Here is a 72,089-nt window from a genome sequence, read left to right as displayed (position 1 = left end):
TGAGGGGCCGGTCCTCAGAATTGCCGACGTGACCAAGCCATTTGAAGTAGAGACTGATGCTTCTGACTTCGCGTTGGGCGGTGTCTCCTCCAAGACGGACACCCCATCGCGTATGAGAGTAGGAAACTAAATGATGCCGAACGGAGGTATGCCGCCTCCGAGAAAGAGATGTTAGCAGTAGTTCACTACTTGAAGGCCTGGAGACAGTATCTCTTGGGGGCCAAGTTCGTGGTTAAGACCGACAACAATTCCATTTGTCACTTCTTCAACCAACCGAAGTTGTCATCGAAACAGGCACGGTGGCAGGAGTTTCTAGCAGAGTTCGACTTCCAATTCGAACATAGACCGGGGAAAAGTAACCAAGCGACCGATGCTCTTAGCCAAAAGAGCGAACATGAGGCCCTGTGCATGTTCGCCTGCCTATAAGCAAGTACGTTGAGTGCAACAGTACGAGAAACTGTCAAAACTCACTTGACAAACGACACAGCGACGCAAGCCATCCTACAGTTGGCCAAAGTGGGGAAGACACGCCAGTTCTGGGTGGAAGACGATCTACTATACACCAAGGGCAATCGCCTCTACATCCCCAGATCCGGGGAGTTACGAAGGTCGTTGATGAAGGAGTGTCACGACACACCGTGGGCAGGACATAATGGTTGGCAGAGGACTTATGCCCTTCTGAAACAAGGCTACTATTGGCCAAGCCTTCAAGACGATGTCATGCAATTTACCAAGACTTGCCTTGTCTGCCAACAAGATAAGGTCGAAAGGGCGAAATTAGTGGGTCTGCTGGAACCCCTACTTGTGCCCTCTAGACCATGGGAGAGCGTGTCTCTCGACTTCATCACCCATTTGCCCAAGGTGGGAGAGTTCGAATCGATCCTTGTTATCATCGACCGGTTCTCAAAATATGCCACTTTTGTCCCAACGCCGAAAATGTGCACAACCGTTATGACTGCCCAACTGTTCTTCAAACACATCGTGAAATTATGGGGCGTCCCCGCGAGCATTGTTAGCGATCGGGACGGAAGATTCACTGGGACATTCTGGATAGAATTGTTCAAAATATTGGGGTCAACACTGAATATCTCCTCTAGCTATCATCCCCAAACTGACGGCTAGACGGAACGCTTCAACAGTGTGCTCGAGGAATATCTATGTCACTTTATCGACGCTAGGCAGAAGAATTGGGTCCAGTTGTTAGATGTGGCTCAGTTCAGCTTCAATAGCCAGCAGAGTTCCGCGATCGGAAAAACGCCCTTCGAAGTGGTGTGCGGCAGACAACCATTATGCCACACTTGGTGGACCACCCTTATGCAGGCAAAAGTCCTCAGGCACATAACTTCACTAAAGAGTGGAGCAAAACCTCTGAGATAGCTCGCGCCTACCTAGAAAGAGCATAAAAAAGGATGAACAAGGTCCTGATCAAGCTACGATCGGAACAGTTTCGTTTCCGAGGCCAGAGAGACCAACGGCTAGTAAGGAAATATGAAGGTCAAGTGGAGGTAATTGAGAAGGTCGGGAGAACCTCATATAAGGTTCAGTTACCCTCATGGATGAAGATTCATCCTGTCATCCATGTGAGTATCTTGAAGCCCTATCATCGTGATCCCGAGGATGAACAACGAAACATGCTAAGGCGCCCACCGGTCATGATGAAGAGTTCTGCTGAGAAAGAAGTTGCACAAATCCTGGATAAACGTACGCGCCGTATTGGAAGACCCAGACGAGAACTGACAGAGTTCTTAGTGAAATGGAAGGATCTCCCCGACGAAGAGATCAGTTGGGAGCGGGCCGAAGATTTGAAGAATGCAGCTCCAGCCATCGCAGATTTTGAACAAGGTCAGTTGACGAGGACGTCAATCAATTAAGTGGGGGAGAATGTCACGGTCATGCTTGTCCAGGGCTTGTTGCCCATGGCCGCATGGCCGATCCAACCCCCTTCTAGCATACTTTCATATCTTGTATTGTATTAGCTTAGTTAGCATGCTTTCTTTACATTTTCATTGTAAGTGACCACTCGCCCTTTTGCATATGCAAGGGCGCCAGTTGGCTTTTTGTTCAGAATGCACTATATGGGGATAAGACTAACCATCACTTCCTCATATCCGTAGTAGTACTCTATAAAGCTGTTGTTGTTGCTTATTGCTTTCTAGTCTACTACAATCTTTCTTTCTTTATTCACACTCACAAAAACTTCTTACGAAAACCTTTTCTCCAAACCCGTTTTCTAAAACTATTTTCCCTAAAATAGGGGTGGAGGTTGCGAGAGGCACTCGGTGTGCCATCGGCAGTCCATATTCGAGTTGGCTGACTTGTTCGTGAGTGGGAACAAGTGCCGCACAATTGCTAAGAGAAGCTTCCGAAAGAGCGATTGTGACACCCTGCCTCCGATCTCCGCATTTTGTTTTCTTTTTCTCCATTGATCATTACCCTAGGTCAAAATTTTGACCTTCTTAGTGTATTTTGGACATTAATCTTCCAAAATTGTTTGTTTTTATCCAATTGCTCAAATTCCTACAATTAAACAATAAAAGCATCAAAGATATCAAATTAAGCATAAAACTGACTAAATTCTAAGCACAGAAAATGCACTTTTAGAATGCGTTTCAGCGAGACTAGGTCATTTCCACAGGGAATCTGAGAATTTTAGCTAACGATTGAATTCGAACGGTTATAGGGGGGTTTGGAGTTGTTTTGATGGAAAGGAATTTAAATACCATGAAATTAAATGTGTATGTTCAATTCACTCATCTACTTGATTGCCTATAGAACAAGAAGAGGTCGTTGCATGTTCAATTTCATTCTCGACCTGTTTACTTGGAAGACAATAGCTAAACGCCTATGTACTAATTAATTTCTTAATTATTCTATATGCTTAACTAATTGGGTTTAAGTGTCCATATTAATTCAACATATGCATTTAGCTTAGGTATCTGGCCAAAACAATTGTGAATTGGAAAGCCATTTTACCAATTTATTTAGTTCTTGAATTAGGTGAGTCATGCAATTAACAAATATGAGTTGCTCTAAACAACTTGAAAATTAACAACAACATGAAACACCCTATGCCCTAATGAGATTAAAAAACAAAGATGCATTCCTCTCTAGCAGCCAAAGAAAATCACAACAGAGGATCAAACCACAAATGTTTTCTAAGCATAGAAGTTAAACTTATTCAATAACAGATAGAATTACAACAACTGAAAGTTAAATCAAATCTCCCAACCAAGAATCGACGAGTTTAAATCCTATCCTAATCTAGAAATCGCTTACCTTAGCCACTCATGCGAAAATGAAGTCCAAAAATAAAACCAATGAAAAACTAAAAGAGTTTTAGGTTTGGGAAGGGGAAAAATACAAAGAGAAATCGTGTAAAGGCGGCCCAAAAATTAGAATTTGGATCCCCTTTTCCCTAAAAGTAATTTCATATTTATAGAATGAAGCCTAGCGCAATAGCGCTAGGCAAAGTGCAATGAAGCTCCTATCATAGTGCTAGCCCAGAGCACCACTGCCCTTATCGATGCATTCCCATGCGCAAATGCATGCACATGGTGCCCTCTTGTCCATTAATGCTTGGAGCGCATCGGCGCTCCAAGGTAACACTGGAGTGCTCCCCACTTCGTATGCTATTGCCTTTGAGTGCAGAGCACAGTGCATAGCATGCGCAACTACGCTCGACCAGGGGCAGATTGAGTCATTTTCCTTCTTTTTTTTTTTTTTTTTTTTTTTTTTTTTTTTTTTTTAGTTGATGCTCCAGAGCTTTGTTCTGACTCATTTTCATCCCATTTTGACCTCGATGGTTCGTATTGTCTACTAGTTGTCCAATTACCTACAACATAATCACATAAAATCCCATAATGACTTCAAATTAAGCTAAGAAAATTAGCACTTTTAGAGTGCTAACACCACCCCCAATTTAATTCTTGATCGTCCCGGAAAGGTAGAGACATACAATTAGGCACAAAATAATATGTTTACTTAGTTACGAGGCTCGTTACTCATGTTTTAACAGTCTATCAAGATCAGGCAAGAAATCACCAAGGTACTCCAAAGACAAGCAATCAATTAACACAATTTAAGAAAGCTCTCTTCAAACCTATTCATGCATAAGTGAGTTCAAAACCACACTACCTAAGCCTAATCATCACCCGGACTAGTTTTATAAAATGCTTAGTTCTTTTTTCCTTTACTCTGGCCTGAAAGATAAAAAATTAAAATTCCTAGACACAAATAAAGTGACAATGACATGCAATAAAAGAAAACCAATTTCAATTCTCTCTTTTATTCTTTCTTTTCTTTCTAAGAAAATGCAAAGGAAATCTAATTTAGAAAGATTGCTTTCGTTTTGGCTTGCCCATCGGAATTACGAGAATGACTTCCAACAACGGGCTGAATTCCTTCAAAGGTGCCTAGGTAGTCATTTCTTGGGAACACTTTAGCTCAGAGGAAAACTACAGATGTCATAGTCGTCCCAGGTAAATCATGCTCCTAAGCAAACAGAGTAATCCTCTCTATGAACTCTTTTTTTATTATTCTTTTCCTTTTTCTCTTGCTTCTTCTTCTCTCTATTTTTAGATAAGTGGGAATATTGGTTGGTTAGTTCCTTGTGCATGCTACTAAATTGATGTTTAGAAGAGTTTAATCCTATCACTAAGGCCTTTCAGGGTGAAAACAAACATCTAGGCCCTATAATGCTACTCTAATGTAAAAGATCTAGGATATGTAGGCAAAGAACTCAAGTGTGCATGAAAGATAGAAGATTTTTTTTTTTTTTTTTAAAAAAAACAAGGCTTAAAAATCATGCTTATTTTCTTCCTACATTATCTCAAATATGCAATATCCTAAATGATCATGGACTTCTAGGTATGCTCAACACACAAGCAAGCAAAACCCAAACCATCCCCAACTTTTAGAACACATATTGTCCCTAATGTATAAAAGTAAAAATCTAGAGTAAGGATTAAATTGAAGGGGAACAAAGAAATTCCACTGCATTTAGGCATGCTGAAGGGAGGACTGAGCTTACTTCAAGATTCAGCTTCAAGTGATACTTTAAAAAAAAAAAAAAAAAAAAAAAAAAAAAAAAAATCCTAGATAAGCTAAAAAGAGAAAAACAAAGACGTTACATGAAAAACTTAAAATAAAAGAAAAGAGATGATTGGCTACCTCCAGGAAGCATAGATGTTTAAGATCGACTGCTCGACCATATTTTGCTTGATCATCCAAGATCGAAATTGGTTAGCACTTTTCCATCATATGCCTTTGAAGCACTGGATTAACCACTATCCTGCAAGGGTAAAATCTCATTGTATGAAGAAGGATTAGTAAAGGCATCATCATCAATCATGGAGAACTTCTTGGATTTCTCATAGCACTTAATGGAAATTAATCATTCCATATCATTTATATGGTCTTCGACAGTCTTAAGGAAGGGTCTTCCTAAGAGAAAATTTTCCAAGAAGAAGAATTTGCATAAATATTTAAAACATAAAAGTCACCAGGGAAGAGAAAGCCGTTAACATTCACAATTACATCTCTAACAACTTCCAAAGGCCTAGTCAAAGAACAGTTTGCCAACTGAATCACAATTCTAGGATTTTGGAAGTTCCTAAGTTTAAGCTCATAAAAGACAGAGGCAGGCATCACATTCACAGAAGCTCCTAGATCTATCATGAAATTCTCAAGCTTCTTCTTACCTATTTTGCAAGGTAAAGAAAATATACCTGGATTGCCGCACTTATATAGAAGATTACTTGACAAAACTGTCATTGTTTTCTCAAGTTTAGGCTATTCTTCCATTTTGACGCATTGCACATCTCTCATTTTAGGAGAGTAGGTAGCATAGATCTCATGATTTCATCATTCATGTCTTTCTTGTCCTCACTTCTCTCAGGACTGAGAAGTCTACTTGGAAAGGGGGCTATGAGGGTGCTACTATGCCTTCTAGATCGTTCATATTGATTGAACAATCTTGCTTGTTCAAGGCTCCTGAGAAGCATGGGCTTTGTTTTTTCTTCCTTAGACTCATTAGACCAAACACTTCATCGAATTCTTTTTTAGTCATCATATAAAGAGATTCAAAGGGACTTAGAATAGTTACCATACTTACATTTCTTACTTAGTATTCATGTTGAGTAGGAGCTTACCGGTCTGATTGTCAAGCCTATTCACTGTAGCGACTATCTGGGAAGTCTGATTCTCCAGTTTTTGCATTCTCGCTCTTGTCTCTTACTGGAATATTAAGTTCTCTTTATGGAAAGTCATAGTCTCCTACTGCAATCTCCAATAGGACTCTACCAATGATTTGACAATGTCCTCTAGTGGTGTACTAGAGTTTGAGCTGCTCGGTTGTTCAGCTGGCCCTCCTCCCCAACAGGAGTTTTGGTGGTCTCTCCATTATTGATTATACGAGCTGCCATGAGGTTCATACCTTTTCCCCCCTGGTTGCTGATGATGGGTAGAAACATATGTCATCATAGGCTTTTTATTTAGAATTATGAGGGCTGTTAAGCATAATATGCGGCAATTATATCAGGAATTCATGAGAAAATGAGTTTGCGTCGTTCAACATCAAGAATCTCGGCTAACCCATTATTATGCGTTATTATGCATTCAATTGTCTATTTTTGTAGCTAACTTAGGAAATGGATGCAAACACGGAAGCCAGGCTACCGCATAGATGACTGCATGCGGAGAAACTCTCCATCGTAAATGCGAACGCATACGATCAACGCATGGGTGTTTTGGTAATCAGCCGCATGCGTCCATCGCATAGGAGTTGTGATTGTCAAGCGATTGCGGTCATCGTGTAGAAGTTGCGGTATCAAGCGAATGCGATCACTGGACGATTGTGGCTACACGATAACGTATAATAGTTGGATCACCTCAAGGTTGGTGGAATGAACGCATCAACGCATTTCTTGAAAAAATCAAAAGATGATGTTGACATTTCACCTACCACACCGTTAGCAGCAGGGATTCAGAAAAGGACTAACGCGTCACGAATGTCAGAATCAGAGCAGTCCATTAATGCTGTCAGTGATCAAGCTCTATAAATAGAAGCCGCTGAGCAGAATTTCAATTTATCCAGTGTTTTCCCCTGCGATCCAGAATAATGCGTGGGAAGAAAGCTTGAGAGTTCTTCATTTCCTTCTTCCATTTCGAATGACGACTGGAGCCTTCGACCGAAGTTAGATCTCAAGAGAGTAAGCTCCATCGTCTTTCCATGGAACCGCTGATAGCCTTGACGCACATCCGCTGGAAGCAAGACATTGCTTCCAGCTGGTCATTTCATTTTCTCTTCTTTTCTTATGTTCTATTGTATCACATTTTGTGATTAAGGAATTAATACATTATGTGTTTAATGCATTTCTGTGTTTCCTTCGATTTCATCTCCATCTTTCTTTACTTAGCATCCATAACTTATTTACATCACTTAGTGAGATTGCTAGAGTATCGCATACTTTGTCATGTGGATTAGGGATATGAAGCATGTAGCAAACCACGAGAGGTGTGCATTGCATAAGTGTGTGAGTAAACCTTATTTGCTTAGTGTGAAGCTGTAGCAACGCCTGTCTATAGGCGGATGCAACACTTGTCTATGAGTAGAGTCAGCAACAACTAACTGCCCGGAAAGGTAAATGGTTGATCGCATTAAGCAATGTAAGCAAGTATTCATTAGAGATAGGAATAATCTTATCTAAACAAGTATCATATTGTAACAAATCATCACAGTGTATGCATAACAAAGATATAAATTTTTATGTCAAACAAGTTTATGGTGCCGTTGCCAGGGACATGAGCTTGTATGATTTTTATTATTATACATTTTACTGTTACAAGTTTATGGCGCCATTTTCGGGGACATGAGCTAGTATGATTTTTATTATTATACATTTTACCGTTACAGTTAGCTTAGTTGTTAAATGGAAATACGGATGATATGCATTGATGGAATTACGTTGTGCACTCAAGTTTCCCCAGTGGAATTTAAGTGTAAATTCCTCTGAGTTTCCTGGTAAGTCCAGGGTCAAACACAGGTACTTGTGAAAATAGATTGCATTGATAATTTTTGGTGAAAACTTTGCAGTAACGGGAAAAATAAATAAGTGTTTGGTTTGTTGATTGCGTTGATTGAAAGTAAATAACAAATGAGGCGGAGTTTGAAAATAGTTGGTAAATGGGAAATGCGATGAATATGCGGTGAACGAGTTGAGAAAGGTTTTGACTAACACTTCCTAGAATGCGTTCATGCTTGCGATCATGCAACTGCATACAACAGTAAACCACCTCTCGGTGCAAATACCACGGCTTCTAAGGTTAGAACGCATGCGATATTTATGTGATTAGTCTACTGGGTTTACACATAAACCTCTATTCCTATTTATGCGATGACAAGATGACATCCACACAAATATGCGACTACATAATAATATCATTCCTATTCCTAGGATGCATGCGATGCAAGTTGACAAACAGAGCTTATCTCTAAGTCCCTATCTCTTGTTTATGCAAGTCTAATCTTGCTCTTTTGAGTCCAAATTCTAACCTAGATCTCTCGAGACATTAGGTTCTTTCTTTAGCCTCTCTCTCGAGTAGCTCTAAAGGGTATTTTTGCATAGCATAAAATAAGACAATTGCAAGCAATGAACTTCCTAGGTCATGTTAGCTTAGTTCTTCTCAACTCATTCAACTAGTTTAGCTACTCATGCATATTAAGAGAGTGAGAAGATGTAGAAATAGAACTTCCATTGAATAAATATGAAGATGAAGTACAAATAACAATGCAAGTATAGTAAAGAGCCTGGTAGCAATTTCTTACTTCCAGGCGTTTACACTGTTTCTACTCGTGCTCTACAGATATTCTCGCTCTCACGAGAGTCAGCCTGCTGTCTTCCCTTATGCCCTAAGGTTCTCTCTTGAGTTTCCCTGGGCGATCTTTGGCGACACCTCTCTTTTCTTGCTCCGCCTTAAAATGGAAAAGAAAACTATGAACAGAAACAACTGGTTAACTTCTTAACTTGTCGACTTGTCAACCCCTTTTCTGAAGAATGCACTTGGTATTTATAGGGCATCAATGTTGAAAGGCGGCTTCTTTCTCCCGGTTGTATAGATGGGACAACTTTAATTCCTAACTGATGCACCGGATGATTATCACCGATAAAGCTGAATGTACTTTGTGACCATTATCGGCTGTCAACTTAATTTGGATCCGACTGTTATCAGCTTTCTGTCCCATCGCTCTTAATTGGCCTTTCACCCAGATGCACCCGTCGTGTTGCGCTGACCAAGTTGCGGCGATCCTTCTCGGGCAAATGTTTGCGGGCACGATCAACGCAAAGTCTTGCGGTGAAGTTGCGCTCGACCGATGATTTCTTATGATCGCAATCTTGCATTGCGTTAACACATATTCTGCACAAAAATACAAAAATCAATAGTTCTAATGCGCCGAACACATGTGATCGCGCTATTATAGAATTTATGCTTAATGGGCGAAATTTATCATATTTTATCAACGAAATCCAACATTGTTTAATAACTTAGTACTATGATAACGTGCATTTCTGCCCATTATCACAACCCCTCCATCATTCTTTTATTCAACCGCCGCATGCACATTATCGTATACATCTAGCTACAAGTCCCTGAGTTCGACCTTGGATCACCCGAGAAACTTGTGTTCGCGTTATACTTGACGTGAGCTTAAGAAAACTTGTGACAGGAACGCATGGTTATTGCATACATTTGTTAATGCAAAGTCATTCCAACACATGACCACGACGCATGATAATCAATGCATACATTAAGGACATGCATCCCATATTGCCTCCACAGAATTGTAGTTGTTGAGTAATTGACATCTAATTTCCTGTCATCAAGTTTTTGGCGCAGTTGTCGGGGACTTGGCAACTAATTTTTTGTTGAGTTTTGTGTCTCTGCAGGAAACCTTTTTATCTTGGGAGTATTGTAGCTTGTGCGAGCAAGTTGCAAACAATATTGAAGTGTAGGCGATGTGCTGAAAGCCAGTATTGACCCCAAGGTAGAAGGGCAATCAGTTGCATGAGCTGAAGGTAATTCTAAGCACATGGTGGCCAACATGCGCCCAACAATTGCCAGGAATTTTGACCTAAGAAGTTGAGGGAAATCTCTTGCATGGGAGACTCCTTGGGTGATAACACTCCAATTTTTCCAGGGACGTCTTCTACTCTATCTTTACCTTGTTTTCTCAGTTAGTTTATTTTATTGTTATTTTTGATATATGGCTGATTCCTTGGTTGTGGTGCATTTGTTCCTTGTAGGTGTGATAATAAGTCTCCTCGGTGCGTAGTACAACGGAAGAATTCCCTCCATCCATCAACGCATGGCTTCAATCGCGTGGATTCCAACGCATGATCGCATGCGTTATTTTGCCTAAGGTCCTTTTCTTGTTATCCTTTATGCATTATCTGCTAACTAAGCATCGCAAGGTTCTCTTGACTTTTAATAGCTTTTTCAAAATTTGAAAGTCTTAAGCTTTATTATGTGTAAACCTTTGCTTAACCGTTTGTTACCGCATTCCTGTAAGTTTGTTTTTAGCTTTGCGGTGAGAACACTGCCAACCTCTAAGTTTGGGGGTGGCAGCGGTCTAGAAGAACTGCGTTCATTACATTGCGGTCATGAAAAAAAATTTTTTTTTGAGAATAATAACTCCACTATCAACGCAATGGGGAAACCTATATTGATAAGAGTTAAGTTGTGAAAGGCACTTACCCGTAGTTGGATGTTCGCATGACACATGTGGGAGCAAGCCAAAACGAAGGCAAGTCACCAGAATCAACGCATAAGCGCAACTCCTCTATCCGGCACAAGCCAAATCAAGCATGACAAGTGTTGAGTTGAATATGGAACGCAATCGAAGTTGGATGCCTGCATGACACACGTGGGTATAAGCCAAAACAAAGAGCGTATCCAGGTTCAACGCCGCATTCGAATAAGTCATCGCAAAAATTTTGAAGTGTTTTGTACAAATTCTCAAAAGCTAAACACAAAGTTGTGGTGAATGAATAAAACGTTTTTGAGCAAAGGCTAGCCGAATTTAAACTTAGAAAATAACTTTTTGAAAAAGCAGCCAAAGTGGAGGAGAGCATTGCGACGATGGTTAGAGGTATAAGTAAATTATATTTTGAAACGCTGATCATCGCAAAGGAAAGCAAGAAGGTGAGTTTAGAATTTCTTGAGTATAACGCATGCTTGAGGACAAGCATGATTCCAAGTTTGGGGGTGTGATGACGTGCAGAAATGTATGTCATCATAGGCATTTTATTTAGAATTATGAGGACTGTTAAGCATAATATGCGGAAATTATATAAGGAATTCATGAGAAAATGAGTTTGCATCGTTTAACATCAAGAATCTCATCTAACCCATTATTAAGCGTTGAATTGTCTATTTTTGTAGCTAACGTAGGAAGTGGACGCAAACACGAAAGTCGGGCTACTGTATAGACGACAACATGCGAAGAAACTCTCCATCGCAAACGCGAACTCATATGATCAATGCATGGGTGTGCGGTAATCATCCGCATGCATCCATCGCATAGGAGTTGTGATCATCAAGTGATTGCAGTCATCATGTAGAAGTTGCAATATCAACGAATGTGGTCACTGCACGATTGCAGCTACACGATAATGCATAATAGTTGGATCACCGCAAGGTTGGTGGAATGAACCCATTAACACATCTCTCGAAAAAATCAAAAGATGATGTTGACATTTCACCTACCACGCCGTTAGCAGCAGGGATTCAGAAAAGAACTAACGCGCCGCAAATGTCAGAATCAAAGCAGTCCATTAATGCTGTCGGCGATCAAGCTCTATAAATAGAAGCCGCTGAGCAGAATTTCAATTTATTCAGGGTTTTCCCCTGCAATCCAAACTAATGCGTGAGAAGAAAGCTTGAGAGTTCTTCATTTCCTTCTTCCATTTCGAGTGACGACTGGTGCCTTCAACCGAAGTTAGATCTCAAGAGAGCCAGCTCCACCGCCGTTCCATGGCACCACCGACAACCTTGACGCACATCCGCTAGAAGCAAGACATTGCTTCCAGCTGGTCATTTCATTTTCTCTTCTTTTCTTATGTTCTATTGTATCACATTTTGTGAATAAGGAATTAATACATTATGTGTTCAATGTATTTCTGCGTTTCCTTCGATTCCATCTCCATCTTTCTTTACTTAGCATCCATAACTTCTTTGCATCACTTAGTGAGATTGCTAGAGTATCACATACTTAGTCATGTGGATTAGGGATATGAAGCATGTAGCAAACCACCGAGAGGTGTGCGTTGCGTGAGTGTTTGAGTAAACCTTATTTGCTTAGTGTGAAGCTGTAGCAACACCTGTCTATAGACGGATGCAACGCTTGTCTATGAGTAGAGTCAGCAACAACTAACTGCCCGGGAGGGTAAGTGGTTGGTCGCATTAAGCAATGTAAGCAAGTATTCACTAGAGATAGGAATAATCTTATGTCAGCATTGTGGTGCTCCCTGCTTCGCATGTTACTGCCTTTGAGCACTGAACATAGTGCATAGCATGCAAAACTACGCTCGACTAGATCAAAAAGGGTAATTTTCCTTCTTCTTTTCGTAGTTGATGCTTTGGAGCTTCGTTTTGACTTATTTTTGTCTAATTTCAGCTCCGATGGTTTGTATTGTCTCCTAGTTACCCAATTACCTACAAAATAGCATAATAAACACATAAAATTCCATAATGACCTCGAATTAAGCTAAGGAAATTAGCACTTTTAGAGTGTAACAACCTTTGTGTCCATCAGATTATGTGTGCCTTCAGGTCCACCAGTTATGTGTTCTTTCGACTTTACTAGTTAATATGAGTACATCTTACCTACGGTAGGGTATGTTAGATTGTTCACTCAGATTACAGTCCATGTTTAGCCTTTAGTACTTCAGACTAGAACCCATTAGTTTAGAATATTTAGTTTCATGTTGTATGTGTTTATATAGCCTGACCTCGATAGTGAGGTTACTTAAGGAGTATTTTAATACTCAATCTTTTCTTAAAATATTTTTTTAGGTAAAGGTAAGAACGTACAAAGCGCTTGACGGGGAGGTCTGTTGAAGATGGTATACGGGACTAGAGAGTCGCTTCTGCTAAGTTTTATGTTTTCAAGATATTTTAATGTTTTAGTTTAAGACTTGATGTTAGATAGAAAATTTTATGTTTCAAAAATTATTTTTTGTAAATATTTTTGAGCAACCCCGAACAAAAAATTTATTTGTTTGTCAATTTATTCATTTTATAAATTGTTTTAAAATTGTTATATTTGTTTTAATAAATTTTATTTCCATGGTCACAATGAAAGAGTCTTTATTGAAAATAATCAGATCATCAACATATATCAGAACATGAAGCTGAGCATATCCCTAATGCATTGTAAAGAGTGATTAATCTATATAAGATCGAGTGAATTCACATTTCCTCAACGAAGTAGCCAACTTAGAAAACCAACACCTTAGAGCTTAAAGTAAGCCATATAGAGATTTTTTTAGGTGACACACTATATATGACATATTGCTAGTAAAACTTGGTGGTAATTTCATGTATCTAATGCAGTTTCCAATTCTTCATAGGTTCTTCCATAGAACCTCTAATTTCTTCTTGCGAACCTTTAATGAACTTTTTGATCTTTCACTCTAGGGTATTAATCAGGTCTGGAGGAAAGGGAAAGTTCGGTGAACTTTCTCTCATTCTAAATCACTAGCATGCTACCCCAAGTCAAATACATAAATTTTATCTCCTTATCATCCTTCACGGTGTCTGAGATAATAATCATATAACAAGTCCTTAAATCTTGCCTATTTGATAAGCTCATCAACTTGGTTCTTTGCAACATCAATAAACTTCCACCACATCCGAGCCTCAACTTTGAGCATAAAAACTACTTATCTAACCTTTAGATGGTTCTCACAGTTAAGGTTGCCTTCAAACATCAATTCTAATTATTCCTTCTGATGGGGAGAGACTTACTGTCACCTGCAAACCTCTACTAATCAAATAAAATTTATAATACCAAATCCTACAACTGCTACTATGATGACGTAGCAATTATGGTAAGTCTGAGCCGATCCACATGGAAGCACTAGTATGAGTTTTCATAATGATAATTGACTAATTAGAGTGGTAAATGGGAGAGGAAGGTTTGGTGTGGATAGTGTGATAGTGTAGGAAACTAAAAAGCAATGGGTAAATGTAACCTAGGATTGGATTAATCTAGTTTCGAGAGCAAGAGGGATTCCCATGTAATTTTAGTCATCGATTTTCGTTAATTAAACATGTATTTACTCTATGTGTGTACAACACCTACTTAGCCTAGCTTAATCAACAACACTACAGGAAGCCAAATTATTATATTAAACCAAGCAAATACCTTAATTATTAATTAAAGTTGTAATTAAATTTAATGCATTAATCCTATTGGGATTGGAGTGGCCATATAGAATTAACAAAATTTGCAGTAAGTCCCAGGATTCCATCGTGTGATTAACTAATGGAAAAACCCAACTTGATTAATCAATTTATCTTTGAATATATGTTCAACATGCATTCAAGGCCTATGGAAAACCTATATTCCTAGCATACATGTTTAAACCATTGCTACTTTCGTGATTTTAAGCATAGACGAAGAACTAGGGAAACATGCAAGGAAAAATCGATTAGCTAAGATATACATTTATGATAGGGGCGTCAATCCACACATAAACATATATCTAAGTGAAACAAGATTCAAAGAAACATAACACAATATGCAAAGTTCATTCAATAAAAAATCTAAAGAAAACAACATAGGTCTTACTCCCAGATACTACATAGAACTACATGAAGGGATCAAATCCTACAGTTCACTTTGCTTCATTTTTGTTTTAAAATTAAAAAAGAAAATAAAAGAAATATACATCATTATGCATTAAGTTATGCATGAAATTGGAGGGAAGAAGAAACACATACCTTTAAAGACACACTTCAAATCTTCTCATGGTCTTCAAAAAAACTCCGCAATACATCTCCATCAAACAAACACTAGACACTACCATCGATTTTCCTTATTATTCTCTTGACAAGAATCAGTTTATGGGAACCATTTTAAAAGAGAGAAGGAATGTTGTTGTGGATGAGAGTTTTTCTAAAGAGGACTCTTTTTCTATAAAAAAAACTAGAGAGAGATGAGGATAAATTGATAGATATAAGAGGAGGTGACAGATGGATATAGGGTGTGATACCCTCACCTTTTTAGGATTTCTTAAGGAGTAAAAAGTAGCTTCAGTACAAGCTTGAAGGGAAAAGTTTTGCTAAACTATGCTTTAGAAGAAGAAAACTTTCTAAGTGTAGTAGGTTAAGAGCTAAAACATTTGGCTAAGTATAGGATTATGTGTTGACCTTATCAAATGCGTTGATATGGGAGCCATAGGCGTTGGTATTATCTTTAGAGGTTAGACAAATCCATTTACTGGCTATGTGTTGGCCGTGAAAATGGTGGCCGAGCGTGGAAACAGCTTAGGCAATGTCATGTGTAGGCTTAGATAATAAGGTTGGACGCATACACCAAGCATTGTGGTGCATGGCCAAGCTAGGACACCAAGCATTAGGGCATGGCGCTTGGCAAGGCAAGGAACGAGCATCGAGTAAACACATGCGTGAATGAGGAGACGCTGGCAAAGGCATTAGTGAATGAGATGTTGTATGATGGCATGAGGTTAGGCGATGGGGATAGCCTAAGGCAAGGTGATGAGCTTGGGGCAGGTGGTGGTCAAAGGGCATGCGACCAGGCATGGCACTAGCGAACATGCACGAGAAGATCAGTGGACGCCAAGCGATGCACGCGGTGAACACTTGGTTGCGCACAAGGATGGGCATAGAGTGCTGAGCGTAGGGGCTCTGGGCATGTCTTGAGGAGTGCGGTTGGTGGGCTATGCCATGTCAAGACCATGCGATGAGGCTGGGAGCTATGCAATGGGGCTAAGTTGATGCACGTGGTAAGAGGCCTTAGGCAAGAGGCTTGTGAAAGTGTTGACACATGAGCTAGGTAAGATGAACGTTGGGCGAAAGGGCATGCGTTGAGTCTATGCAATGCCAAGAAGCAAAAGCCACGGTAAGGGAAAATAAAGGTTGGATTTAGACTGATGGCGAGTTAAACGTATAGGGGAAGGATGCATAAGGTGGCTATGAAGCAACCATGCGCTCAACATATGCATTTATGTGAGGAGTGTGCAGGTCAAGTCAGGGGCAAAACAATGGATACGTGGTTTGATCAAGGGAAACATCAGACATCCATAGAAGGAGGTGGCTGCACAATAAGACATGCAAAAGGAGACATATGCATTGGGCATGTTGGGAAGGATAACTCAAACCTATGCAAGTAGGTGGTGTCAAGGACTCTTATGCTAGACAATGCATGAGGCTGACACTTAGATTTTTCATGCAATATAGATGCATGCTTTAAGGGTTGGGCATTGATGACAAGTAGCTTCCCTAAAGTCTATAAATACCCAAGAGACCTTTATTTCAGAATGTAAATCAGAAACTCTCTAAAAAATAACTTAGGAGAGAAGAAGGAGATCATGTTAGGCATTAAAAGAAGTTCAACAGGCGTTGAAGGAAGGTTCCCTAAGCGTTCAAACTGTTGTCTAGGCGTTGAGATTACACCCATGCATTGAGAAAGCTTCTCACAGCACGCATATAGATTTCTACACCAAATTCAAACGAAGAGTTCTCTCAAAATACTCGTAAAAATCAGGTGCTTTTTGAGTAAAATCTCATAAATTGAATGTAGTTTATGTGTAAAGGTTGTTGTGAGGAAATTCTAAGAGAAAGGTTGTCAAAAATGAAGGAAAGAAAGAGAAGCTCATTGAATATGTGACAGCCGAGCAAACTGGAGTAATCTTGAGATCCTGAGCTCTTGAGTTGGAATTTGAAGCCCAAATTTCAAGGTAAGTCATTATGACATTTCTTAACCAATTTGTAGAAGGAAGTGTCTCAAAATAAGTTCTGGAATAATGAGTAATCTGAGCTTCAAAATGAATCTGGAAATTAGGGTTAAAAAAGGGAGCTAGGGGAAACCAAGGAACTTGGAAAAAGAGAAGGGTTCCTACAAAACACGGTGAATGGTATTTATTTTTTGTTTTTTTAGCATATATTTTTAGATTATATGCTATTGTTGTGAATGAGTATTCAGAACAAGAATAAGAATATGTGGCAAGGATGGTTAGGAGGTCAACGGACCTAGTTCCTGAGCCTGGGCAGAATCTCACAGGATGGTCAAGGGGCTATTAGGCCTAAGTTCCTGAGCCTGTGGAAGGAACTTCACATGGGATGGTCAGAGGGCCGATGGTCTTAGCTTCTGAGCCCATAAGAGGGGAATCTATGTGCACATAAGAGATAGAGCAATTATGATGAGTATTAATTTTAACTATCTACCGTGTGTGTAGGTAGGTTTGAGAATAGACTTGTTCAAGATTGAGGTTTAAATGTTGACCTCGTAATGTGTTATGTTTTTCTTGTTATAAGTGAAAGATACTTGTTAAGCTTTTACCACTCATTGGGCTTAAAGCTCACGTTTTTCTCTCAAGTTTTCCTTGTAGGTAGCAGAATTGTTCAGGTTGCTAGGAGAAGTCGTCCCCATGCCTCCTTTCGAGTTCTAGAGGTGTACTCGGGAGGGGATGTAACATGGGGGGAGGAGATTTTTCTCTATAATAACGAACTCTGTATGAGACAAAAGTTTTCCCGTTCGATAAAACCACACACTTCCTATTTATTTAATTAAAATAAAATAAAACTCATTTAACTAAAATAAATAAATCATCAATCAAATTAATTGATTGATTTTAAATTAAATATCTCATATTTAAGTAAATGTACATTTGAATCATATTAAAAAAATAAAACTCCTTTTAAAAAGTTTAATTTTGAATCTCATTCAAAATTAACTTTATATTATAATGTATCTATATACATTATATTAATGTATCATATACAATTAACATTATTCTCTTTTTTAATTTTAACAACTCAAATTCTTTTAAAACTTTTAGTCCTTGTTTACCCAGTGTGAGCTAGCAACGGGACCTAATGAACCAATAGATTAGAAGCTCCAATGATTCGACATTAACTAATTAAACTCTTTAACTATGTCAATGCACATTCATTAACTGTAGGTCACTCCACTAAATACCCATACCTGCACTCTTTGCACTGAAGAATATTTCGACATTAACTAATTAAACTCTTTAACTATGTCAATGAACATTCATTAACTGTAGGTCACTCCACTAAATACCCATACCTGCACTCTTTGCACTGAAGAATATTTCTGCGTCCATGGGTTTAACCATCAGTAAGTCAATCCTTCACGAGTAGTTCGTAACTACAACTAGGTCAACTTACCGTTTTACCTCTGTAATTACCTTTTACTCCTTAAGTACCACTGATCTCTCTAATGAACAATCTATTTATAGTCCTACCAAATGAAGTCCCTTTCGGGCTAGTGAGAGGGTGAGTATCCTTTGTTTAAGATCCGAAATTAGCATTTAAAGGAACTACTCATCTTGTTACGCTAAAGGCGGGAAGGAGCGAATTTCATCTTGTGTAGTTATGTTCCTAGCTCTCTACTCGAACATGTCTCCAAAATGGTAGGCTTATTGAGTTGGCGGTTCAGGTCACTCTCACTTATACAAATCAAAGACTACCCTCATAGACAAGAGTCTATAACTCACTCAGGATTGAGATCGAGTTACATGGTTTAGGCAATGACGATATAAAGAGATATTAAGTTTTTCACGGTCTGGTCTTATAAAATCTCATTGTATAGGATACTTCCACTTGCATGTTTGCACATGAACAATTTGGATTACATCGTTTGTAATACTTACAAATTGGGCTGTATCTATTATGTTACCAAGATAAGGCATCCAACCTTATCTATATACTATAGACCCTTTAGATTATTGCTTGTGAAAGAACTCGTTTACAAGGAGATCCATGAGCGGAAGTGGATCGTCCAAATTCTATTTAGATTGAAAACAACATTTATAGCAAACATACAAATTATGCATCTTAATAAAAATTACAGCATGCTTTTAAACTAGAAAAAGACTTCAGAGATTATACCTTTGAAGAATACTTCTTAACGTATATCCCTCGAACTGTCACGAACTCCTCAAACAGTCACGAAAACGAACCAAAAGGGGAAGACACAGCCACTTGGTATCCTTGATATTCTCAGAGTGAGAACCCAAGAATGGTGGGCTCTGATTATTTTGGTTAGGAGGGAATTTGTGAGATTGGAGGAGGAAGATGATTGAAGAAGAAGACTATCGTATAATAAAGTTCTTCAATCGTGTAGATCTCAAAGTCTATCATATAGGCTCTATTGAAATCGTGTAGATCTTTTGCTGCGTTCAAGGAAAAAATAGAACTATTTCCAAAAAACTACTTAACCTCAAGGAGGTTAGAGAGAAAAAAGGATTAATTATTCAAAATATAAATAAATATGATATAAAGCTTATCATATTATATTTATAACCTATAGTTTTAATATTGCATCATATACAATATAAACTATAGTTCTTTTTCTCTATTTCATGGCATTTAATATAAATCATATTTATATTAAATTTAACAATTATGAATCTCATTTATAGAAAATATATCTGAATCACATTCAAATATTTATTCCTCCAATTAAACTATAATGTATCAAATACATTATGTAAATTATATCATATATAATTGAATCAATTTAATAATATCATATATAATTAAATTTCCTCTTATTAATTTGAACAATTCAAATTAACCCAAAAATTGATTCTCAACTAAATTCTTTTGAGCTACCAAGGGGTCCTTATGGACTTGTAACTTGATGTTCCAACGATAAGTGAATAATTAATTAAACTCTTTAATTACATTATCCACCACTCTTTAACTATCGGACACTTCACTGAAGGCCAACAACTGCACTCTTCGCACTACATATATATTTCTGTGTCCATTAGATATAACCAGTCAATAGTACGATGACCCTTCATAAATTGCTCGTAAGTACAGCTGGACCAAATTACCGTTTTTTCCCTGTAGTTACCTCTAACTCCTTAAGTACCACTGATTCCTCTAATGAACAATAAATCATTGTCGTACTATGACTAAACCCCTATTGGGCCAAGAGAGGGTGTGGCACTACATTGTTCGAGACCTGAAATCAGCCCCTAAGGGAGCAATTTATCTACTTAACCTTGCTTTAGGGAAGGAGTGAATTCCATCTTGTGTAGTTGAGTTCCCAGCTCCCCAATCAGACGAATCCCCAAAATGGTAGGCTTGTTGAGTCGGTGATCTGGCCACTTTCACTTATACAAATCAAAGGACCACCCTCATAGACAAGAGTTCATAACTCACTCAAGATTAAGGTCATGTTACCTATGGTCATCCTATTTAAATGAAAGTCTCTATTGTGAACGGCGTTATATAATGAGACTAAGCATTTCGTGGTTCGGTCTTATACAAACTCCTTTGTATAGAATATCCCTGCTTGCATGTCTAATACATGAATTATCAAGATCAGATCATATGCAGCACTTTACAACATTTGTAATACCTACAAAGCAGGTCATACTCGTAGTGTCACCAGGATAAGGTACCTGGCCTTATCCCTATACTACAGACCATTTAGATTATCACTTAAACATGATCCACTTGTATGTCTCCACATACATATTTAAGTGACAATGATAACCTTGGATGTTAGTTTATTGGTTTGTGGTTAATGCAACTAAAATATCACATATTTCATTGACAAAATGAATAAATATTAAATATTATTAATCACATACAAGTTTTTTCATATAAGGTTTACAAACTATAAGACCTTACATATAAGGTTTAGGGCATCAACCCCAACAGCTTGAACATTATCTACCTGTATGTCCACTATATACGGTTCAAGTCTCATGAAATAACCTTGCATTTTTCTTATAATGAATAACTCATTATTGCATATTTGAAACAATCAACTATTAGATCAAATAAGTAATTAACTAAGAGATTTTTTGGATATAAATCCCAACAATCTTTCACTTGCACTAAAGTCGAAGATACATAAGCTAGTGAGACATAAGCTAGTGAGACATATATTGCAGGGCATACTCTATACCCAATATGTTCTCCCACTTGCCCTAGTGCATAATAGACATGTCTTGAAGTCCTAGATATTCTAAGTGACCCTCACACACTTTAACCTAGAGAGTCATTTTTTATAAATAAAAATTATGTCATAAAAACCTTACTGGTCACTACCATGATGTTTTCTCTCAAAATTCCTTGACCTTTGATTCTGGTATTTATTAATATTCTCAGTATCAGTTTTTATGCCATTATATCTCATAAAGTTTTATAGACTAAACTACATCTAGAACATTTTTTAGGTGTATAAGGATGTTTATGGCTAAACAAATGATTACTTCACAAACAAAAAAAATTGTCTTGTAGTTCGTTCAACACCATCTAGGATAAAATTTAACATGGATTTCTCTAACTCCATGTAAAAGCTAGTGTATCTTGTAGAAAAATCAAATCTTAAACTCAATACACTTAAATTTCTCATTATCCATAGATATTTGAGATTCAAAATTAATTGATTTAATCGATATTACTAGCCAATTGTATATAAATGTTAATTAAGTGAAGTACATATTAATTAACTTCTACTTAAAGAAGATGATCAATCATATGTCTTCAACACTTGAGGTGTCCTTGGAGACTTTTTCTTTGACTTTATTAACTTCACATTAAAACAATACACTATTATTCTATATGAAGTTATTACAACGAACATTTGACAATAGTTTTGTTAATATAAGATGCTTGAGACAAGTTTGACATCATGTCCTTAAAATCTAAATTTGGACATTGTTGCGTTTGATGTAGTTAACATAAACTGTCTGGAATTGCTATGTGCTGAACTAACTATGCATCGAGTTGTAGCTAAACATGCACTTATCACAGTTTCTTAATGTGAGCCGAGGTCGAACTCGGGGATTTGTAACTAAGAATGTTTGAAAAGTAATGCGTATGCAACAAGAACTAAAGTAATTTTCGTGAATTCAAAAAGCATGCGATTAATAACTATGTGGTGAGATTAGCAAACCAAGTAATGAGCACTTTAAGCATAATTCTGCGAATACGTAGAGAACCAGCAGCTTTAACTTGTGTTAAAAATGCATGGAGAAACAAGGTTAGGGGAAATCGATGCCTAGTTCTTAACTTTAGCTTCAAGGGTAATTTAAGCTCGCAAATCCATTCATCACAACCTCTCGGCGGCCAACCACATTTGTCATATCTCTCTGACTCATGAATGATGTTTCATTGAGCACAAGGTTGATTCTATCTCTAGAAATATTTCTTATTTTGCTTGGTGAGATCTACAAGTACTTACCCTCTCGGGAAGTTGGTTATAGCTACTTGACTCAATGAGTGATCAAAGGCAAGCATTTATTTAGCCATACACTAAGCAAACATGATTAACCCTTAGAGATTTTGACTTAGCTTATAGCATTCAACTTCTCGCTTACCCCATGGAGATTAGTTACTCATGGTAAATGAAAAGTGATTGCAAAGATAATGGATATAATGAAAGTGGGCCTCGTGATATATAAATGGAAATAGAAGTGTTGTTTACAAAATGATTAGTCTTTTAAGTCATAATGCAATACAATAGTAAAGATAAAAAAAAAATGATGGAAGGTCAGTTCTCAGCAATCTCTTTTGTCAAACAGATGTAATATCAAGGCTATTAATGACAAAATGGTAGTATAAAGTTGTCAAGGCCTTCTCAAGCTCTTGCTCTGACGAAATTCTTCTGGTAAGTTGGAGATGATTTTTGGAAGTGAAGAACTCTCAGAGAAATTCTCGATTATGCTCTCACTTGTGATCACTAAATTCTGACTAAGACAAAAATCTTGATCCCTTAATTATGCATCAAGGATCTAAGAGCCACCACTGACAACTTCGGGGATCCTGCAATGGTTAGTCACTATCCTGAACTAGGTAGGTGAGAATGTCATTGCTACTATCATGGTCATCATTCTGAGTTGTGGCAAAATATCCACTGGGATTATGTCAGAGATCCCAAGGCATGTGATCAACCATTTCTTCATCGGGTGCAAGTTTGGCGCAGCAGATAGTTCCTACGATCATCTACAAAATAGAACACTTCGGTGCAGATTAACTCATGATATTCGTGCAACAGGGATTTTAAACGTACTTCAGTGCAAGTATATTTTTAAGCATGAATTTCTAGTATTATCAGCGCATATTTTAACCTCATTATTCAAAGTAAAAGGCTACAATAACTTGTCTTTCTGTATTTCTATAAGTTATCACATCCCTAAATTTAGAATAATGCTTGTACTCAAGCATATCTTATACTAAGAAAATTCAAACTTATTCTACACGTCTAAGCTGCTTATTAGCTTCTTAGAATGCTTCTCACTTGCACTTCTTTCTCAAGCCACACTATTCTCTTGAGCCTGGTCACCTTTTTAAAGAAATATTTTCTTAATTTAAATCCAGAAAACATTCGTTCAAAAGCCTCTTTCTCATTTCGAACACTTTTGTATCTTTTTTTTTTCCTTTTGTAATGTGTTTGTTTGAAAAGAAAAGCAGTTTTGACAATTTGCGGTAGGTATTTAACTTGGTCACAACCTTCATTTTGGCTTGCCTCCATGGATGTCATGCGAGCATCCAACTATGGTTGCGTGCCATGTTTAACCCAACTCTTATCTTAGCTAGTTTAACTTTTGCCAGAATTTGGAGTTGTGTTTATTAATTATTGATTACATTGTGTTGATCCTTGTTACCTACCTTCGTTTTGGCTTACCTACACAGGTGTCATGCGAAGTATCCAATTATGAGCAAGTTCCTTTCACAACTTAACTCTTATCAGGTTTGGTTTTTTTCCTCATGCTGACAGTGGAGTTCATTATTGGTGAATTTTTTCAATGAAAATAAAATGATGTATGTAATCGCAATGTGTAAGTTAAATACATCTTCTCAGACCTCTCCCACCCCTCAAACTTTATAGAGTAGCAAGGTCCTCATTTCATAAAAATGAAAAACAAAATTATTCGAAAATTTTAAAAAAGAGGTTTGAGTAGAGGCTTGCATGCATAAAAATTGAGACTGTTAAACGATGAAGAAGCTGCTAAGACCAAGAGAGTTATGCGACTCTTAGTGAGTGAACTTAGTGAATCGATAGATATCATCACTATTGCTAATATGTTAACGTACACAAATACATAAAATGAAGAAGAAGTTCAAAAGGATCAAATATGAAAAATAACAAGGCAAAGTTAGATAAAGGTAGAACAATGAGAAAACAATCACATAATTCATTTCATTAAAAAAAATGCATTGCGTTGAATTACGAAAAACATAAATCTAAGCAAGAGAAACAAAAGATAGAAAAAATCCATTTCCAAAACATCCCTCCCAAATTTACTGCTGCATTGGAAGGTCATCATTCCCAAATTCTTGCATTCTTGCACTGGGTCATCGTATTTTTGAGGTTGGTACACTAAATCTCGTAGGTAGTTTATAATTGTAATGTACAAACATTTTATTTATCTAATAAAATATTTGATGATTTATTTCAAAATTAGTTGCATTAACCACAAACCAATAAACTTAAGGGTTATCTTGTAGCTTAAACATATATGTAGAGACATACGGGTGGATCATATTTAAGTGATAACCTAAATAGTCTGTATTAGATGGATAAGGCTGGATATCATATCCTGGTAACACTACGAGTATGGCCCACTTTGTAGGTGTTACAATTGTTGTAAAGTACTACAAATGATCTGATCCTGATCACTCATGTGGAGATATGTGAGTGGGGATATTCTATACAAAGGAGTTTGTATAAGACCGGACCACGAAACGTTTAGTCTCATTATATAAATCGTTCAGTTCTTTGATTTGTATTGCTAATACGGGTTGATCATGACCATAGGTAACATGACCGGAATCCTGAGTGAGTTGTGAACTCCTGCCTATGAGGGCAGTTCTTTGATTTGTATGGGTGAGAGTGGCTAGTTCCCCGACTCAACAAGCCTACTATTTTGGGGATTCGTTTGATTGGGGAGCTGGGAACACAGCTACACAAGAAGTAATTCATTCCTTCACCAATGTCGAGGCAAGTAGATAAATTGCTTCCTTAAGGGCTAATTCTAGGGCTTGAACAATGTGGCGCCACACCCTCTCCTGGCCTGAGAGGGGTTTAATCATAGTTGGACTATGATCTATTGTTCATTAGAGAGATCAGTGGTACTTCAGGAGTTACATGTAACTACAGGGACAAAACAGTAATTTTGGCCCAGATGTACTTACGAGCTATTTGTGAAGGGTTATCGTACTGTTGATTGGTTATATCCAATGGACACAAAAATATATCTGTAGTGCAAAGAGTGTAGCTGTTAGTCTTTAATGGAGTGTCCGATAGTTAATGGATGGTGAATAATTTAATTAAAGAGTTTAATTAACTATTCACAAACCATTGAAGCTTCAAGCTACAGGTCCATGAGGTCTCCTCGGTAGCTCAATGTTGGATTGTATGTCCTAAAACTCGTGGTTTGTAAACAATAAACTTATTCTAGAAATCAATAAAGTTATTATTGATTATACAAATTGCTTATTTTGTTTTTAGAAATAAATCCAATAACCTAACAGATTCATGACTATTACATGAGTACTATAACTTTATGTAGAGACATAAGAGTGGATCAGATTCGAGTAAATAGTCAAAATGATCTATAGTATACGAATAAGGTTGGATGCCTTATTCTGATAACACTATTGGATACGACCCACTCTATAGTTGTTACAATTTGTTGTAAACTGCTATAAACGAAGTGATCCTAATTTGTTCATGCATTGACATGAGGAGCGGGGGTGTCCTATGCAATGTGTTTGGGGTGTCCTATGCAATGTGTTTGTATAAGATCGGATTAAGAACTAAGTCACTTTTACTTTATAACTTAGTTTACTGTTTAAGACTGACTATTACAAAGTGATGACCTAGGTAACTTGACCTTAATCCTGAGCTAACTATGAACTCCAGTTTATTCAGGATTATCCCTAGATTTGCATCAGTGAGGGTTGGCTCAAGAGCGTCAACTTAATAAGTCTCCCATTTCAGGGGTAAGACTAGGTAGATAGCTTGGGACATAGAGTGCAAGACAAAATTCACTCCTACCCACTTTTAGGGATAGTAGAGAGGTTGTTCCCTTAAGTGCTGACTCTGGGTCTTGAGCAAGAAGCCCCACCCTCTCATTAGCTTGAGAGGGGCTCGATTTAGTGACTGGATCACATTCAAATTGTTCATTAGAGGATCAGTGGGACTTAAGGGTTAAACATTTTTTGACCTAACCGTTATTGCTAACAACCCGTGAAGGGTTAACTTACTAGTCATGGTTATATCGAGTGGACATAATATATCTACAGTGAGGGGAGTGCAACTACTGGGCTTTAGTGGAGTGGCCTGGTAGTTAACGAATGGTGGTTAATTAGGTTAAAGAGTTTAGTCGTTTAATTGTGGATCGTTGGAGGCCATGATTTGTAGGTCCATGAGGTCCCCTTACTAGCTCATATCGAACTAAAACTTAGAATAGTATGACGAACGAATTTGAAGTGTTCAAATTCGGTTTTTTGGAGCAAAATATTAAATATATACAATATATTTAACCTAATGTTTAATTGTGAATTAAACTTAAAGAGAGAGAAAATAGGAGATATTTAAATATCAAGATTATGAATAGGGATTCATATAAATTAGGATTAGTGTTGGATTTAACATTAAAGTAAATTAATTAAATTGTTTACTTAATTATTTAATATTAATTTAATTTTAAAATTGATTATTAGAATTAATTTTTAAAATAAATGGAATTGGTAAAAATTGCATTAAAAGTCAAATTGTTGACTAGGTAAAAAATGCAATGGAAGCTGAATTGTTGACTTTTGATTTTCAAAAGTCAAAAAGTAAATTGTTAACTTTGGACATTGAGAGTCAAACTTTGACCAAGTTAGTGGAAAGATTCAACATTAGGAAATTCCAACTATTGAATTGCTAAGTGTTGTCTTCATTTGAAGACACTTGCCCCACTTAATCGCACTTTGAGTTAGTGGATTTTTGAGTGTCAAATTCTCATCAAACTCAAAGTTGCATATTTTGCATGTAATGGTCTTTAAAAGGAAGTGTTTAATGAATTTTAAAAACTCTTGGCCAAAGTGGAATTGGATGAGATTATGTGATAATCTCATTGTAATTTTATCTCAAAGTCTTAACCTTTTCCTCTCCAAATTAGGCACTCACCGGATCCCACCGTCCCATTCTAAGGTCTGAGAATAGTCGAGAACACTCTCGTGGTGGTCTACGAATCGTTTGTGAGGAGATTTGAGCGGATTTGGAGAAGCTTCAAAGTCTACAAAGATTATATTATTTTTCCCCTCTTATTTGTTTAATTTGTATGCTTATTTTTATAATTAACCTAATTAGAGTACTTTAGATTCGTTTTCTTCTGCTACGCATGTGTTCGTTCCATCACTCAAAGGGATTTAATGAGAATCAGTTTTTGGATTAATTTGAATTGTTCAAATTAATTATATATGATATAATTAATTTAATTTTAATTATATATGATATAATTACTATAGTTTTATTTCATCATTATAATATTAAGTATCTATGAGAGGAAATAAATATTTGAATATGATTAAAATATTAATTATATGAATTGGATTCATATAGTTGAATTTAAGATAAATTTGATTTATATTAAAAGCTATTAATGAGAGAATTTAAACTATAGGTTATATTTTATTGGATACAATATTAAACTATAGGTTATATGTTATATATGATATAACATATAGTTTAATACATATAATAAAGTTGTTATCATAGATATATATATATATATATATATATATATATATTAAAGTTTGTTATTAAAATTAAAATTAATTTTATTATTTAAATTTTAATTCATTTATCATTACAGTTTTGGGGAGGGAGTTGTAACTCCCTCCACCTTTTTCTCTCAAAACATGCAGGAGTGGTAGGGGCTCCATCAGTCTTCTTCTTTTTGTAACAAAATTCACAGAACAATTTTGTGATTGAATGAGATCCCAAAGAAGAAATTTTCTTCATCTTCCTCTCAATCTTTCTTCCTCCCACTCAATCCAAAATCACCAGAGCCCACACCTCTTGAATTCTCACCAGAGAATACTGAAGTTCCCAAGTGGTAGTGTTTAATTGGCTCATTATTGGATATCGTTCGTGATTTGCACAGAGGAGAAGGATACGTGATGAAATTCTTCAAAGTAGGGTTTTCTAAACTCCATTTATTTTATTTATAAATTAGCATGCTGTATTAGTATTTATTAATGCATAATTTTTCTTTTTCATTTGTAAAATTAGAATTCTGTAAAAATTTGTATTTGGGTAGATCTGCTTCCGTTCAAGGATCCCCTCACAAGGGTTCCTTCAAAAAATGCAGAGGTTGGCGAAGGTGAGGCGGAATGGCAGGACCATGGAGATAAGTAGTTAAGAAATTGAAGTACTCATGGTTTCGTTGGGTTTGGAGGGTTAGAAACTGGCACATGATAGAGACATCTCACTGTAGAGAGTTAATGAACTACCTAAGAGGCCACAATTTGTAGGATTGTATAAACAACAGCGGAAGCTCAAGGATCTTCTAAGCACTCAAATTCACTAATTTTGGCAAAATATAAAGCATGCTTTTGCAGGAAAAATGAATTTCAAGACGTACCTCTTGTAGAACTTCTTCAAAGCTGCACCTCCACCTGCTATCTTCTCCATATTTTTTGTAGAGCACCTCAAGATCTTCCCCACTATTCTCTTGTTGCTCTAGATTGAGTTGTGGAACTCAAAACAAGCTAGAATCAAGGGATGAAGGTGAAAAACTCACTGCAGCAACCTTGTTGAAGAACCCTTTCTTTAACCCGAATTTTCTCTCAAAAACTCTATAGATTGCATGCCCGATGTTTAGTCCAATCTCTTCATTATATTACAGATCAACATGCAAAGAGAAGAGTTGCATGAGTTGCAGCTCATGCTTGGAGAAGACAAAGGCAAGAAGTTGCAATATGTGTGAGCTACTTCAAAAGATGGATAATGGAAAAATCCTATTTTCCATTTTGTGTTTTGTTTGTTTTTCCTTTTTCAACTTTATCTCAAAATCAAAAATTGATTTTGTAAATCTATTTTGATTTTTAAAATGAAAATTTAATTAATTTCATCAATTAATTATAAAATAAAACTTAATTAATTTAATATCAAATATTAAATTAATTTTAACACATATCCATCTTTATATATTTAAATCATATTTAAATATATAAATTCTCCTATTATGTTTAATTCTAAAATTAAACAAATAATTATATCTCATTATTAATTTTCTTAATTCTAATTTGAACGTTTCAAATTAACTTATCACGCTATTCTAGAGCTAGTCTGTTACGAGCTAGTAGGGGGACCTTGCGAACCTACAGATCATGGGCTCCAACGATCCGAGATTAATTGGCTAAACTCATTAGACCAAATTAATCCCCATTCGTTAACTAATTAGTGAATTTGAGTGCACTCCCCTCACTGTAGATATATTATGTCTACATGATTTAACCATAATCAGCGAGTCGACCCTTCACAGGTTATTCGTAATAACGGCTGGGTCAAATATCTGTTTTACTCCCGAGAATACGTCTTATTCCTCAAGTCCCTACTGATTCTCTAATGAGCAATTGGTTTGTATTCAATCACTAAACCAAACTCTCTCAGCCAAGTGAGAGGGTGGGGCCCCTTATTCAAGACATGGATTCAGTACTTGAGAGAACAACCTTTCTCCTATCCCTTAATTGGGTAGGTGTGAACTCCATATTGCACTCTATGTCCCCAACTATCTATCCGGTCTTACCCTTGAAATGAGTGTCTTATTGAGCCGGCTTTGTTGAGCCGACCCTCAACTATGCAAATCTAAGGGCAATCCCGAATAAATAGGATTTCATAGTTAGCTCAGGATTAAGATCGAGTTACCTAGGTCATCTAGGTGAAATAGTCAGTCTTAAACAGTAAATAACATTATAAAGTTAGAGTGATTTATTTCTTAGTCCTGATCTTATGCAAACTCATTGCATAGGATGGCCCCACTCCTCATGTCATAACATGTACGAATTAGAATTACATCGTATGTAGCACTTTACAACTCTTTGTAACAACTATAGAGTAGGCCATATCCAATGGTGTTACCAGAATAAGGTACCTAACCTCATTCATGTACCATAGATCATTTTGACTATTTACTCGAAACAAATCCACTCTTATGTCTCCACATAAAGTTCAAGTACTCATACAATAGTCATGGGTCTTAGTTTATTGGATTTTGATTTTCATACAATTTATGAGATCAATAACAAGTTTATTGATTATAGAAAATGTTTATCATTTTACAAACTGCGAGTTTTTAGGACATAAAACCCAACATTACTCCCACTTGGACTAAAACTCCAGTGGATCAATATATACAAATATATACAATGTTGAGTTTACAAGGAGAGAATAAAATGTACAAATACAATAAACTAGGGCATCACAATACCCATCAATTCTCCTACTTGCCCTAGTGATACAAACCTCGTAGACCTAGTCCTACTAGGCGACTCTCGAATACTTTAGTCGTGAGGGCCTTCGTAAATGGATCAGCTAAGTTTCTTTTGCTAATTCACTTACAGGTACATATTCAGCTTCCAATATAGAGTCTGAAATACAACTCTGCTTGATGCTTCTCCACACCACTACTCCTCTGTTAAGAGTAAATACTGACCCCGAAGTTTATTTCCTCAAATTAATATCGGTCTGAAAGTCAGAATCAGTGTATCCAGTAAGGATCAGATCCTTAGGACCATACACGAGCACCTAATCTTTCATTCTTCGCAGATACTTGAGAATGTTTTTAACAGTAGTCCAATGGCCATGACCAGGATTGGACTGAAATCTGCTGACAATTCCTACGACATAGCATATATCGAGATGAGTACACAACATTGCATACATCAAACTCCCAACTACAGATGCATATGGAATTCGATTCATCTCCTCAACTTCTTGAGGTGTCTTAGGACTCTGTTCCTTAGACAAGTGATTCCATGCCTGAAAGGTAAAGATCCTTTCTTGGAATTTTGCATTTTATACCTAGACAACATCTTGTCTATATAAGATGCTTGAGATAATGTCAATGTTCTGTTCTTGTGATTCTGAACTATTTGGATTTCAAGAACATACTGTGCTTCTCCCAAATCTTTCATTTGGAAATGTGAAGCCAGCCATCTCTTAGCGTCAGTTAGATATTCTACCTCATTCCCAATGAGTAGAATATCATCAACATACAACACCAGAAAAGCGACAGTTTTGTTGACGATCTTTTTGTAGACATAGAGTTCGTCAATAATTTGTTCAAAGCCATAAGATTTGATCGCAGCGTCAAATCTCATATTCTAGGATCTAGAAGCTTGTTTTAATCCATAAATGGATCAATTAAGTTTGCAAACTTTTTGCTCTTGACCTTGCTGTATAAACCCTTTTGGTTGAGACATATAGATACTCTCTTCAAGATAGCCATTCAGAAAGGCTGTCTTGACATCCATTTGCCATTTTTCATAATCATAAAATGTGGCTATGGATAAGAGTATTCTAATAGACTTTATCATGGAAACTGGAGAGAAGGTTTCTTCAAAATCTAACCCCTCTCTTTGGGTAAACCCTTTTGCCACAAGTCTAGCTTTATAGGTCTGTACCTTACCAGCTTGGTCTCGTTTTCTCTTGTAGATCCACTTACAATCGATGGGTTTTATCCCTTCAGGTTGATCTACAAGATCCCAGACAGAATTGAAATACATAGATTCCATTTCAAGGTTCATGGATTTAATCCATTGGTCTTTGTCCACATCGTTCATTGCTTGATTAAAAGACAATGGATCCTCTAAACCATCATTTGGTATGATGACTTAAGTTTCAGTTAAACCCATGTATCGGTCAGGCTGTTGCACAACCCTCCTACTATGACGAGGCATTCTCAACTCTTGAGAAGGATGTGAAGTATTAGTTTCATTTCACAACTCTTGTTGAAGGACCTGCTCGATCAACAACTCTTGTTGATACATTTGTCGTTTCTCTGGACCTTTCTTCTATTACTAGCTTACTGCGAGGTTGATGGTTCTTTATATAATCTTCCTCTAGGATGGTTGCATTTGTCGATACAAACACTTTATATTCTTGAGGATCATAAAAGAGACCACCTTTAGTTTCTTTTAAGTAACCTACAAATAGGCATACATTTAAACGATGTTCCAGCTTTTTAGGATTCTGCACCAACACATGTGCTGGACAACCCCAAATCCTGAAGTAATATTAATTTCCTTTACGTCCCATCCAGAGATAGTAAGGCATTTCAGAAATGCATTTCGAGGGAACTATGTTCAAAATATACATTGCAGTCTCAACTGCGTGTCCCCAAAAAGAATTTGGTAACTGAGCGTAACTCATCATGGAACGAACCATGTCCAACAAGGTTCTATTTCTCCTCTCTACCATACCGTTCTATTGGGGTGTGCCAGGGGTTGTGAGTTGAGACTGAATTCCATGTTCTATCAAATAGTTATGGAATTCTATGTCCATATACTCATCACCTCGATTCGATCGAAGTGTTTTAATCTTTTTACCTAATTGGTTCTTAACCTCAGCCTTATACTCTTTGAACTTTTCAAAAGTTTCAGACTTTTGGTGCATTAGGTAAATATGCCCATACCTTCAATAATCATCTATAAAACTGATGAAATATTCAAACCCTTCTCTTGCTCCAACATTTAGAGGCCCATAAAGGTCTGAGTGAATCAGCTCTAGGGTTTCTCTTGCTCTAAGACCTTTTCCAGAAAAAGATCTTTTTGTCATTTTACCCTCAAGACAGGACTCACATGGTGGTAATGAACTGTCTTCCAACTTGTTTAAAAGACCGTTTTTAACCAATCTCTTAATCCTTTGAAGATTTATGTGACCCAGTCTCAAGTGCCAAAGATAGGCATTTAGAGAAATCTTCCTTTTCTTATGAGTCTCAACAGTTTTAAACATCTCTATGGTCAAAATAGCTTTGACCTCAGTTGGTTTTAACATGTACAATTTATTTTCTAATTTTGCAGAGCAAATTTTTTTATTACCCATTTTGATGAACACTTCACCATTTTTAAAATAAACTTTATAATTTTGTTCTAGCAAACAGGAGACAAATATTAGATTCCTTTTCATAGAAGGAATATAATATACATTTTTCAAATAAATGTACTTATCTTCTATAAATAACTTCATATCTCCCACTGCTTTGGCTGAAACAATCTCCCCGGTCCCTACCTTAAAGATTGTTTCACCTTCTAACAACTATCTCTAGGAACTTGTTTCCTGTAAGATAGTACATACATGATTAGTGACACCTGAATCAATTATCCAGATTTTATCGTTTTCCACTAAACATACTTCGATAACAAGTAAATCATATTTATCTTGTTGTTCGAATTCAACATTCTCATCTACATAATTCATAATTTTAGATGAGTTGGAAGATAGAGGACAATCCTCTGTTAAAACTCTGTTGGTATAATCAACCGCTAGTAATTTGTTTGTCGATTTGATTTTTCTGTTATGTACATCGGAAGTGAGTATACTAGAATTCGACATGCTGATAAAATTCAAACAAATTCTAATTAGCAAATTGTAACTAAATCCAAAGTCAAGTTTTGGCAAAAAGTAATAATGTACCCATAACCATTATTTATTTGCAATGATATTTTAGTGAGTCAGAATATCCACTAGAGATTGGGAAGGGACCCGTAAAGTCAATGGCCCACACATCAAATAGCTCTACTTCCAAAATTGAAGTCAGTGGAATTTCATTTTTGTTTGATATGTTGTCTGTCCTTGACACCGATCATAGTTCACCTCATGGGCACGAGCTTCTTCGAATAGAGTGGGCTAGAAGTAGCCACAACAAAGGACCTTAGTAGCGGTTCTCTGCCCTTGAAGTGTCCACAATATGGGGACTCTTGACTATTGGGATTGGTGTCCTAATTCTCCCGGAGTCTCGTAGTTTGTAAACTTTGTACACATTGTTATGAATGAAATAGGAGTTATTTTATTTTCATTTACTCATATCCAATAAACAAAGATCCGTGGTTATTGTATGTAAACTTAAGCATGTATATGAGATATACAAGTGGATCATGCCTTAAGTAAAAACCTAAAAGGTCTGTAGTATAAGGATAACGGAGGGATACCTTATCCTGGTGACACTACGGATACGACCCGCTTTGTAGAGCTTTACAAGTGTTGTGAACTACTACAGATGGTCTGATCCTGACCATTCATATGAGACATGCGATTAGGGGTGTCCTATACAAAGAGTTTATATAATAACAAACCACGAGATGATTCGTTTCTTTATATAACACCATTAATACTTGAGACTTACATCTCATTTAAACGACCATAAGTGACATGAACTTAATCCTGAGTGTTTTGGGAACTCCTGCCTTTGAGGCGATTCTTTGATTAGTATGGGTGAGAATGGCCAGATTGCCAACTCAACAAGCCTACCTTTTTGAGGATTTGTCTGATTGGGAAGCTGGGAACTCAGTTACACAAGACGGAATTCACTCCTTCCCCGAAGTAGAGGTAGGTAGATAGATTGCTCCCTTAAGGGCTGAGTCTGGGTATTGAACATGGTGGTCACATCCTCTCTTTAGAAGAGAGAACCCAGTCATAGTAGGACTATGACTTATTGTTCATTAGAGGAATTAGTGGTACATAAGGAGTTAGACATAACTACAAGGGAAAAGGGGTAAATTGGCCCAGTTGTACTTACAAGCGATCTGTGAATGGTTATCGCACTATTGATTGGTTGATATGAACACAGAAATATATCTATAGTGAGAAGAGTGCAGCTGTCGGTCTTTAATGGAGTGCCTGGAAGTTAACGGATGGTGGATCTCGTGACTAAAGAGTTTAGTCAGCTTTTGACGTACCGTTGGAGCTTCAAGCTACAGGTCTATAAGGTCCCCTTGGTAGCTCAATGGATTCAAGTTGAGAATCAGTTCTTGGAGTTAGTTTAAAGTGTTCAAATTAATAAGAGGAAATTCAATTATATATGATATAATTGGTGTGATGTATGAGATACATCAAGTGGAGGATTAATGTAAATATGATTTACATTAAGTACCATAAAATAGAAAAAAAAACTATGGTTTGTACGTTTCATGAGATGAAATATTAAAACTATAGGTTATAAATATAATATGGTAAGTTTGTTATCATATTTACTTATAATATATTAATTATATGATAATTAAATCTTTTTCTCTAATAACTGATTGAGTGGGAGGTTATTGGTGGTTTTATGGTAACCGTGAGATAAAAGAAAAAATGCTTTCCTAAATTAAAATGTTACTTATTTCAGAAAGTTACTCATAGAGAAGCTATCAAGTGAAACTATTTCACTAAGCAATAGCTGTTGAGAGACTAAACGATCGTGGAGCTTTGACTATACGATAGTTCATCAGCTGATCATAGCTAAACGATGGTGTACCTTTGTCTATACGATAGGCTGCCATTTACTAAACGATCGAGCACATTGTCTTTGTGATAGACTGTGTTATCTCCCACTTGCTCGATCATTGTTCTCCCTCCAGTTTCTTCCTCAAACTAAGTTCATACAGAACCTACAACTCCTGGATTCTCACACCGACAATACTAAGGTAACTATTGTGATGTTGTCCTCACTCATTTCTTGAATCGAGTGTGACTTGTTTGGTTTTGTGGAGACTGCTATTCTTCTGTTCGTGGTGTTCGTGCTGTGTTTTGGTCGTTGCGATCGAGGGTTATGTTGAACACATTGGAGACTGATCGAGGGAGTTTGAAGAATGGTTATTCAAAGGTATGCATACTCTATCCTTTGATACTCTCTTAAAACATGCTGTAATTTCTTGTTGTGCACGACCTGTTAGTTTCTATTTTAAGACTGTGATTGTTTATGATCAACTCGAATGGAATGTGGAACAATCCTTCTACTGCTCATGGAAATCCTCATGTTTGATTTCCTTCAATGACATTATTCAAGGATGCGATGAAGTTCCAACTCCGAAACGCATCGCCATAAAATATGATAAGGTCTAATCGGGATAGAAACGGCTCATCCCAATGATGTGTTATTTTATGCGGTGAAATAATGAAAGGAATTGCGGTGATGGAAAATACGTTGTGTAACATGTTTTCTCAACAAAACCCAACTATAAATCCTGCTGAGTTTTTTGGTAAGTCAAGGGTTGAACTTACTGACTAAGGAAAACAATATACGGTAATAATTTTTAAGATGACTTTGCAGTGACCAATAATTCAAAGAGTTGTTGGGCTGTTGTTTGCGGTAAAAAATGTATGCGGCAGAGTTAAGAAAAGTGTTAATACTATGAAGGATGCGATGAATATGTGGAGAACGGGTTGAGAAGGGGTTCAGCTAACGCTTCCATGGATTGCGTTCATGTTATGCAATCATGCTGCACACATACAATAGCAAATCATCTCTCAATGCAAATGCTACGACTTCTAGTTTTAGAACGCATGCGATATATGCGATAAGTCTATAGGGCTTACACATAAGTCTCTATTCTTGTCTATGCGATGAACACACACACATACAAGGCAACCGCATAATACCATAACCTATCTCTAAGGTGCATACGATGCATGTTGGCAAACAGAGCTTATCTCTAAATCCCTATCTCTTGCTTATGCAGATCTAATCTCGCTCTCTCGAGTCTAGATTCTAACCTAGCTCTCTCAAGTCTTAGGTTCGTTGTTTAGACTCTCGCTCGAGTAGCTCTAAAGGGGTGTTGGGCACAACATAAGACAAGATGATCGCATGCAATGCAAATCCTAGGTCATGTTAGCTAAGTTCTTCTTAACCCATTCGATAAATTTAGCTATTCATGTGTGCTTTTAAGAGTGTGAACGGATGTAGATAAGCAAGTTCCATTTTATAGATATAAAGTTGAAATACAGAATAAAAATGCGGAATAAGAATAAAGAGCCTGGTAGAAATCTCTTGCTTCCCAAGGCTTTTACACTGTTCTTCTTTATTCCGCTCAAAAGATAATCTCGCTCTCGCGAGAATTAGCCCTCTCTCTATTTTTCCACATCTCCTGGGTTCTCTCTCGAGCTGACCAGGGTGGTCTTCTGGCATCTCTTCGTTTTTCTCGCTCCACCTTCTAAGTAAAAGAAAAACTATGAACAATGCTACCTTTATTTAAGGGAAAAATATCTACTCGACGAACTCTCCAACTTTCTAACTAGCGGAACTGTCTTCAGTGAAGGTGGCCTCTAGTATTTATAGAGCTTCGGGGTGAAAGACTTCTTCTCTCTTATGATTGCACTGATGGGATGGCATTAATTTTCTGTCTGAAGTGCCGAATATTTGTCATCGAAAAGTTGAGTGTACTTGCTACAATAATTCGTTAACGGCTTGTCAACTTAATTCGGACTCGTTCGCCATCAGCTTTCTGTCCCATCGCGAGTTATTACGCTTTTCACCCAGATGCACTCACCTAGTTGCGCCGACTCTATGCAGCAACCTTCTTGAGTAGATATTTTCGAGCGCAAATCATCGCATAGCCTTGCGGTGATGCAATCTTTTGATGCGCCTTGTGTTAACGCAATCCTTTGATGCACTCATTTAGCCTTATGTTAATGCAATTTCTTGATGCGCTCGGCCATTGATTTATTTGGATTGCATTTTTCGCCTTGCGTCAATGCATATTCTGCAGAAAATTACGTAAGTTAACTGTTTTCATGCGATGGACGGATGCGACTGCAATGTTGTGAACTAATGCTTTTGGCCGCAATCTTATATATTTTTATCAATGGAAACTTGCATTGTTTAATAACTTAGCACTATAATAACGTGCATTTCTTCCCGTTATCACACCCCCTAATTTAAACAATACTTATCCTCAAGCATAAACTAAAGATTTCCTTTAGAATGTCGACCACAATCTCTTTTCCTAGATTTTTCAAGGATGCCTTATTAAATCCTATACACCAAAATTTCCTTAATTCTTATCCAAGTCTCTTCGTAAAATATTTCTAAAATTAAGGGACCGCAAGTTTAACTTTCAAAACGACTTTACAAGATTCCAGGATATTGCATGATTTATTTTAAAAAAACTTTTTCACTGGGGTATTAAATGATTTTTTATCCTTGCGTAATTTAGACATTATTATTTTTTTCTCTCTGACCTTGCACTGATCCACTTGCCTCACCTTCGTTTTGGCTTGCCCCCACGTGTGTCATGTGGACATTCAACTACGAGCAAGGCGCTCTTTCTTAGACTAAATTCATGCCCATTTGGCAGCGAAGTTGCGGTCATTTATTTATGCATTGATCACGATTCCTACCTTCGTTTTGTCTTGCCCTCACGAGTATCATGCGAACATCCAACTATGAGTAGGATTCGATCGCAATGTTATGATCTTTTTTAGATAGGCTAAAAATATCAAGGTCGAAAATGAATACCGCACCCCTAAATTTAAAATGTGGCATTGTCCTTATTGCCAAAAGATTGAAAGAAGTCATGCGATGTTCTTAGGAAGTTCGTAAAGGGACAGTTTGAAAGAAAGCTAGCAGACCACTAACTTTTAGAAATATTTCATGAGGTAACTGTCCTAAAATTAAGTTGACTCAGTGTATACGAAAAAAAATAGAAGCATGTGTTTCATCATTGAAATCATAATTGGCAAAGAGAAATCATGCGGTGAATTACTAAATTGATAAATGTTAAATGATTGCGGTAACCAAAGAGGATGCGGTGATAAAATTTTTAAAATTAAAATTCGACGCGATAACGAAATTTGGAATAAAGTCAAGGAAAGATATAACCCCCAAATTTGTGCTGTCGCCCGCATTGACGCATCCTACTTTGCAGTGATCTCCTTTCTTTGTATTGCGGTGACGGAATAAAGTAGTTGCGTTTTGGTGTGGGGCCTCTGCAGTCGTTTAACTCTATTGTTTGCAAAGAAAAACATTGAGAGGGTCAAATTATCATAAAAAAAATAGAGTTTGCAAAATCGTTTACCACAATCATTCAACACGATCGCCTTTTTTTTCTTTTGTAGATATAAAGATGTAAAATGAAGACAGATAAATGATAACAATTAAAAGACAGGTGATGAGAGTTCATGAAGCATTGGTATAAAAAGTATATTTCAAAAGGAATGCGTCCCTGAGGAGTTTGAGTTGCATTAGTAACGCAGGGATTGCTTATTTTTGGCTGGACTTTTCACATCCACGGTGGCTTTTTCTTCTTTTCGCGATCTTCTAGAATCTTGATTGCCTTAATCCCGAGCCTTTCCCTATATATGTTCATTACGATTTCCCCTTTATGCACATCAATTTGAATGCGACCGGTCGAGAGGAATGGTCATCCCAATATGATTGGCACATCTTCGTCCGCTTTATAATCCAAAATGATGAAGTCTGCCAGTAAGATGAATTTATCAATTAAGATTGCGACATCTTTCAACTCTCCCTCGGGATGTATTCGGGATCTGTCCGCAAGTAGGAAAGTCTCCGTCGTGGGCTTGAGTTTGCCCAAATTCAATCATTTGAAGATTGATAGCGGCATTACGTTTATACTCGCCCCAGATCGCATAGTGTTTGGCCACTGTAGGCTCTTCCAATGGAGCATGATATCGTGAAGATCCTTGGGTCGCACATTTTTTGTGGGATCGTTGTATTTTGCGTTATTGCCACTGTCCCGATCTTTTCTTCATCATTCTGTTTCTTTTTCAATCTTTGCGGGAATGGTGGTTGCTAGACTTCTTCTCTCTCATGATCTAGAGGCTTGAGGGTGGACGCAACTTCTGGTTTCTTCTGCTCGGGCTCTTCTGAATTATAAGTCAACGGGTCCTCGGTTGTTACCGCATTCAAGTTGGTCGTGATGGGTTCCTCCTGTACTTTCACAGTCATTTTTCTCTTAGCAAGGAGACTGCTAAGCATTGTTCCTTCCCTGTACCACCAGTGTTGCGAGGGAGCTTAGTTGAGCTTGGCAAAGCTCTTTGCAGTCTATTTTTTAGTTCACCCATAATCTGTCCTAGCTGAATTTTGAGATTTTGGATGGACGTTGCTTGATTCTTAAGCACAGATTTGTTCTTCTCAATGTACTGCTTCAGCAAGCTCTTTAAGGATGAAGATTGCGGTGTTTATGAATTGCTGGATTGGTTATGCGTTGGACCATTGGTTCGTAGGAAAAATCCAGGTGGCCCTTCTTTTTGTGCCACTGGTTGAAAGCTTTGTTGTTGATTTTTCCATGCGAAATTGGGGTGGTTTCTCCACCCGGGGTTGTACGTGTCGGAATAAGGATTATTCTTTATGAAGCATACTGACTGCGGGTTTCCTGGGAATTCGTCCATCGGATGTGCATCTCCGCAGATGACACAACTTGCGGTCGTTTGAGCAATTGCGTTGACCTGCCCTTTTTTCACTCCCGTGCTGTTAATTGCGATGCCTTGTATCAAACTCATCATCGCAGTCATTTGGTTCTGAAGGGATGCGATGGCCCCATTGTTCGCGTCATTGTCATTAATTCTTAATCTTTGATCGCTTTCTTTCCAATCCTCATGATTTTTTGAAATGCGATCAAGGATATTCTTGGCTTCCTTATACGTTTTATCCAGCAGACCTCCATCTGCTGCCGCATTGACAGCGGCTGCGATGCAGGGGTTAATCCTTGGTAGAAAATCTCCATCTGTAAGCAGTCTGGTAATCTGTTGTGTGGGCAGTCTCTTACCAGCCTCTTAAACCTCGCCCAAGCATCGCTGATTGATTCGTCAGTTTCCTGTTCTAAATTCGTAATTAACTTCCTCCTTCTTGCATTCTCCGTTGGGGGGAAGTATTTCTTCATGAACTTTTCCACGACCTGTTCCCATGAAGTTATATCTCCCGGTTTGTGAGAATAAGCCCATTTTCTTACTTGATTGCATAAGGAAAATGGGAACAATGTGAGCCGAACCTCCTCGGTCAAGATATTTGGGAACACAAAAGTGTTGCAGATCTCAATGAAGCTCCAGAGGTGGGTGTGCGGATCTTCGTCACGCCTCCCTCGAAACTGTCCAGTAGTCTGGATCATCTGCAGCATAACCGGTTTCATTTCAAAACTCGATCCGTCTAGCGTTGGCCTCATGATTCCTAGGGAGAATTCATATAGATTAGGTGACGCATAGTCCCGAATGGGTCTATTGCGGTCATTCGCCAGGAGGTTGGGATTGGCGATTATATTGTTTGCGTTTGTGGCCCTCTCTTCCCGTTGTTCCGCTATTCTTGGAGTTCTTTCTTGTTGTTGGCAGTTGTCTCTCAATCTTCGTCGAAACGTTCTTTCAATCTCTGGGTCTTAATTCGCTAGAGAATGAAAGTTGCAAAGAAATTAGAAAAATTACCGTTAGCACACTGATTTTCCTAAGTCCCCGGCAACAGCACCAAAAACTTGATGTTTTATTTTATGCGGTGAAATATGGAAAGGAATTGCAGTGATGGAAAATGCGTTGTGCAACAGGTTTTCTTAGCAGAACCCAAGTATAAATCTTGCTGAGTTTCCTGGTAAGTCCACGGTCGAACTCCGGGACTAAGGAAAACAATATGCGGTAATAATTTTTCAGATGACTTTGGGTGACCAATAATTCAAAGAGTTGTTGGGTTGTTGTTTGCGGTAAAAAATGTATGCGGCGGAGTTAAGAAAAGAGTTAATACTACAGAGGATGTGATGAATATGCGAGGAACGAGTTGAGAAGGGGTTAAGATAACACTTCCTAGGATTGCGTTTATGTTATGCGATCATGCTAGACACATACAATAGCAAATCATACCTCAACGTAAATGCTACGTTTTCTAGTTTTAGAACGCATGTGATATATGTGATATATCTATAGGGCCTACACATAAGCCTCTATTCTTGTCTATGTGATGATGTATGACACACATACATACAAGGCAACCACATAATACCATAACCTATCTCCAGGGTGCATGCAATGCATGTTGGCAAACAGAGCTTATCTCTAAGTCCCTATCTCTTGCTTATGCAGATCTAATCTCGCTCTCTCGAGTTTAGATTCTAACCTAGCTCTCTCAAGTCTTAGGTTCTTTCTTTAGACTCTCTCTCGAGTAGCTCTAAAGGGGTGTTGGGCACAACATAAGACAAGATGATCGCATGCAATGCAAATCCTAGGTCATGTTAGCTAAGTTCTTCTCAACTCATTCGATAAATTTAGCTACTCATGCGTGCTTTTAAGAGAGTGAACAGATATAGATAAGCAAGTACCATTTTAGATATAAAGTTGAAATACAGAATAAAAATGCGGAATAAGAATAAAGAGCCTGGTAGCAATCTCTTGCTTCCCAAGGCTTTTGCATTGTTCTTCTCTACTCTACTCAAAAGATAATCCCGCTCCCGTGAGAATTGGCCCTCTCTCTATTTTTCCATGCCTCCTAGGTTCTCTCTCAAGCTGACCAGGGCGATCTTCTGGCGTCTCTTCCCTTCTCTCATTCCGCCTTCTAAGTAAAAGAAAAACTATGAACAAGGCTACTTCTATCTAAGGGAAAATTATCTACTCGATGAACTCTCCAACTATCTAACAAGCCGAACTATCTTCACTAAAGGTGGCTTCTTGTATTTATAGAGCTTCGGGGTGAAAGGCTTCTTTTCTTTTATGATTGCACAGATGCGATGACATTAATTCTCTGTCTGAAGTGCCGAATATTTGTCACCGAAAAGCTGAGTGTACTTGCTACAGTAATTCGTTAACGACTTGTCAACTTAATTCGGAATCGATCGTCATCAGCTTTCTGTCCTATCTTGATTTATTACGCTTTTCACCCAGATGCGCTCACCAAGTTGCACCGACTCTATGCGACAACCTTCTTGAGCAGATATTTGCGAGCAAAAATCACCGCATTGCCTTGTGGTGATGCAATCTTTTGATGCGCCTTGCGTTAACGCAATCCTTTGATGCACTCGTTTAGCCTTTCGTTAATGCAATTTCTTGATGCGATCGGCCGTTGATTTATTTGGATCGCATTTTCAGCCTTGCATCAATGCATATTATGCATAAAATTACATATGTTAACCGTTTTCATGCGATGGACGCATGCGACCGCATAGTTGTGAACTTAATGCTCCTGGACGCAATCTTATATATTTTTATCAATGCAAACCTGCATTGTTTAATAACTTAGCACTGTAATAACGTGCATTTCTGCTCGTTATCACCCAACAATAAAACTTGGCTTCATGAATAAGCTTCTTCTTCTACTGATAATTATATTCTTCTGTTGTTTGAGCGCAAACCAGATAGTTGACAATATCAACATATCGAGGTTCTTTCTCACTCAAACTCAAGAACTTCTCATCTTGAAAATGGTCTTCTATCTTCTTCTCCTTCTTTGGAATCTCTTCATTTTCCAACCATGAAAAATGATCAACAACTTGGTTCTCTATCCTCTTTCAATCCTTGATCTCTAAGTTAAACTCTCTTAGTAGTAGCACCCATCTAATTAATCTAGGCTTCACATCCTTTTTCGCCATCAGATACCTGATCACAGAGTGATCAATGTAAATCACCACCTTAGATCCCCCTAGATACGGTGTGAGTTTGTCTACTACAAACACCATGGCTAACATCTCTTTTTCTGTGGTCATGTAATTTTCTTGGGCATCATTAAGGATTTTACTGGCATAAAAGATAGGATGTAGAATTCTTTCTTTGCACTAACCCAATACTGCTCCCACCATATAGTTACTTGTGTCACACATAAGCTTAAAGGGATGCGATCATTTCGGTGCCACCAAGATGGGCAATGAGATTAGCACATCCCTGAGTGTCTTGAACGCTTGGGTGCAAGCATTAACAAAATTGTAAGGTCTATCTATTTCAAGGAGCACACTCAAGGGTTGTGCAATTTGTGAGAAACCTTTAATGAATCTCCTATAGAATCAAGTGTGTCCCAGAAAGCTTCTCAATGTCTTAATATTCACCAGTGCTAGTAACTTGGCGATCGCATCAATCTTTGCCTGATCTACCTCCAATCCTACCTTGGAAACTTTATGTCCCGACACAATGCCTTTAGTAACCATAAAATGACACTTTTTCCAATTAAAGACAAGGTTGATTTCCTTGCATCGTTTCAGCAATTTTTCCAAATTCGTAAGGCAGACTTTGTATGAATTACTGAAAATGGAGAAGTTCTCCATGAAAACCTCCACTGGTTGTTCTAGAAAAATGAGAATATGGCCATTTTTCAGATCGGATCGATGTCGTTAATTCGACTCCAAACCGAAACAAAACAAATTTTATAATACCGAACTACTCCTATTACTACAAAAATGTAGCAACGTGATAAGTCCGAGTCAATCTGCAGAGAAGCACGATTGGTTTTGTTAAGTTAATTTTCTAACTAGAGCATAAATGGGGGATTTTGATGTGGAAGAGATAAATACGTGAAATTGAAATAAAGTGCCATGGATATATGAAACAGTAATGGATTCATTTAGTTCTCGGATCAAGTACCCATTCAATGTAAATTAAATCATTGTTTTTAGCGAACATATCATATATTCGAATTATGCATGCATAGCTACCCAATCGATACGAATTAACTAATCTCTACAAGCCCGGAGATTAATTAATCTGAACCAATTGAGCATCCTAATTTGTAATCAAGGCTAGAAAGACCGTGCCGCAACTAACCTACATGCTCCTGAATGCAATCAGGACAACAATGTTCAAATAATCAATTTATTCTTTAAATCTGGATTAAACGTGCGATGCAAAGATTCAAGTCTAGCCTATAAACCTAAGCATGCTCAGCTAATCTGTGCTACAAGGGTAAATACAAAGCATGGACGAATACAAGGATGCGTAGCTAAGACATGCGATCATGATAGGGGCGTCAATCCAACACATAAAAGCAGGTTTAAATTAAACAAGATTATAAAAAAACATAATTCTGAATTCGAGTAGAAAGGTTGAATAGAAAACTCATCAAAATGCAAAGAAAATTCGATTCAAGAACTAAACAAAAGATTACCTCATTGACTCATAGAAAAACCAATGGATACAATCCAAAACACATCCACAATCCGAAAGTAAAATTAAGACTAACCTAAAGATACTGAAAATTGAAGGGAATAGAAGAAAAATGAAGATTAATTTTGGCCTCCATCGATTTGGCCTCTGAAATTTGGCATATTTCAACCTAGGGCCGAGAAGAGGAATTTATAATGGTAAGCGTAGCGTTGCAACTCTAACATTAGTGTAGCGAGAGAGAAGCGTCAGACAACCAGTCCAATGCTTAGCCCAACGCTCACTTCCGCGTGCGCTCAGCTCCATGTTCGTCAATTATCGCAGTGTTGCAACAGTCTAAAGAAGCTTTGCAACGTTGATGCTTCTACCTTCAAGCGTTGGAGTTCAGCATTGAGATGCGTTGGGATGCTGGCGATGATGCAACTCAGAGTGTCGCGATGCTTGGAGTAGCGTTGCAACACTATGTCTACTGCTAGATACTCGCTACTCAATGCTCGACATCTCGATACTCAATCCTCATTCACTTGGTAGTGTTTTCTTGATTACTCGATAGCCTTTTACTCGATGGTACTTGATGATGCTCGATAGCTGATCATACTCGGTGGAACTCAATGGCATTTTGGTCTTTACAACTCTTTTGAAGCCATTATGTTCAAATTAACTCCAAATTGCTTCAAATTAACCACGTTCTTCACCAAATGATTAATTCTACCTCTTGATTGCTCGGTACCTACAAAAAAGAGAAATAAACACATAAAATCCACTAACGAGCCTGAATTAAGCTAGGAATAATAGCTTTTTTTTTTAGAGCTAATAGGCATCATGGTGTTGGAAAATGTCCTAAAACTCACAGTTAGTAATCTTTTAACAAATTCTATTTTACAATAAAGATGCTATTGAGATTTGTTTCAATAAAGGTGTTATTGAATTTGTAAATTGCATTAATAAATTCCTAAATCGAATAAACTAATTGCCCGGTCGGCGGATTCACCGTTGTTAGTAAACCAACTCCGAACGCAAATAAAAATTTGTATGCTCCGAGGTCGAACCACAAAAAGCCGAATATGAATTCCTCAAGGATTGGAACTTGTATGAAGTAACCAAAAAGGGGGGGGGGGGGGAGTTGTGAGAAATTATTAAATAAAAATTGCGAAAGAACAAAAGTGCGCGAGTAAACAAATGTGATAATTTATCAAACAAATAAATATTTAGCTTGGATAATTTTAGTTTAGTTCATTCCTCATCAATTCTATCATAGACTACTATAAATATGCATGAGAATATTCAAATTAAAACTTAGCCTACTTAATTAGAATCCTAACCAGTAGTCTATAAAATCAAGTTAATTAACAGAAAAGTGAGGATCCTCAACCAATCAATCAATGAACAGGCATTAAGATTAAGGGTAAAGCGAAGCCAACTAATTGATTTCCATCGTCTAACCAATTAATTGAGTGAGATTTATCTAAGTTAGAAAGTAAATGCTTGCTAATCAGAGTCCCAAATTAACACAACAAACCAACTTAACTCTTGCTTCTAGGTGACGATTACCTAACGATTACAAATTAGGGCCAATCAAAGCAATCAATTAAACATGCACAACTAATTTTTCAAATTATCCCATAGATGAAAATTGAAGAATAAGCTTAAGATAAATACTCATATATTCGTAATAAAAACTGATAGAATTACAACACGAGTCTCAAGAATTGAATTGAAACCTAACTAAACTAGCAAACCCAAGCCAAGTTCTTACCCTTTAGCCTCTGATCATGCTCAAATTCATTACAACTGGCATAGGGGAAAAGTTTTTACAGAATTTTGGTGTGAAAAGGAAGCTAAAGCTATGTTGTACAGAGCGGTGGCATTACAAAATCGGTGTACTTGGGATGATGTTGATTCTTATTTCGACTGACCCAAAATTATTCTTTTATAAAATTGCCACAACGTCACAATTCTAGGAAGAGCGTTGCAATGCTATGGTGCATAATGGCCGAGTTGTTGGTGTTGATACCCTAAATCTCATAGGGTCCTATAGTTTGTAAACATTTGTATGAACAAACATTCTGTGATTTAATATATGATATTTTATTCACATTGCCTATGAAATATATGATATTTTAGTTGCATTAACAACAAACCAATAAACTAAGATCCATTGTTGTCATTGTAACTTAAACATGATCTATAGTATATGGATAAGGCTAGGCACCTTATCCTGGTAACACTACGAGTATCGTCTACGTTGTAGGTGTTATAAATGTTGTAAAGTACTATAAATAATCTGATCCTAATCATTCATGTATTAGACATGCGAGCGGGGATATTCTATACAAAGGAGTTGTATAAGTCTAGACCACAAAATGTTTAGTCTTCTTATATAACGCCATTCATAATTAAGACTTTCATTTCACTAGGATTACCATATAACATGACCTTAATCATTAGTGAGTTGTGAACTCCTGCCTATGAGGGCGCTCATTTGATTTGCATGGGTGAGAGTGGCAGATCGCCGAGTCAACAAGCCTACTATTTTGGGGATTCGTCTTATTGGGGAGCTGGGAACTCAGCTACACAAGATGAAATTCACTTCTTCCCCAAAGTAAAGGTAAGTAGATAAATTTCTCCCTTAAGAACTGATCTCGGGTCTTGAACAATGTGCCGCCACACCCTCTCTTGGCTCGAGAGGGGTTTAGTCATAGTTGAACTATGATCTATTGTTCATTAGAGAGATTAGTGGTACTTAAGAAGTTAGATGTAACTACAAGGGCAAAATGATAATTTGGCCCAGCTATACTTACGAGCGATTTGTGAAAGGTCATCGTATTATTGATTGGTTATATCCAATGAACGCAGAAATATATCTATAGTGCATATAATGTAGTTGTCGGTCTTTAATGGAGTGCCCGACAGTTAACAGATGGTGGATAATGTGATTAAAGAGTTTTGTCAGTTATTCACGTACCGTTGGAGCTAGAAGCTACAGGTTCATAAGGTCCCCTTGGTAGCTTAATGGATTTAAGTTGAGAATTAGTTTATGGGTTAATTTGAAATGTTTAAATTAATAATAGGAAATTTGATTATATATGATATAATTGATATAATGTATGTGATACATTATTGTTTAGTTGGAGGAACAAATATTTGAATACGATGAAAATATTTTTTCTATGAATAGTGTTAAGACACTGATTCTTGAAAATCTTTATTATCATAACGAGTTGGTACAATCTCTCGGATTAGCAACTAAACGATGATATGAGACAAACAGAGACTAGACATTCACTAATCAAACTCTAAATGATCGTTTACAAAATGCCCTGCGGTCGCTTACAAGATACTACACAATCGCGTACCAACTACTACACGGTCGCTTACCAGATTCTATACGATCGCCTACCAAATGCTACACGATCGTTGAGCTCTTCTACACAATCGCTTAGTAGAAGTAGACGATGAATGATACACTACGATGACTTCTCCATGACAGAGACTTCCGAACTTCCACTCTCGAGAGCTCTTCTTCCTCACTTCTGATATCCAGACTTCACTGCCCTATCTTTCCGTTTCTTTCTTCTTTTAAACCTCTACTTCTCCCATCAGAATTGGAAGTCGTCCTTAACCGATTCAATTGCCTTTTCTCTATTCTTTCTTTCTTGATATTGCCACATAATTGGAAGCCTATCATTACCTCCCCCCTCCACCTTTACCTTGTCCTCAAGATAAAGTTCTGGCTGTCCAACCCATTTCTTTAGTTGCGACACATGAAACATTAAATGGATCGACACTGTTGTCTGAAGGTTCAACTTGTAAGCTACTGATCCCACTCTATCCACAACCTGATGTGCTCCATAATACTTGGGAGATAATTTCACATTCTACTTTTGCCAAACTGAAACTTGGTGATAGAGTCACAAATTCAACCATACCCAATCACCAACATGAAATCCAACATCACGTCGATTCTTGTCAGCAAACTTCTTCATTTTCTCTTGAGCTAGCCTCAAACGCTCCTTAAGCTCGCGCAATGTAGCATCTCTGTCCTGCATTTGTTGGCCCAAAGTCACATTGGTCATACAATCCTTCCCATAGTAAATCAACACTAGAGGTTGTCATCCATACACAATCTGAAAAGGGGCAAAGCCAGTAGAAGCATTAAGCATAGTGTTAAACCAATGTTCCGCCCCATGCCACCAATTAATCCATTCTTTCGGTCGCTCACCACTGCAACACCTGCAATACATTTCATTACTACGATTCACCCCCTTTGTCTGACCATCCGACTGAGGATGAGAAACTTTACTGCGGTGGAGTTTGGTACCCGACAGTCAGAATAACTCTTGCCAAAAGTGACTCACAAACTTATTGATCCGAGACAATGGACTTCGACACCCCGTGCAGTTTAACTATTTCTCTACAAAATTTATCTACTACAATACCATAATTTAAAGGGTGTTTCAAAGGCAAGAAATGAGCATACTCCACAGATCGATATGCTTCCACAGTCGTTTCTTGTTTAATAGCCAAGAATCTTCCACAGATTGATCCCTCTCTCAAAGATCGGAATCGGGCTAACATCCTTTTCTTCAAGTCTTCCCAATCTTCGAATGACTCTCTGTCTACATTCGTCCGGTACCAGTCTAATGCGGTGTTTTCGAAACTCACAACCGCCATTGTCATCTTTTTAAATTTAGTCAACTTATGAACTTAAAAACAGTGATCTGCTCTGTATAACCACGCGTCTATATCGCTTCCAGTAAACACCAGCATTTCTACTTTCTTGAATTCACTCAGGTTGCAAATCACTTCTTCACCGGATGCTTTCACCGGACTATTTGTTCCACACACCTTATTGACATTCGATCCTTTTACCTCTTCCGTCACCTTTGCCTTTTCTTTGGCCATTTCCGTAAAATAGGAAATGAGCATCTGTTGATATTTTTCCGCCTGCATTCCCAATCGCTCGATGCTCTTCGCTAACGATGCCAGATTCTCTTCTCTAGTTGGCAACTTCTGCATTTCGACTCTGAGTCTAGAGATCTCTTGGTCGAGCAACTCCAGTTTCTCTTCAAAACGTTTCTGTGCCATGCTTGCCCAGGTGATTGCTTTGATACCAATTTGTTAGGACACTGATTCTTGAAAATCTTTATTATCATAACGAGTTGGTACAATCTACCAGAATAGCAAATAAATGATGAATGACTCTTTATTAAATGATATGAGACAAATAGAGACTAGACGTTCGCTTATCAAACTCTAAACGATCATTTACAAAATGCCTCAAGGTCGTTTACAAGATACTACATGATCGCTTACCAACTACTACACGATTGTTTACCAGATTCTATACAATCGCCTACCAAATGCTACACGATTTCTTAGCTTTGCCACACAATCACTTAGCTCTTCTACACGATCGCTTAGTAGAAGTAGACGACGAGCAACACACTATAATGACTTCTCTACAACAGAGACTTCCGAACTCCCACTCTTGAGAACTCTCCTTCCTCATTTCTGATATCCAGACTTCACTACCCTCTCTCCGTTTCTTTCTTCTTTCAAACCTCTACTTCTCCCAACAGAATTGGAAGTCATCTTTAACCGATTCAACTAACTCTTCTCTATTCTTTCTTTCTTGATATTGCCACATAATTGGAAGCCTATCAATTAGATTCATAGTTATTAAATTTAATATAAAGATGATTTATATTAAATCCATAAAATAGAGAAAAAGAACTATGGTTTATATATTATATATGATGCAATATTAAAACTATAAGTTATGAATATAATATGATAAGTTAGTTATCATATTTATTTATATTATTAATTATTTCATAATTAACTACTTTTTCTCCATAACTACCCTTAGTGGGTAGTTATTTGGTTTTATGGAAAAAGTGGGTTAAAAAAAAATGGTTTTCTAATTATTCCACACAAGAGAAATCACAGACGAGATTATCAATTGAATGACTACACGATCACTTTGAGAGACTATACAATAGCCTCATTATCTAAATGATTGAGTAGGAAGTCTCTGTGATAGACTCATTCATCTACACGACCGTCTTGCTCCTCCACACCAAACCTTTCCTCTAACCAAAATAAGTCAGAGCCCACCACTCCTGGATTCTCACACCGAGAATACCAGGGAATCTAAGTGGTAGTGTCCTATTTGGTTCAAGGACCAAAGTTGCTGCTTGTTGCCTGTTTGAGGGAGTTCGTGACTTATTTGTTGCGTTGGTGAACGAGTTTGATCGAGGGATTTACATGAAGAATAATTCTTCAAAGGTATAATGTCTTAACCTTTGTTTTTATTTTCTAAGCATATTGTAATTTAAGTTTAATGCATTATCTGTTCTGTATTACTGTAAATGTATGAGTTCATTCACAATGGGATTTGGATGATCCACTTCTGCTCAAAGGTTTTCTGAAAACGGAGTTCCTTCATGAGCGTCAGGTGTGCATTGTAGCACTAGCCTGACAATGCATTGCGCGCCCGCTAGGGCTATGCATCCGCCAAACTACGTAGCGTTGCAACGCTACCTATTCTGTCTTAGAGCGTAGAATGGTGTCATTGGCTTATCTCTGGAGCGTTGCAACGGTTGGGACAGTGTTGCAACACTACCCTGCACTCTAGCATTCTACCTTTTAGCGTTGAGCTAGCATTGAACTTAAGCTTATTGGGAGCGTTGCAATGCTTGGCAGGGCAGCATTCCTCACTTCTTTTTCATTTGATCAATTTAGCTCGTAACTTCGTCATTTTAGTGTCTTTTTATCCTGAACGATTGATTCGACTACTTGTACACTTGAATTCTACAAAATGATAAATTTAACCAAATTAAATAGCTAAACAACTCGGAGTTAAGTAGAAGAAGATAGCACATTTTCCGTGCTATCACTAATCCTTTTCTATAACATGAATATTTTATGTAGAGACATAAAAGTGGATCAAGTTTTAGTATATAGCCAAAACGGTCTATAAGTATATGGATAGGGTTGGGTATCTTATCCTGGGAAACTATGGATGTAGGTTCTTTATATATTGATACAAATGATGTGATCTCAAAGATGTTTTGCATTAGGCCAGACCACGAAATAGTCACTTTTCTATATGACCTAAGGTAACTCGATCTCAATCCTGAGCTAACTATGAACTCCTGTTTATTCGAGATTATCCTTTAATCTGCATGGTTGAGAGTGACTCAACATTGCTGCTCAATAAGCCTCCCATTTTAGGGGTAAGACTGGGTAGATAATTGAGGACATAATCCTACAAGACGAAATTCACTCCTACCCATTTTTAGGTTAGCAAATAGGTTGCTTCCTTAAGTACTGACTCTTGGTCTTGAACAAAGGGGTCCCGCCCTCTCTATGGCTGAGAGGGACTCAGTTTATTAGTAGGACCATAAACCAATTGTTCATTAGAGGGTCAATGGAGACTTAAGGAGCAAGATGTATTAGAGAGGTAAAATGGTAAATTTGACCTATCTATAAATATGGAAGACCTGTGAAGGATCAACTTACTGATTATGGTTAAATCAAGTGGATAGAAATATATCTACAGTGATGAAAGTGCAATTACTGGCCAATTAATCTATAATCGTTAGAACTCATGATCTGTAGGTCCATTAGGTCCGTCTACTAGCTCATAAAAGGATTAACACTTAGAATAGCATGTTGAGAGAATTTGAAATATTCAAACTCAATTCAGGGTTTGGATTATTATATTCATATAATTGATGTTTAATTATTGAATTAAACATTCCGATTTTAGAGAGTTAATAATATTTAAATATGATTTAAATATTTAATGAGGTATTATATTAATTTAATATTTGATATTAAATTAATTTATTAAAATGGTTTAATTAATCATCCAATTAGTTTTTGAATTTATGAAATTCAAAATTTGGAAATTGGTTAATTAAATTATGAGTTTATGAAATTCAAAATGATAAAAGTGATAGAGTAATCATGCAAAATGTAGAAGCAATCAGAATAAGTAAGCACTCTAATTACACTTAATTTGAGTTTAAAAGCATGCTAAAAACAAATTTTGTAGAGAAAGGGTTTTATGAGATATAACCTTTGATGAAACTTTTTGATTCTAGCTTTTTTCCACGAAATTGATGTCCAGATCTTCAGTAGACCACCACAATGACCTTCTCTACTATTCTCTAACTCAGACTGGGAGGTGGAATCTCTAGATTGAGGTGAATCGCGTTGAGGAAGAAGAGGGTTAGGAGAGAAAAACCAGAAATTCAGTTTTCAAACTTGCACGAATCTCTTCCACTTCGAAAATTTTAAGCTTTTAACCATGAAAATCATACAACTAGTTGAGCTTCAGATCAATGACACCTTAAAGTCCATATCCAAAGTGGGCTAGGTGTTTAATTAAGATTAAACCACTTTAATTGAAGATGAAAAATTGGAAAATTCCACTCAAAGTGAAATTTCCAATTTTGTTTTTCAATTTTCTTAAATTTAATTAAATTCAAGTATAAAAATAAAATATGAATTTGATTTTTAAAATTAAAAATGATTTATTTAAATAATTAATTAAATAATTTAATATCAAATATTAAATTAATCAAATACCTAATTTAAACATGAATCCTATTCATGTAATTCAATATTTAAATCAATATTTAACTATTTTTAACTCTTCAATTACATTTAATTTTGATAAATTAAACGTTTAATTGTACCGAATACAATTAATCAAACCCTAAATTGAATTTGAATACTTCAAATTTAAAACCTTAATTTCGAATTTGAACATTTCAAATCTGCTCAATTCACTAATCCAATATATAATTTAACGAGCTAGTAGAGGGACCTTATGAACTTATAGATCATGAGCTCCAACGATTTGAGATTAATTGGCTAAACTCTTTAGATCGAATTAATCATTATTCATTGCCTATTGAGACACACCTCTATAGCTCGGTAGTTGTACTCTCGTCTATAGATATATTTCTGTCCACTTTAACTATAATCAGTAAGTCGATCCTTTACAGGTTATTTGTATTTATACCTAGATCAAAATTATCGTTTTACTCCTATAAATATATCTTGCTTCTTAAGCTTCCACCGATCCTCTATTGAATAAATTTTTTATAGTCCAACTAATAAACCATGAACCTCTCAATCATGAGAGGGCGGGGCCCCGTTATTCAAAACGAGGATTCAGTACTTAAGAGAAGAACCTATCCGCTAACCCTAAATTGGGTAGAAGTGGATCCCATCTTGTAGAATTATTTTTCCAGCTATTTATCTGGTTCTATCCCCAAAATGGGAGGCTTATTGAGCAGTGTTGTTGGACTAGTTTCACCTATGCAGATCAAAGGATAATCCTGAATAAACAGGAGTAAAGTTGAAATAGTCAGTTTAACAGTAAACAGTCGTTATAAGGAAAAATGACTATTTCAAGATCCGGTTTTACACAAACATCTTTTGCATAGAATTCTCCCACTCGCATGTCTCCACATGAATGATTTTGGGATCATATTGTTTGTATCAGTATACAAAGTGGGCCACATATAATAGCGTTACAAAGATGAGGTACCCACTCCCATCCATATACTTATAGATCATTTTGGCTATATACTAAAACTTTGTCCACTTTTTGAAGGAAATATAAACATAGAGATCCAATGAGTGGAAGCGGATCGTTCCAAATTTCATTGTTAAAGAACTCAAACAATCACATTCTAAACGGAAACAATTATGCATATACTACAAATTACAGCATGCTTCTTATAAATGAACAAACAAAGCGTTAGAGTATGCAAAGCTTTGAAGAACCTTCCTTCAAGTATCCTTTGATCGTTCAGCAACTGGTTTAAGTCAACACGAACTCGAACACTACGACCAGCATAGCCAAGAGCACGACTTGATGAAACGTCGATCACTATCGATTACAACTGAATCTTCAATCCTCGAACGGAACAAGAACACCACCACAAGAGTTACCTTGGTATTCTCGGTGTGAGAATCCAGAGTTTGTGGGCTCTATATGTGGATAGAGGAATGCAGGAGGTATACAATCGATTAAGGTGGAGATGGAAGAAGTCTAGTATAGACAAGATACTCGATCGTGTAGTAAGAAGCAGCCTATTGTATAGATTTACTACTCGATCGTGTAGCAACGAATAAATGAGTAACTATCGTATAGTAAACTCAGTACTCGATCATTATTCTCTTTATGCTATTGTTTAGTAAAATGCTTTTACACGATAGTCTTTCTGTGAGATCAATCCAAATGAAATCAACACACACGATTTTTGGAAAACCATTTTCCTTTTATCTCACAATTACCATAACCGTTTTAATAATTCCTACTCAATCCAGTTATTGAAGAAAAAGGATAATTATCATATAAATAATATATTATAAATAAATATGATAACCAACTTATCATATTATATTTATAACCTATAGTTTTAATAAATTTCATCATATGAAACATATAAATTATAGTTTTTTTTCTATGTTATGTTATTTAATATAAATCATATTTATATTAATTCCTCCAATTAATATATCTCATACATCATATAAATTATATCACATATAATTGAATTAATTTAATTATATCACATATAACTAAAATTCCTCTTGTTAATTTGAACACTTCAAACTAACCCAAAATCTGATTCTCAATTTGAACCCATTGAGCTACCAAGGGGACCTTATGAACTTGTAGCTTAAAGCTCCAATGGTACATGAATAACTAACTAAAATTTTTAATCACGAGATCCACCATTCGTTAACTGTTGGTCACTCCACTAAAGACCGACAACAGCACTCTTTGCACTACAGATATATTTTTTGTGTCCATTGGATATAACCAGTCAACAGTGCAATGACCCCGCACAAATAGCTCGTAAATACATCTAGGCCAAATTATCGTTTTCCCCTGTAGTTACATCTAACTCCTTAAGTACCTCTGATTCCTCTAATGAATAATAATTCATAGTCCTACTATGACTAAGTCCTTTCTTCCTAAGAGACGGTGTGGCCACTATGTTCAAGACTCGAAATCAGCCCTTAAGGGAGCAATTTATCTACTTATCCCTGCTTCGAGGAAGGAGTGAATTCTGTCTTGTGTAGCTGAGTTTCTAGCTCCCCAATAAGACAAATCCCCAAAATGATAGGTTTGTTGGGTTGGCAATCTGGCCACTCTCACCCATACAAATCAAAAAACCGCCCTTATGAGCAAAAGTTCCTAACTCACTTAGGATTAAGGTCATGTCACCTATGGTTATCCTAGTGAAATGTAAGTCTCAATTATCAACAGCGTTATATAAAGAGACTAATCATCTCGTGGTCCGGTCTTATACAAACTCTTTGTATAGGATACCCCTGCTCGCATGTCTCCACATGAATTGTCAGGATTAGACCATTTATAGCACTTTACAACACTTATAACATCTACAAAGCGAGCCATATCCGTAGTATCACTAGGATAAGGTATCCCTCCTTTATCCTTATACTACAGACCATTTAGATTATTACTCAAGGCATGATCCACGTGTATGTCTCCACATACATTCTTGAATTACATAAAATAATCTTGGATCTTAGTTTATTAGATTGAGTAAATACTTATAAAATAACACTTATTTTATTAATAACAATATATTCACAAAGTGTTTACAAACTAATGAGATTCCTTGGAGAATTAGGACACCAATACCAACACTTTTATATCTCCAGATAAAGTTAAAGTATTCATATTGTAGCCACAGATTTGTTTATTGGATTTTTATAATAGAATGCAATATCAATTATAATTTATTGAATGAAATACTCAATAACTTTTATTGAAAAATAGAATATGTTTCTAACATTTATGAAATGCGAGTTTTAGGATAGTCCCAACAAAAACTTGTTTAATTAAAATTGATTTGAAAATCCAGTTTCTAAACTATGTTGTATATTCAAAATTAATTCAATTTAATTTAATTTTGATAATTTAATGGAAAGTGGAATAATCCCATATTTTCCATTGAAATACACCTCATGCCATTCAAATTTTAATGGAAAATTGAGTGGCTTCATCTTATTTAGTTTGAGTTGCATGGTTAAGATCTATATATTGAGGTTTGTAATTAGATGCAATCCAAATAGGAAAGATCTATATTTGAGTTGCATGGTTAAGATCTATATATTGTGGTATTGATGCAATCCAAAAATTAGAAATAGGAAAAACCGTTTTTCCTCTTTATTTCAACTCTCAAAACCACCTCAATTCCCTCTCAATTTTAGTTCCACTACTCAATCTAAGGCCTGATATTAGTTAAGAATACTCTTGTGGTGGTCTATCACAGAGATTGAAGAAGAAACTCGTGCTGTATTCAAGAAATTAAGAGGAATCATCAAAATTATTCACTTGAAACCCTAATATACTAAAAACTGTGCACATGCATGTTGATTGACAAAAATTGATGTAGTTAGAGTGTGCAGATCTTTAATTTCTTTCGCATGTTGAATATAACCTCCATCACATGCCTCGTTGGAAAATCCCTGCCGCATTACAGAGCCCGAAGGACATGTGTCGAAAGGCAAAGGTGTCAAAAGGACAAGTGGAGGGTGTCTTCTCCTGATCCTCAGGTGCCATAGCAATCTGGTTATATCTGGAGTACTCATCTAAAAAGCAGAAGAACTCATTTCTCTCCAACCTATCTAGCATTTGATCAATAAAAGGAAAAAGGAAATGATCTTTCTTAGTTGCCTGATTAAACTTGCGATAGTCCATACATATTCGCCAACCGATGACAGTTCTAGTAGAAATCAGTTCATTTTTACTGTTTGTGATGACCGTCATACCGCCCTTCTTTGCCACGTACTGTACTGGGCTTACCCAGTTGCTGTTAAAAATGGGATACATGACTCATGCGTCCAGCCACTTTATTATCTCTTTCTTGACCACTTCGCACATAGCTGAATTAGCCAGCGTTACCTTTCGATAAAGTCATCTTTCCTCTCCCCCAGCTTAATTTTATGCATACAATACGAGGGACAGATCCCTCAGATATCTACTAAAGTCCATCCAATGGACTTAGTGTACTTTCTCAACACCTGTAATAGGGCCATCTCATCGTCTCTCCCCAATGCGAATGAGATAATGATTGGTAGGGTGTCATTATTGCCCATATATGCATACTTAAGGTGCACTTGTAAGGCCTTCAACTCCAAGAGAGGGGGCTCTTCTAATGACAATTTCATTTTTACTGCTTCTTTTTCTTTTAGATTCAAAAATTCAAAGATTGGGTCAGACTTGGTAACGACATGGAATTCTTCCATCGCCAGCTCAATTTCTTATTCTTCTCTCAATTCCTCGTCAAACATTTTCCAACAACTTGCTTCAAGATCATCAATGCGCTGACATGTTTCCAGTTCATCCAGGAAGTTCAATGCATTGAACACATCAATTTTAACCTGTTGATCATCAACTCGAATAGTCAGCTCACTTTTCTGTAAGTCGATCAACGCACGCCCAGTTGATAGAAATGGGCGACCAAGGATGATAGGGATGTCAGTATTAGCCTCTAGAATGATGAAGTTGACTGAGTTGATGAATGTTTCAACTTGAACAAGTATATCTTCTATCTTCCCTTCAGGATATCTTATGGATTTTTCAGATAGTTGTAGGGTCACGATGGTGGGCCTAGCCTCACTAATTCCTAGCTTTTAAAGATAGATAATGGCATCAAATCGATGCTTGTGCCTGTTGGAATACAGAAAACATCCAACGGAAAAAAACAAGATCATTAAGCATTCTAATTCATTAATTTTGGCATTAAAATAAGCATGTTCATAGAGAATTGAGAGGGTTTCAAGAAACACATACCTTTGAAGAACCTCTTGAACCTTGGTCTCCAGTTACAATCTCCTTTTCCTTTGGTTGTGAACCACCACAGGGTCATCCCTACTATTCTCTTGGAGTCTTAGATTGAGTTGTGGGACTCAAAATAAGCTTGAATTGAAGGAAATTTGGAGAAAGGTTTTCTAGTTTTCACTTTGAAGAACAGTCTTCTTCAACCTCTTGATATCTCTATAATTCAGCAACAATTGCATGGCCATTCCATTAAGAATTTGAGCTATATATTGCATAACTATCATGCAATTAAGAAGCATGCATGAATTACAGCTACTACCTTGAATTTGTTGAGAATTGCATAGTAGTTTAGTGAATGAGCTCCTTGGTGGTGAGTGGAATAATTCCACAAAGTGGGTTTTTTCAATTTCTCATTTTCTTTGATTTTTAAATTCCAAAATCAAAATTAAAACTAGTTTTCAAATTTGAATTTTGTTTTTCAAAATCAACTTTCAAAATTTTAAATTCTTTAATTAAAATTTGAAATTTTTATTAATTTTTCTAATAAAACTAATAATTAATAATTAATTAATTCTAATTAATTAAAGATGATATTAAATTAATTAATTACCAATTCCATTATCATGAATCCTTATTCATGATTTTAATATTGAAATCATATTTAAATATTAATCGATTCTCCAATTCCGTTTAATCCTAAAACTAAACGTGTAATCATATCACATATAATTACTAATTTTCTTAATTCTAATTTGAATGATTCAAATCAACTTATCACGCTACTCTAATGCTAATCCAATTGTGAGCTAGTAGGGGGACCTAATGGACCTACAGATCATGGGCTCTAACGATCCAAGATTAATTGGCGAAACTCTTTACACCAAACTAATCCCCATTCGTTAACTACTGGGTCACTCCACTAAAGCCCAGAGTTGCACTCCCCTCACTGTAGATATATTGTGTTCACTTGATATAATCATGATTAGTATGTTAATCTTTCACAGGTTGTTTGTAATGACGGTTGGGTCAAAAGGCTGTTTTACCCCCGAGATTACCTATTGTTCCTTAAGTCCCATTGATCCTTTAATGAACAGTTGGTATGTGATTCGATTATCAAATCGAGTTCCTTTTGGGCCAATGAGAGAGTGGGGCCCCTTGTTCAAGTCTTAGAGTCAGACTTAAGGGAACAATCTCTCTATTATACTTGAAAGCAAGTAGGAGGGAATTCCATCTTACACCCTATGTCCCCAACTATCTACTCGATCTTACCCTTGAAATGGGAGGCGTATTGAGTCGGCGCTGTTGAGCCAACCCTCACCTATGCAAATCTAAGAATAATCTTGAATAAATAGGAGTTCATAGTTAGCTCAAGATTAAGGTCAAGTTACCTAGGTCATCATTTTGAAATAGTCAGTCTTAAATAGTAAACAACGTTAGAAAGTAAGAGTGACTAATTTCTTGGTCCGATCTTGCGCATACTCCTTGCACAGGATGCCTCTACTCCTCATGTCACTACATGTACGAATAAGGATAACTTCATCTTTAGCACTTTACAATTCCTTATAACAAATACAGAGTGGGCTGCATCCGATAGTGTTACCAGAATAAAGCACCCAACCTGATTCATATACTATAGATCATTTAGAGTATTTACTCGAACGTGATCCACTACTATGTCTCCACGTAAAGTTCAAGTACTCATGTAATAGTCATAGATCTTTTAGTTTGTTGGATTTATTTCTAAAACGAAATAAGCAATACATATATTCAATACAACTTTATTGAATCAAACTTCAATAACAACTTTATTGAATTTTATCAGAATAAGTTTATTGTTTACAAACCACGAGTTTTAGGATATAAAAACCAACAAACTCCCACTTGGACTAAAACTCCAGTGGTAACATACATATGAATATATAATGTTGAGTTTTTGAGTGTTACGGAGAAATACAATAAACTAGGCATCACATACCCATGGTTTGCCTTTAGGTATCACATACCCATGGTTTTTTCTCCCACTTGCCCTAGATATATTCATATGTATGTTACCACTGGGTGATCCTCACTAGGTGATCCTCAAACACTTTAAGAGGATCTCTGTAAACATATTAGTATACAACGGACTTCGATTCAAAACAATATAGGGAATGCATCTTATTTCCTCAACTTCTTGTTTCTCGATGCCGTCATCAAGACCTAATGACTCGAGTTTCCACGAAACCTAAACTATGGTTAGGCTATCATACATTCCTCCCACTACATTGAGGTACCCTCAACTGTTTGAGTAAGATGCATCTGATCTGTCCAAAAAACTTTTCTCAGTGTCAGCTTAAATCAATAACTCTTTATTGATATACACTTTGCTTTTTATGGAAACTAAATAATACATGGTGATCTCGTATACTTTTCTAGGAAAAATTTTGTATTTGTCAACACAAACACTTGATTTTCTTTTACATAAAAAGTATATTACTTTTGGGTTGCCTATATGTAGGCATGCCTTTTGAACAATATTTCAACACTTGAGGGTTCGACAGTAACGCATGTGTCGATCTTTTCTCTAGATTTCTGAATTATATAAACATCTTTTACATATCATAAATAGTTTTTATGAGTTCTCCACATCTTTTATGGAGTTTCAGAAAATACCTTAAAATTAGAATTTCAAAACAATTAAGGCAACTAGGTGTAGAGAGTTTTCACTGGATTTCATGTTCTATCAAAATAGCCCTAGAAATCTCAAACTCTCTATATTCTTTACTTTGATCCAATCGAAGTATTTCAGATTTATTTTACCTAACAAGTTTTATACACCTTGAACTCTTCAAGTGTTCTAAACTTATTACTTAGGTTAAATAACTATTTGCCTTTATTGTTTTCTAGCCATTTTTAAATATCTAAATATTTGCAAATGGCTTTTACCTTGGTTGGTTCTAATAGAAGTTTGCTATAGGGTAGAACAAATACACCTTTTTCTAATGAATATTTCATTTATAACAAAAGGCTTATACAATATGTTCTTGACAAAAGATAAAATAATTTTTTTACATTAATAAAAGTAAAAAATTTATCTTCTATCAATAACTTTAAAATCTCCCATTGGTCTTTCTGAGATATTCTCCCATGTTCACAACCTGGAGCATTATCTCATTGCTAGCAATCATCAGGAACTAGTTTCCTTATTTTGCTTTCTCGTTTTTTTCTCTACAAGGTATTGTGGGCAGTTTCTTTTCCAGTGCCCGTCCTTGCTGCAGTAGAAATATTTTCTTTTATATGCAGCTTTTGCCTTGCCCTTTCTACCAATAGGTTTTTTTTTTTTTTTTTTTTTCCTTTCCCTTTGTTCTTCTTTACTGGAATACTCTTATTATTTGAAGAAGAAGCAATATTAGGCTTTTTAGAGGACGATTCTCTTTTTTCTGCAGTAGTAACATTTACCTCATCATGATCTGATAAGCCTATAGCTCATTGAGAAGCGTAGTCAAGTTATACTCTATTTTATTCATCAGTGTGTTCATACATAACTGCAAGAAACTCTTCGGAAGAGATTCAAGAATAAAACTAACTTGACTCTTTTCATCAACCACAACACCGTATACTTCTGCCACGTTGAAATGGACCATCATGTCCAGGACATATTCTCTAACAAAGACCACTGCTTTCATACAACAATTGTAAACATATTTAATTGCATCACGCCTCAGGGAGAAGAACGGTTGTCCAAACATCCCATGTAGAGATTCCATAATCTCCTTGGTAGTACTCATGCTCTCGTGTTTCTTGGCCAATACATTAGATATGTTGGCAAGAATATAGGTATGGGCTTTCTCGTTAGTCTTGATCCATCTGTCGTATGCATCCCGAACATTTTTGTTTGCATTTGAGCTAGGAACGGGAGGACATTTCTCTGTTAAAACGTACCTTGGGTCATCTATCACCAGTATTATACTTAAGTTTGATTTCCATGTAGCATAGTTATCCCCGATAAGGTTATCAGAAGCCAGTAATTGTACTAAAGAACTCATCATTCTGAAAATATAAACAAATTTTATTAGTGAATTGATTTTAAACCCAATAATGTTTTACCAAAGTAATAATGTACCCAAATTTCATTATTTTTGCAACAATACTATAGTGAGTTAGAATAAGTGCTACCAAGGGGCAGTCAAATACTCCTTCACTAAAGCAAGACATTCTTTACTAAATACTATCTCCAAAATAACTCATATTTCGATAGTCATTTAACTACCATTTTTGGTCAGAACTTACCAACACTTTAGTAATTCCGTAATTGTAACCCTCCATTTTCAAACCTCAAAGGTCGACCCCAAACGATGCTACTGAATTGGAAAGTCAATGTTGGAAAACGACCTAAGAAATCCTATACATTTTTGGAGCTTGAGTTGTTCCAAATCCTATGTTACAACCCTCCGAGGGGATAGCCGTCATTAAATGACTAGCAAGGCTGACTTAAAGACACAAGAAGATGCAACATAAGAATCTCAACGTGCAAACAAATGAAAGAGGTCGTAGGACACATTGATGATAGAGTATATTAACATGCAACCGAAGAATATGACAAATCGGTGCTTCAAACTTCAAGTAGACCACCACAAAGATATTCTCAACTAAACTCTAGCAAAGATTGTGTGGTGGAAACATTAAATTAAGCTGAATTTAGATAGATTTGAGGAAGGTTAACATGGGTTACAATTTCTGCAGAATATCGGGAATATTTCAGCATGCATGCCTCTTCTTCAACCTTGAACTTCAATTTATAAGTTCAAAACACGCAGACAGTGTGTGTGCATGGTGGCCAGCACTTGCTTCATGAATTAATTGAAGAATTCAGTGGAGATTGAGTAAGGTGCTTAGCACCAAAGTGGGATTTTCCCACTTTTTGGAAAATTCCACTATCCAATTTGTTTTTAAAACAACAAAATGATTTTTAAAATAAATTTATTTTTGAAATAAACTGATTTATTTATATATTAGTTTTATAAGATGTATTCAATAAATTAATTTTAGAAAAAACTAATTTAATTAAACCTTTTAATTATTTTGTTAATTTAATATCTTAATATTAAATTAATAAAACACCAATTCCACTACAATAAATTCAATTTCATGTAATTAATATTTAAATCATAATTTGAACATTAATTAATTCTCCAACTTTATTTAATTTCGATAAAATTAAACATTTCAATTGTATCGAATACAATTAATTGAAAACCTAATTGAATTTGAACATTTCAAATTCTTAACCCAAATTTCAAATCTCATCTAAAATACTCAATTTACTAATCTGATTTACGAGCTAGTAGAGGGACCTTATGGACATGCAGATCATGAGCTTCAACAATTTGCAATTAATTAGTTAAACTCTTTAAACCAAATTAATTACTATTCATTAAGTATCAAGAGATGCCACTATAGATCGATAGTTGCATTCTTCTCACTGTTGTATTTCTGTCCATTTTAACCATAATCAGTAGGTCGATCCTTCACAAGTCGTTCATATTTACAATTGGGTCAAATTACCGTTTTACCCCTATAAATACATATTGATCCTTAAGCTCCCACTGATTCTCTATTGAACAATTGATTTGTAGTACAACTTATAAATCCTGACCCTTTCTAATAGGAGAGGGTGGGGTCCCGTTGTTCAAGATTAGGCATCAGTACTTAAGAGAACAACCTATCTGTTAGCCCTAAGTCAGGTAGGCGTGAATTCCATCTTGAATCGCTATGTCCCCAGCTATCTATCCGATCTTATCCCCAAAATGGGAGGCTTATTGAGTAGTGCTTTTGGACTACTTTCACCTATGCGGATCAAAGGATAATTCCGAATAAATAGGAGTTCATAGTTAGCTCAGGATTAAGATTGAATTACCCCAGGTCATTTTAGTTTAAAATAGTCAGTTTTAATAGTAAACGATCGTTATAAAGAAAAGTGACTATTTCGAGGTTTGATCTTATGCAAACTCATTGCATAGGATGCCTTCACTCACATGTCTCTACATGAATATTTGTGGATCACATCATTTGTATCAACATACAAAAATGAGCCGTATCCAATAGTGTCACCAGGATGAGATACACAATTTCATCCATATACTTATAGACCATTTTGGCTATATACTTTAACTTGATCCTATTTATGTTACCACATAAAGTTAAAGTATTCAACTATAGCCATGGACTTATTTATTGGATTTTGATAAAAGAATGCAATATCAATAGCAAGTTATTGAATAAAAAACTCACCAACCTTTTTATTGATAAATAGAATATGTTAACAACATTTACGAACTATGAGTTTATGACATTCCCAACAAATCTTCAATTACAACCAAAAATAAATTAAAATCCTAAGCTAAAATATGTAGAAAGATAAAAGAAGAAGATGAAATTCCAGCCTCTTCTCGGCCTCCATCAAAATCTACATTCAAAACCCTAAAAGAAAGGATAGAGTATTTATAAAAATTTGAAGCAGCGCCATAGCACTGGGCTTGCTTGTTAAAATGTAGAAGGGGGAGGGGTTGGGGCCTACAGTGGAACTCCCTCCCTTGCATTCGCATGCATGTGCACATTATACTTTTTATCGATCTTCAGACCATCGCAACACTCTAGGGCATACTGCCACTTTTTCTCAGCTACTGGAAAAAGCGTCATGCGACGTCGAGCCTAGTGTTGACGCCCTAGGGGAAAAATTTTCCTTTTACATCATTGAAGCTTCAGTTGCTCGATTTCACTTGTGGTAGATCCAAAACAACCCCGAACAGTCTACAAAGCTCTGAAACGCATGATATGCCTGAGAACCCTACAAATATATTCATTTAATTGTATCGAATGTAACAAGTAAAAAAGATTAGAGACACAAAAATAGCTATTTTCGAGAGTTATCAATCATCATAGTACAGACAACATAATCATCACATAATCAGCTCAACCGCAAAATCAGAGCTCAAGTGCTCAAGGGCTTGCCAGACATGCATTTCAACCACCCCTGACATAAAACTATAAATTGTCCCCAATGTATCTAATCTATGCACAAATAAAAATAAAAAGACTAAAGGAAGAGAAAACCTCTCGTTCTTGGGTTCTTGAGGTGTGGTGAAAAGGCTTGCCACTACAAATGATGCTCTTCATTTCTAGGGTTACCTACAAAAGAAAAACTAGAAGTTAAACTAGAAAGTAATAAAGAAAGCAGTAAAACTTTCACCCGGCTGCCTCCAGGAAGGATGAATTTTTTAACGTGATTTTCTTGATGGGTCCTATCCTTTATCAAGGTAGAAAAAAATGCTTTTATTCCTCTGATCTCTTTTTAGATGAGTCGATATATTTTGGTAAGGGTATAAGGCTCCTCATATTTTCGAGGTAACCAAACACCCTATGACCTAGGGCTCCTTGAGATAAAGCTCAAGCCGATTCTTAACCTCACAAATTAGAAAGCATCGCATGACATCCTCGTCATCACTAATGGGGTAGTACTCCTAAAGGAACTCAGCTTTAGTGGTATGGGTTGCTCTTATAACTCTCTATTCTCTAAACGACATCGGTCATTTCGGCAACATGGTCAACCATATTTTGCAACTGAGCTTAAGTCTCTTGTTGAAAGTTAAGAGAACTGTTTGCAAGTAAGAGAACTGTTAGCAAGTTTAGATATTAAAATTCCAAAGTCATACCTTGGCACGAATCTTGAGGAAGTGATTCCTCCTCCACTGTGTCGACATGGACTACCTCATGTCTCTGAGCTTCTAACAATTGCATGGAATAGTCTGGCAAGAACTCGTCCTACCTCCCAACTGAAGTTGTAAGCTGAGCAACAAGGTCATTTGGACTTTGGAAGTCAGTTTTAGCCTCTACCTCGAGGCAAAGACTCTTCTACTAGAAACACTCAAACTTCTGCTACCTATAGAGGTTTTCCTATTGAAACTTATAAGTGTTGTCAGCAAGATCCATAACCAAATCCTCTAAAGACTTACTTGACCTAGAAGACTGAGCATGCATCGATAATCGGTATGTGATGTTGTTGGGATTTATGACCTAAAGCCTCATAGTTAATTAGTTATTTGACATAATAGTTGATATTTTAAAGATGCAATAATGAGTAGTCCATTACAGTAAAAGGCCAAGGTTAATTCATGAGCTTGAACAATATGTAGTTGACATACAAGTTGATAATGTTCAAGTAATAACCTTAAGAGTCTAGTATATGGTTAAGGTTGGTTGTCTAATCTTGGTAACACTATAGATACAACCCAGTTTGTAAGTTTTAGAAACGATATGTTCCAAATCGTTTGTGTGGAGACATGTGAGTGGAGGTATCCTATACAATGAGTTTATAACACCGTTGACTGAAGAGATTAATATTTCATAGGATGATCATGTATAACTCTATCTCAATCCTGAGTGAGTTATGGACTCCTATCTATGAGGGTTGTCCTTTGATTTTTATGGATGAGAGTGGCTCGAGTCGCTGACTCAATAAGTCTACCATTTTATGGACTTATCCAAGTAGGGAGTTGGGAATATAACTACACAAGATGAAATTTCCTTTTTCTGACCTTTAGGGCAAGTGGATGATTTGTTTCCTTAAGTGTTGATTCTAGGTCTTGAACAAAGAATACCCACCCTCTCATTGGCTTAAGAGGGACTTGGTTTATGGTAGACACATAAACAAATTGTTCATTAGAGGGATCAGTGGTACATAAGGAGTAAGAAGTAATTACAAGGGTAAAACAGTAATTTAAACCAACTATAATTACAAACAACCCGTGAAGGATTGGCCTACTAGTAATGGTTAAATCTATGGGTGCAAAATATTCTACAGTGCGAAGAGTGAGTGATAGCACTGGCAATGTGCTATCTTCTTCCGCTTAACTTAAGGTTGTTTAGCTACTTAATTTGGTTAACTTGATCATTTTGTAGGATTTAAGTGTACAAGCAGTCAGATTAATCGTTCGGGAAAAAAAGGTGCTAAAATGACGAAGATGAGCTAAATTGATCAAATGACAAAGGATTGAAGACTGCTTCCCTATCGAGCATTGCAACACTCCCAATAAGCCTAAGTTCAACGGTAGCTCGATGCTAGAAGAAAAAATGCTCGAATGCAGGGCAACATTGCAACACTGCCCCAAGCGTTGCAACACTTTGGAGATGCCCAACGCCACTGTCCCATCGCTCGTCAATGATACTCTCCAATGCTTTAAGACAGAATAGGCAGTGTTGCAACGCTCCAGTCGAGCATTGCAATATTACGTGGTTTGACAGACGCATAGCCCCAGCGCACGCAACGCAGCGTCAGGCTAGCACTGCAACACCTTCCTAGCCTTGCGACACTGCAGCTATTTTATAAAAGAATAATTTGGGTCAACCGATTACATTATCCTCGAGTACACCGATTCTTGAATGCCACCACTCTGTCCATCCTATTTTTAGCTCCCTTTTTACACTAAAATTCTGTAAAAAGTCTTCCCCATTACCAATTGTATTGAATTCAAGCATGATCTAAGGCTAAAGGGTAAGAACTTACCTTGGGTTTATTTGTTTAGTTTGGTTCCAATTCAATTCTTGAGACTCGTATTATAATTATGTGAGTTTTTATTATGAATTTATGAGAATTTATCTTGAGCTTATTCTTCAATTTCCGTGTATGAGATAATCTGACAAATTAGTTGTGCATGTTTAATTGATTGCTTTGATTGGCCTTAATTTGTAATCGTTAGGTAGTTGTAACCTAGAAACATGAGTTAAGTTAGTTTGTTGTGTTAATTTGGATTCCAATTAGTAAGCATTTACTTTCTAACTTAGATAATCTCGCTCAATTAATTGGTTATACGATGGAAATCAATTAGTTGGCTTAGCTTTGCCCTTAATCTTAATGCCTGTTGATTGATTGATTGGTTGAGGATTCTCGCTTTTCTGTTAATTAACTTGATTTTATGGAGTACCGGTTAGGATTCTAATTGAGTAGGTTAAGTTTTAATTCAAATAATCTCACGCATCTTTTGAGTAGTCTGTGATAGAATTGATGAGGAATGAACTAAACTATAATTACCCAAGCTAAGAATTTGTTCAATTGATAAATTTTCACATTCGTTTACGTTGCACACTTTTTGTTCTCTAGCAAATTTATTTCAGAATTTCTCACAACCCCCCCCCCTTTGGTTACTTCTTACAAATTCCAATCATTGAGGAATAATCCATATTTGACTCTATGTGGTTCGACCTCAGACTTACTACTTGTACTACTAATTAGTATAAGGTATTAGTTCGGTGCATCAAAATTTTCATTTACGTTCAACACGAGATATCGATCGTCGATGAATCCAGTACCAAACTAAATTGGCGCCGAGGAGCCAACGGAATCCTTGATTTTTTAAACTTGTAGTGTTTATCCTTGCTAATAAATTTTCCCTTTTGGTGCATGACCCACACTCCCAAAGGTGCTAGACAATTGTATTTTGCAGAGATATCTAGGGAGGAGTGAAGAATCAGAAGAGAAAGGAGATGGCAAGTTGCACTTGACAGAGAGATTCGTGTTGAAGACACATCGGGAGAGGAAGGCATTCTTGAAGATTTTCCAGTGATGGCTGAACGAGAAAAGACCTGTAAGGAGCTTACAACACCTGACTTCACTCAAGAAGCTTGCCTATCCTAAGAAGACAGGTAACTTTGAGCTTAAATCTGGCTTAATTCACTTACTTCTTGCATTTTCTTGTCTATAATGCGAGGACTCGCATAAACAATTGAATGAATTCTAAGTTGTGTGCAATGCAATGAGACCTAATGGGTGACCCAAGAGCAGATAAACATGAGAGCATTCCCCTTTTAATTGAAGGGAGATGCTAAGGAGTGGCTCTATATTCTTCCACCAGGAAGCATCACGTCTTGGGAAGAATTGCAGAGGCAGTTCTTGGAGAAGTTCTTTCCAATATCCCGACCTACTATTGTCAAAAAGGAAATTTATAGCATCACACGGTTCGATGGGGAGACCCTTCATGAGTATTGGGAACGATTCAAAACGACCTGTGCCAAGTTCCCCCATCATCAGAACTCATACCAACGCTTGATCCAATACTTTTATGAGGGACTGATGCAAATCGAAAAAAGTATAAATGTAGCTGCAGGAGGAGCCTTAGTCAATAAAACCCCAACTGAGGCCATGAACCTAATAGCTACTATGACTGTAAATTCTCAACAATTTGGAACTAGAGCTATAGTTAGTGTTAAATCTGCCAATGAGATAAGTGAACTTAAGAAAGAAATATCTGACTTAGTTTCTGTTGTTAAGAAGTCGGTGAAAGTGGAGATTGGACAACCCGCTTCTGTTTGCCAAGTAGGAAATGGGACTGGCCATTCAGCTGATGTTTGCCCAAGTGCTCTGCAAGAAGCAATTTCTGAGGTAAATGCCATTGGTGGTGACTGAAGGATGTCTTATTCAAAAGAACCATTGATTGCAAGCAAGATTGTTCCAAACCCATTGTGAAAGAATAAGGCATTTACAAATATACAACCAAAGTTATGCATTATAGAGTAAATTATAGCATGCTTTCAATTAAAACAAAAGGAATTGAGTATCATACCTTTGAAGAACTCTTCTTCAAGTATTCCCTTGATCTACACCAGTCACGCATCCCAGCAAACTCAATCGCAAGAAAGAACACAACGAACAACTAGTGAATTCACGAACTGTCTGATCCTCGAATCCAATCGAGTAAGACCCGATTCTCGACCCTCGAACAACAACACTTGACACCACCACTCGGTTGCCTTGGTATTCTCGATGTGAGAATCCAGGAGGTGTGGGCTCTGTATGAATTTGGTAGAGAGAAGGAGAAAGTATACGATCGAGTAATTGAAGAAAGGCTTAAGTCTATCGTATAGACACTAGGTACTTGATCATTTAGTAAACGAGAAGCAGTCGTCTAGTAAAACTCGCTTGTCGTTCACTCTCTAAGGGCTATTGTATAGGTCTCTCTTTCACTAGATTGATTGTGATGCAATAATGAAAATGAAAAAAAATTTCACTTTTTATTCTTCAGTTATCAAAATTGTTGTTAACTTCCCACTCGCAACGGTTAAAGGAGAGAATAACCAACAAACAATTATCTAAAAGTTGTTTTTTATTATAATAAATATAATAACTAATTTATCATTTTATATTTATAATCTATAGTTTTAATATCACATCATATGTAATATTTAAACCATAGTTCTTTTCTCCTTTATTTAATATAAATCATATTTATATTAATTCCTTCAATCAACATATCTAATACATCAAATCAATTATATCACATATAATTGAAATAATTTAATTTGAACATTTCAAACTAACCAAAAAATTGATTCTCAACTTGAATCCATTGAGCTACCAAGGGGACCTTATGAACTTGTAGCTTGAAGCTCCAATGGTACGTGAATAACTGACGAAACTCTTTAATCATGATATCCATCATCCGTTAATTTTCGGGCACTCCACTAAAGATCGACAGCTGCACTCTTTACACTACAGATATATTTCTGTGTCCATTGGATATAACCAATCAACAGTACGATCAATCAACAGTATGACCCTTCACAAATTGCTTGTATGTAAAACTGGGCCAATTTACCGTTTTGCTCCTACAGTTACATCTAACTTCTTAAGTACCACTGATTCCTCTAATGAACAATACATCATAGTCCTACTATGAGTGAACACTTCTTGGGCCATGAAAAGGTGTGGCCCACATTGTTCAAGCCCCAGAATCAGCCCTTAAGGGAGCAATCTATCTATTTACCTCAGCTTCTGGGAAGAAGTGAATTCCGTCTTGTGTAGCTGAGTTCCCAGCTCCCCAATTAGACAAATTCCCGAAGTGATAGGTTTCAGTCGGCGATCTAGCCATTCACACCCATGCAAATCAAATGACCGCCCTCATAGGCAGGAGTTCCCAACTC

Source organism: Benincasa hispida, chromosome 4, assembly GCF_027475165.1.
Source record: "Benincasa hispida cultivar pf3 chromosome 4, pf3_genome.v1.1, whole genome shotgun sequence".
Classification (NCBI taxonomy): domain Eukaryota; kingdom Viridiplantae; phylum Streptophyta; class Magnoliopsida; order Cucurbitales; family Cucurbitaceae; genus Benincasa; species Benincasa hispida.
This window is presented reverse-complemented; position numbering follows the sequence as displayed.